Raw genomic sequence first — 72,089 nt, 5'->3', positions numbered from 1 at the left:
ATATCCTCTTCCCCGAATTGACGATCTTTTTGATCAGCTGCAAGGATCAAGCATTTATTCTAAGATAGATTTGCGATCAGGTTATCACCAATTGAGGGTGAAGGAGAGTGATGTGATGAAAACTGCGTTTAGAACCGCTATGGTCATTATGAGTTTCTCGTGATGCCATTCGGTTTAACCAACGCACCCGCTGTATTCATGGACCTCATGAATCGTGTCTGCAAGCCATACCTAGATAAGTTCGTTATCATTTTCATAGATGATATCCTCATCTATTTTCGAAGTGAAGAAGAACATGAACAACATCTTCGGTTAGTGCTCGAACTCTTGAGACAAGAGCAGCTTTATGCCAAATTCTCCAAGTGTGAATTTTAGCTGAAGGAAGTCCAATTTCTGGGTCATATTGTGAGTGATCAAGGTATCAAAGTTGATCCTGCCAAGATCAAGGCTATCAGCATGTGGGAAACCCCCACTACTCTGACTCACATCCACCAATTTCTAGGTCTTACCGGTTATTACTGAAGGTTCATTGAAGGTTTCTCATTGATTTCGCGTCCTTTGACTGCGTTAACTCATAAAGGGAAGAAGTTTGTTTGGGAAAAAGAACAAGAAGCAGCATTTCAAACCCTGAAGTAGGAGTTAACCACCGCACCTATCTTATCTCTTCCCGAAGGCAGTGACGACTTCGTTGTGTACTACGATGCTTCGAAGAATGGTTTTGGTTGTGTGTTGATGCAAAGAACGAAGGTCATTGCCTATGCATCTCGTCAACTGAAGGTCTACGAGCGAAACTACACTACTCACGAACTCGAACTTGGAGCCGTTGTCTTCGCATTGAAGCTGTGGAGACACTATCTTTATGGAACAAAGAGTACTATCTTTACCGATCACAAGAGTCTCCAACACATCTTCGATCAGAAGCAACTGAACATGAGACAGCGTCGATGGATTGAGATGCTAAACGACTACGATTGTGAACTTCGCTACCATCCGGGAAAGGCCAATGTTGTAGCTGACGCATTAAGTCGAAAGGAGAGGACGGTACCTCTTCATGTTCGGGCTCTGAACATCACCATCCATTCGAATCTTCACAGCCAGATCCGAGCGGCCCAAGAAGAGGCTCTCAGGGAGGAGAACATATCTCGCGAATACCTGAACATTCTCGTCTCTAAATTCGAGGTTAAGGAGTCTGGACTCCGATGTTATGCCGGAAGAATTTGGGTACCTCGTTACGGAGATCTACAGAACCTTATACTTGATGAAGCCCACAAGTCAAGATATTCGATTCATCCAGGAGCCGAAAAAATGTACCACGATCTTAAGGAACAGTATTGGTGGCCAAATCTTAAGAAGGATTTTACAACTTATGTTGGGAGATGTTTGATTTGTTCGAAGGTTAAAGCTGAACATCAGAGGCCATCTGTATTACTTCAACAACCAGAAATCCCACAATGGAAATGGGAAGCAATTACGATGGATTTCATCACGAAGCTACCAAAGACGATAGGCGGATACGATACAATCTGGGTTAACGTTGACCGTCTTACCAAATCTGCTCATTTCCTAACGATAAAAGAAACAGATACAATGGAGAGACTTGCTCAACTGTACATCAAAGAGGTTGTATCTCGCCATGGCGTGCCACTATTAATTATCTCATATCGTGATCCCCGTTTTGCTTCCAGATTCTGGCGTTCCTTGCAAGAAGCCTTGGGAACCCGTCTCGACATGAGCACCGCGTATCACCCCCAGTCCGACGGTCAGAGCGAGCGAATGATTCAAACTTTAGAGAACATGTTACGTGCCTGTGTTATTGACTTCGGAAAGTCTTTGAAAAGGCATCTGCCGCTAGCCGAATTCTCTTACAACAACAGTTATCATTCGAGTATTAAAGCCGCGCCTTTTGAAGCGTTGTATGGCCGCAAGTGCTGTTCTCCTATTTGTTGGGCCGAGTTAGGCGAAGTGAAAATCACCAGACCCGAGATAGTCCATGAAATGACGGAGAAGATTTCTCAGATTCAGGCAAAACTTAAGACGGCCCGCGATCGCCAAAAGAGTTATGCTGATCTTAAACGTAAAGACTTCGAATTCAACGTGGGTGACCGAGTTATGTTGAAGGTCGCACCTTGGAAAGGTGTAATTAAATTTGGAAACCGCGGAAAGTTAAACTCGCGATATATTGGTCCTTTTGAGATTTTGGAACGTGTTGGACCGTTTGCTTACCGTTTGGATCTTCCGACTCAGTTGAGTGCTGTTCATCCTACCTTCCATGTATCAAATTTGAAAAAGTGTCTTGCTCCACCGGAACTTATCATACCCCTGGAGGAACTTACGATTGATGATCAACTGCACTTCGTGGAAGAACCTGTCGAAATTATGGACCGTGAGGTTAAAACCTTGAAACACAATAAGATTCCAATTGTCCGAGTTCGATGGAATGCCAAGCGTGGACCTGAGTTTACCTGGGAACGAGAGGATCAAATGATGCAGAAGTACCCTCACCTTTTATCGACTCCAACACCTGCCTCAGCTTAAATTTCGGGACGAAATTTCTAATAACAGGTGGGTAATGTAACGACCCGACTTTTTCGACTTTCTTTTACGCCTTGTATTTTTGCGAAACTGCGTATTTGTGCGTACTGTGTTACTTTATTACTTCGGAACCTTGGCACACATGTTTTATATTCATATTTACCCTAAAACATGCCTTGGTGTATGTGGAATGCTTAACTTGTCCATTGGATGCTTTATAACCATTAGTGTTACTTGCCGTTACGAATAAACTGCGGACTGCGCGCACGTTTGACTTTTGTCGGAACCGAAACTTTTGGACAGCGAAATATTAATTATTATTTTATAATAATAATTACCTGGGCTTTTGGATGCTTAATTTTATTTATTTAATTGCTAAAGCCCAATAGTTAGTCTTGTTGGACTTTCTACCTTGTTGGGCTCAAGCCCACCCTACTCTAGCTAGTGACCCAATTAATTAGCCCAAGTATTATTACTAGTGACCCATAATAATAATAAATAATAAATAATAAATAAATTAATTAATGAGTCATACTAGCATAATGGATAAGGATTATCTATTTGTCACATGGGATTCTAGCATTAGTATATGCTTTAGACAACCACTAACCAAAAAGCAAAGTTTTGTCTCCCCCTCCCCTCCCTTAAAATCACGGCCAAGAGGCCTTTGGTCTTGGCCACCTCATCAATCCATGTGAACCTCATTTGCTTATAAATACTAGCCCTTTGCCTCTCATTCCAACACTTGATCATTTTGGTTTTTCACACACTTGTTCTTTCTTTCTTTCCTTACTTGTAAGTTTTCTTTTTTCTTCCTCTTTTCTTCATCATTTTCATGACCTTCATCATCATTCTTATGGAGATCAAGTTCCTTGTAGCTTTGATCTTGCTTATATCTTGTTGATTCAAGCATGAATCCTTCAAGAACATTGAAGATTCAAGCTTTCTAGCTTTGAATCTTCACCAACTTTGTAGATTCATCTTTCTTTTAATTTAATCTTGTTATTTTATGATAAAGATTCAAACTTTTGTTTGTAATCTTCATGCATCTTCAAGATCCAAGCTTTATGCTTCAAGATCTTCAAGAACAAACAAGATGCAAGCTTTCTAGCTTGAATCTTCATATCTTTTTGTTAGATCTAAGTTCTTTTTGCTTTGATCTTGTTATCTTGTTAAAAAGATTCAAACTTGTGTTTGTTATCTTCATATATCTTAAAGATCCAAGCTTTATGCTTCAAGATCTTCAAGAATATCAAATGTTCAAGATTTCTAGCTTTGTAACCTTGTAACTTGTGTGAATAGGATCCAAGCTCTCTAGCTTAGGGTTCCATCACCACATTTGACTTGGATTGTGCTTATACTTATTGAATTGATGTAAAGTTTGTAGCTTTAGTTGTTATTGTGAATTGAGACTAAGGATATGATGTAACCTTGGTTCATCATCCATCTAAGACTCATAAATGAGTTGTATTCTTACTTGGTCTTAACATATTATGTATTGATGGTGAATCTTGGTCAAAAGTGATGCTAAACCATCAACGAGTTATACACTTGATGCTACAAGCATCAAGGATGAGAACCGTGATGAGCATCAAGCACCAAGAACCCCACCGGAGCACTTGTCCACTGATTTTAGTATCTGATCAGACTACCTGGGCTACTGGAAAGTTTATTTTCAGTTAGTTCGGTTCGAGTAGATGATTTTCCGTTTAGGCCTTGTCTTAATCCGAGTTATGGTTTAGGATTTATGACCTTCCGAAAGTCAATACTCCTTTGTAACGTTGTGCTGAAAATTCGGACCTACTCGCACTTAGACCATCACCACGGTCAAACTAAGACGAGTTTGAGTCTAGAAATTGGTCAATACTCCTTTGCAACTAGAGGACTCATATACGGAGCCATAGCCACTGATTATACATCTTTTCGATTTACGTAGAGGTCGTAGCATCTGACCTAAGTCAGCCTATTGTTTCGATCTCTATTCTTGACGAACTTACTTAGCTTTTATGATGATGAACGATGATGATGATGACACTTAAACTTATTTTATGCACTATTAGAATTTATAAGGACAACCTACTAACCTAGTAACATTTGATTTAGGTTGACGACCTTTCGGACCGACTTACTACTTGCGTACTTTCATTACCGACTTTACCGCTTTTATCACTGTGAGTTATAGCATCCCTTATTACCACTTTTACTATTTTTGAGACTGAGAATACATGCGCTTTTTACGTTTTACATACTAGGCTCGAGTACTTAAACTTTATATGTTTGTGGGTTATATAACGGCATAAACATTCCCTTTAGCACGGTAACGTTTAGTCATTGGTCTTTGAACCGGTGAACGCGAATCTTAGATATGGATCCATAGGGTTTGACATCCCCACTCGGGCTAGTCGCGCTAGCATTTAACGGGTGTTTAATACTTTGTGAACATACGCACTCGCCAAGTGTACTTTCAGGGGGTTATAAACGTTAAGTCTAGTTACCGGGTGCCCACGGTTATGCATATATTTTTCATACTGTTTTGATACGCTGTTGCAGCACTGAAATATCGTGGCCTATCTTACGTTACTATTACAACTTAAACTATAGCTCAGCAACATTCGTGTTGACTTTTTAAGCGTGTATTTCTCAGGTGCCTAGAGGTTTATTGCTTCCGCTGTTAGACTTGATGTCATGCTGTTAGAATTGCTGTCTTGCTGTTAAGGACCTGCTGTATTAGTTATCCGCTGCATTACTAGAGATGTCTCATTCATGGAACTTTTCTGTTGCATTCGTAGTTTATGTTAATTTCAAACAATGGTTTTGTAACGACCTTAGGGTCAAATAATTATGTCTATGCTCCTATTCATAGGATGCACGCTATCTTTTGTAAAAACGTTATCTTTTTATGAATGCAAACTGGTTTTCAAACAGCATGTAGTATTCAACCGTGTAAAGATCCTGTTGTTGACGAATCGTACACGATGGTTTTGTTCGGAGCGTCACATGACATATCATATCGACCCATCTATATATATATATTTCAGAACAACCATAGACACTCTATATGCAGTAATGTTGGAGTTAGCTATACAGGGTTGAGGTTGATTCCAAAATATTATATATACTTTGAGTTGTGATCTAGCCTGAGACTTGTATAAACGAGGTCGTGGATTGATTCGAGATAAAATATATTGCTTTATTTCTGTACATCTAACTGTGGACAACTAGTTGTAGGTTACTAATGAGGACTGCCGACTTAATACACCCAAATCATTAAAACGTAATAAAAAATGTTGTAATTATATTTTGATCATACTTTGATATATATGTACATATTTGTTATAGGTTCGTGAATCAACCCATGGCTAAGTCTTACTTCCCGACGAAGTAAAAATCTGTGAAAATGAGTTATAGTCCCACTTTTAAAATCTAATATTTTTGGGATGAGAATACATGCAGCTTTATAAATGTTTTACAAAATAGACACAAGTACATGAAACTACTTTCTATGGTTGAATGATCAAAGCCGAATATGCCCCTTTTTACTTGGTAACCTAAGAATTAGTAAACCAGTCTACAAATTGACGCGAATCCTAAAGATAGATCTATTGGGCCCAACAAACCCCATCCGTTATAGCGGATGCTTTAGTACTTCGAGTTTTTATATCATGTCCGATGGATGTCCCGGAATGAAGGGGATATTCTTATATGCATCTTGTTAATGTCGGTTACCAGGTATTCACCATATGAATGATTTTTATCTCTATGTATGGGATGTATATTGAAATATGAAATCTTGTGGTCTATTATTATGATTTGATAAATATATAGGTTAAACCTATAACTCACCAACATTTTTGTTGACGTTTAAAGCATGTTTATTCTCAGGTGATTATTAAGAGCTTCCGCTGTTGCATGCTAAAATATGGACAAGATTTGGTGTCAACATGCTTGTATAATATTGTTTAAAACTGCATTCGAGATTTACTTTGTTGTAACATATTAATATTGTAAACCAATATGTATTGGTAGTATGTAAGTGTGATATTTTTATATTATCATTCCTGGATAATCTAAGTGGTGACTTTTTAACCTTGTCGATAAAATAAAGGTTATGGTTTGTTTTAAAAACGAATGCAGTCTTTGAAAAACGTCTCCTATAGAGGTCAAAACCTCGCAACGAAATCAATTAATATGGAACGTTTATTATCAATATGAACGGGACATTTCAGTTGGTATCCGAGCGTTGGTCTTAGAGAACCAGAAATTTACATTAGTGTGTCTTATCGAGTTTGTTAGGATACATTAGTGAGTCTGGACTTCGACCGTGTTTTCTTTAAAAAAAACCACTGCTTAACACTTTTGTTGGAAACTACAAATTGTAACATGTAAATATTATGTGATATATTAATCTCTTAACATGTTTGATATTGTGTGATAGATGTCTACCTCTAGTACAAATCCCATCGACTCACCTAATAATAATGAAGAGTCGAATATATATTGGGAAGATTCACAAATTCCCGAAGAGGAACCGGAAGAGGAGGAACTGGAAGAGGAGGAACCGGAAGAAGAGGAATCGGAAGAGGAGGAACCGGAAGAAGAGGAACCGGAAGAAGAAGAGGTTTCGGAGGAAGAAATATTAATACCTACAGTAAATCGACTAAATAAAATAAAATCCTCAACCAACGGACCAAAGTTAATAATGGTCAATGGTGTTTCCGCCGAGGAAGTAAAATATTGGGAAGATTACCAATTTTCCGATGAATCGGATCCCAATGAGGATTCCGATGATGTTATAGAAATTACCTCGAACCAATTTAATAAAGCAAAAGAAAATAATAAGGGAAAAGGTGTAAAAATAGAGAAACTTGATTCCAACCCCGATGAACTTTATATGTATCGGCAACATTCGTATCTCCCAAATTGTAACAATAACTCGGGAACCTCTAAACCACCAGGTTTTTCTAAACCATTGTGGAAAACGATGGCTCGTATTAGAGGAACACCATATATCCCTAGAAAATTAGGAAAACGAACCAAGTCCGAAGAAGAAGAAACCAGTGATTCAGATTAGAGGGTTGTAATCATGTTGTGTATTATATGTATTGTAATGTACTTGTACTTTTATGTTCTATGTAAAAATTGCTTGTATTGTTTGTTAATTATCTTTTACGAATCTAATCATTGTCTATTTTACAGTATAAAAACACAAAATGGACGTTAAGGATAGACAACCAAAAATTTTAGAAGACCTACCAGGAGATATGATTGATGAAATCTTGTCTAGAGTCGGGTAGAATTCATCAGCACAATTAGTTACGGCAAAATTAGTTTGTCAAACGTTTGAAAGACATTCCAGGCATGCCTTAGTATATAAAAGGCTTTCCTTTGAAAGATGGGGTATATCACATTGGGGAGACTTTAAGTTACGCCAAGTTTTCTTTAAGGCATTTAGTGCGGGAAACCCAGATGCAATTTTACGCTACGGGTTACGAACCTATTTTGACTCAACATATCCCAACATAGGACTCCGTTCTTTAGAAAGAGCTTCTAACATGCAACATAAAGAAGCATGTTATGCTTACGGGTTAATAATGTTCGCTTCTCTTCAAATTGAGAAAAAGAACATTGGGTTGCAACTTTTAAATAAAACATTTCCACAAGTGACGGACTCGGTAGTTGAGGTGAGAAACAAGGTTTTTAGATTGTTACGGGACTGTTGGGCATTACGAAACCCTTGTCCTTTTGACGACGTTACAACATGCTGCCTAGCTAACGGTCATATTGGTTATCTGCTACATAACCAAGGATGGGAAGTCATCTTAGTAAAACCAGAATGCATGACTTGTTTCTGGACTTATGAATTACGTGTCTTTATTTCTTTTGCTGAACAACATGCGTATTAACTAGAATTGCCTTTATAGCTGCCGAGTAGCAAAGTTATTATGTGCTATATTTCATCCTATATGTATAATAGTGGTATTGTATGTTTGTAAAATATTGTATAAAAGTTTGAACGCGAAATATTATTGTAATAAGTTTTTCATATAGAAGCGTAGTAGTTGAATTGTATAGTAGTTACTAAGTATGAACTTAACGGGTAGGTACTACCCGAATTAAAACTATAAAATGCTAATATGAAGAAAAAGCTTTTATAAATAAGTTCATATTATGCTACAAAATACTATTGACTGCTCTTAAATTCTATATGATTAACTCAATTCTTTTGGCTATTTTTGAAAGAAATGGCACCGACGACTCGTCAGAACTTGAACATGAGTGAGGAAGACTTCCATGTTTTCCTTGCTGCAAACATAGCCGCAGTACAAGCCGTAATGAAAAATAACAACAATAACTCTAGTTCTAGCAGTGGAACAAATTCCACAAGAAATCGTGTAGGATGCTCCTACAAAGAATTCACTGCCTGCAAACCTTTGGAATTTGATGGAACCGAGGGTCCAATAGGATTGAAACGGTAGACCGAGAAGGTTGAATTGGTGTTTGCCATAAGTAAATGTACTTAAGAATACAAAGTAAAGTACGCTACGCATACCTTCACAGGTACGGCGTTAACATGGTGGAATACCTATCTCGAGCAGGTAGGACAAGATGCTGCTTACTGTAGTGACCTGAACTTTTCCATGTTTATATATATTAATTGAGATTGATATTTACATGACTAAATGTTTCCAACTTGTTAAGAAATCAAACTTGTTAAGACTTGATTAAATGAAATAAGTTTCATATAGACAATTGATCACCCAAGTTGACCGGCGATTTACGAACGTTACAAAATTGTAAAAACTACAGGTTGTGGTATATATAGACATACATATATGGTTGACATGAGATTATGATGAGTAAGTATCTCACTAAGTATATTAACAATGTGTGATATACATAAGAAATGATATTACTAAGTTAAGAAACTCGAAATGATATATATATAACGATTATCGTTATGATAACGTCTACTAAATATAAATGTATCATATTAAGATATTGATACACTATATTTAACATGATAAAATGATATTTAAATATATCATTAAGTGTGTTAACAATGAACTACATATATAAAAACAAGACTACTAACTCAAGAATTACGAAACGAGACTTATATGTAACGATTATCGTTGTAACGATATTTTAATGCATATATCATATTAAGAGATATTCATACATCATAATATCATGATAATATAATAATTTAACATCTCATTTGATATAATAAACATTGGGTTAACAACATTAATTGAGATCGTTAACTTAAATGTTTTAAAACAACACTTACATGTAACGACTAACGAAGACTTAACGACTCCATTAGAATGTATATACATGTTGTGTTTTGATATGTATTCTTACACTTTTGAAAGACTTCAAGACACATATCAAATTACTTCTACTTAACAAAAATGCTTACAATTACATCCTCGTTCAGTTTCATCAACAATTCTACTCGTATGCACCCGTATTCGTACTCGTACAATACACAGCTTTTAGATGTATGTACTATTGATATATACACTCCAATGATCAGCTCTTAGAAGCCCATGTGAGTCACCTAACACATTTTGGAACCATCATTTGGCAACTAGCATGAAATATCTCATAAAATTACAAAAATATTAGTAATCATTCATGACTTATTTACATGAAAACAAAATTACATATCCTTTATATCTAATCCATATACCAACGACCAAAAACACCTACAAACACTTTCATTCTTCAATTTTCTTCATCTAATTGATCTCTCTCAAGTTCCATCTTCAGGTTCTAAGTGTTCTTCATAAATTCCATAAGTATAGTTTCATAAAAATAAAGAATACTTCCAAGTTTGCAAGTCTAATTCCAAGCTTTCTAATCCATTCCAAGTAATCATCTAAGATCAAGGAACCTTTGTTATTTATAGTATGTTATCTTTCCAATTCAAGGTAATATTCATATTCAAACTTTGATTCAATTTCTACAACTATAACAATCTTATTTCGAGTGAAAATCTTACTTGAACTGTTTTCGTGTCATGATTCTGCTTCAAGAACTTTCAAGCCATCCAAGGATCATTTGAAGCTAGATCTATTTTTTTATTTCCAGTAGTTTTATCCAGAAAACTTGAGGTAGTAATGATGTTCATAACATCATTTGATTCATACATATAAAGCTATCTTATTCGAAGGTTTAAACTTGTAATCACTAGAACATAGTTTAGTTAATTCTAAACTTGTTCACAAACAAAAGTTAATCCTTATAACTTGACTTTTAAAATCAACTAAACACATGTTCTACATCTATATGATATGCTAACTTAATAATTTAAAATCTGGAAACACGATGAACACCATAAAATCGGATATACACCGTCGTAGTGAAACCGGGGGCTGTTTTGGTTTAGATAATTAATAACTATGATAAACTTCGATTTAAAAGTTGTTCTTATGGGAAAATGATTTTTCATATGAACATGAAACTATATCCAAAAATCTTGGTTAAACTCAAAGTGAAAGTATGTTTTTCAAAATGGTCATCAAGATGTCGTTCTTTCGACGGAAATGACTACCTCTTTAGTAATTGACATGTAACTTAAATTTTCGACTATAAACCTATACTTTTTCTATTTGGATTCTTAAATTAGAGTTCAATATGAAACCATAGCAATTTGATTCACTCAAAACGGATTTAAAATGAAGAAATTATGGGTAAAACAAGATTGGATATTTTTGATCTTTTTAGCTACGGGAAATGTTTAACAAATCTATACAAATCATATCCTAGCTAACTTATATTGTTTTATACATGTATTCTAATATATTATGTAATCTTGGGATACCATAGACACGTATACAAATATTTTGACATATCATATCGACCCATGTATATATATTATTTGGAACAACTATGGACACTCTATACGCAATAATGTTGGAGTTAGCTATACAGGGTTGAGGTTGATTCCAAAAATATATATACTTTGAGTTGTAATTTAGCCTGAGACGTGTATACACTGGGTCGTAGATTGATTCAAGATAATATATACCGATTTATTTCTGTACATCTAACTGTGGACAACTAGTTGTAGGTTACTAACGAGGACAGCTGACTTAATACACTCAAATCTTTAAAGCATAATAAAAATAGTTGTAATTATATTTTGATCATACTTTGATATATATGTACATATTTGTATAGGTTCATGAATCGATCCGTGACCAAGTCTTATTTCCGAGGAAGGAAATATCTGTGAAAGTGAGTTATAGCCCCACTTTTAAAATCTAATATTTTTAGGATGAGAATACATGCAGGTTTTATAAATGATTTACAAAATAGACACAAGTACGTGAAACTACATTCTATGGTTGAATTATCGAAATCGAATATTCCCCTTTTAATTAAGTCTGGTAATCTAAGAATTAGGGAACAGACACCCTAATTTATGTGAATCCTAAAGATAGATCTATTGGGCCTAACAAACCCCATCCAAAGTACCGGATGCTTTAGTACTTCGAAATTTATATCATATTCGAAGGGTGTCCCGGAATGATGGAGATATTCTTATATATGTATCGTGTTAATGTCGCTTACCAGGTGTTCACCATATGAATGATTTTTATCTCTATGTATGGGATGTGTATTGAAATATGAAATCTTATGGTCTATTGTTACGATTTGATATATATAGGTTAAACCTATAACTCACCAACATTTTTGTTGACGTTTAAAGCATGTTTATTCTTAGGTGAATACTAAGAGATTCCGCCGTTGCATACTAAAATAAGGACAAGATTTGGAGTCCATGTTTGTATGATATTGTGTAAACACTGCATTCAAGAAACATATATCGATGTAATATATCTCTATTGTAAACCATTATGTAATGGTCGTGTGTAAACAGTATATTTTAGATTATCATTATTTGATAATCTACGTAATGTTTTTAAAACCTTTATTGATAAAATAAAGGTTATGGTTGTTTTAAAAATGAATACAGTCTTTGAAAAACGTCTCATATAGAGGTCAAAACCTCGCAACGAAATCAATTAATATGGAACGTTTATAATCAATATGAACGGGACATTTCACTTACGTACTACCGTGGTCAGCATTCAAGCAATTGATGAACGAACAGTATCATCCCAGAAACGAGGTCAATAAGCTCAAGGTAGAGCTTAGAGGATTACGAACGCAAGGTTTCGATATCACACGTACGAACGACGATTCACAGAATTGTGCCTATTGTGTCGCAGAACGTTTGAAGACGAAGAAGAGAAGATCGACGCATTTGTAAAAGGGTTACCAGAAAGGATTCAAGAAGATGTGAGTTCACACGAGCCCGCCTCCATACAAAAGGCAAGTCGAATGGCTCACAAATTAGTGAAATAGATCGAAGGAAGGATTAAAGAGCAGGCGACCGAAGAGGCTAACATGAAACAAGTCAAGAGAAAGTGGGAAGAAACCAATGACAAGAGTCACCAATATAACAACAACAATCACAACCACAATCGCAATAACTATCCCAACAACCACAACATAAATCGCAACAACAACTTCAACAAACGTCCCAACAACAACTACAATAACCGTCCCAACAACAATAACAACAACAACAATAGCAACAATAACAATCCCAACAACAATCTCAATAACAACAATGGCAACAAAAACTAAAAACAGCCATGCCAAATATGTGAAGAGCATCACCCGGGGGGTTCTGCACGACATTTTGCAATAGGTGTAAAAGAAATGGTCATAGCGCGAAGAAGTGCGAGATCTACGGACCAATGCATAACAGAACTAAAAGAACAAATAATGTCGGAACAAATAACACCGCCATAGTTTGTTTTGGATGTGGAAAACCGGGCCACTTTAGTAGAAATTTCCCGAATCAGGGGAATACTAATGGACAGGGCCACGGAAGAGTTTTCAATATTAATATGGCAGAAGCGCAGGAAGACCCGGAGCTTGTTACGGGAACGTTTCTTATTGACAATAAATCTGCTTATGTTTTATTTGATTCGGGTGTGGATAGAAGCTATATGAGTAGAGATTTTTGTGCTAAACTAAGTTGCTCACCGACGCCCTTTGATAATAAATTTTTACTCGAATTAGCAAACGGTAAATTAATTACAGTATATAATATATGTCGAAATCGCAAAATTAAACTGGTTAGCAAAACATTTAAGATTAACTTGATACCAGTAAAGTTAGGGAGTTTTGATGTGATAATCGATATGGACTGGTTGAAAGAAGTGAAAGTAGAGATCGTTTGTTACAAAAATGCAATTCGCATTATACGAGAAAAAGGAAAACCCTTAATGGTATACGAGAAAAATGAAAACCCTTAATGGTGTACGAAGTTAAATCTTATTAGTAACCTGAAGGCACAAAAACTAATAAGAAAAGGTTGCTATGATGTGCTAGTACACGTCGAGAAAGTCAATTCCGAAGAAAAGAACATCAATGATGTTCCCGTCGTAAAAGAATTTCCCGATGTATTTTCGAAAGAATTACCGGGACTACCTCCACACCGATCCGTTGAATTTCAAATAGACCTTGTACCGGGAGCTGCACCAATAGCTCGTGCTCTATACAGACTCGCACTCAGTGAAATGAAGGAACTTCAGAGCCAATTACAAGAACTTTTAGAGCGTGGTTTCATTCAACTAAGCACATCACCGTGGGGAGCTCCTGTTTTGTTTGTCAAGAAGAAGGATGGTACATTTAGGTTATGTATCGACTACCGAGAGTTGAACAAACTTACCATCAAGAACCGCTACCCACTACCAAGAATTGACGACTTATTTGATCAACTACAAGGCTCGTTGGTTTATTTGAAGATTGATTTACGTTCTGGGTATCATCAAATGCAGGTGAAGGAGGATGATATTCCAAAGACTACTTTTAGGACGCGTTACGGTCATTACGAGTTTATGGTTATGCCGTTTGGGTTGACTAACGCACCAGCTGTGTTCATGGACCTCGTGAACCGAGTGTGTGGACCATACCTTGACAAGTTTATCATTGTTTTCATCGATGACATACTTATCTACTCAAAGAATGACCAAGAGCACGAAGAACATTTGAGAAAAGTGCTAGAGTTGTTAAGGAAAGAAAAACTGTACGCTAAGTTTTCAAAGTGTGCATTTTGGTTGGAAGAAGTTCAATTCCTCGGTCATATAGTGAACAAAGAAGGTATTCAGGTGGATCCAGCAAAGATTGAAACCGTTGAAAAGTGGGAAACCCCAAAAACTCCGAAACATATACGCCAATTTTTAGGACTAGCTAGTTACTACAGAAGATTCATCCAAGATTTTTCTAAAATAGCAAAACCCTTGACTGCATTAATGCATAAAGGGAAGAAATTTGAATGGAAAGATTAACAAGAGAAAGCGTTTCAATTGTTGAAGAAAAAGTTAACTACTGCACCTATATTGTCATTACCTGAAGGGAATGATGATTTTGTGATATATTGTGACGCCTTAAAGCAAGGTCTCGGTTGTGTATTAATGCAACGAACGAAAGTAATTGCTTATGCGTCTAGACAATTGAAGATTCACGAGCAGAATTATACGACGCATGATTTGGAATTAGGCACGGTTATTTTTGCATTAAAGACTTGGAGGCACTACTTATATGGGGTCAAAAGTATTATATATACCGACCACAAAAGTCTTCAACACATATTTAATCAGAAACAACTGAACATGAGGCAGCGCAGGTGGATTGAATTATTGAATGATTACGACTTTCAGATTCGTTACCACCCGGGGAAGGCAAATGTGGTAGCCGACGCCTTGAGCATAAAGGACAGAGAACCCATTCGAGTAAAAGCTATGAATATAATGATTCGCACTAACCTTACTACTCAAATAAAGGAGGCGCAACAAGGAGTTTTAAAAGAGGGAAATTTAAAGGATGAAATACCCAAAGGATCGGAGAAGCATCTTAATATTCGGGAAGACGGAACCCGGTATAGGGCTGAAAGGATTTGGGTACCAAAATTTGGAGATATGAGAGAAATGGTACTTAGAGAAGCTCATAAAACCAGATACTCAATACATCCTGGAACGGAGAAGATGTACAAGGATCTCAAGAAACATTTTTGGTGGCTGGGTATGAAAGCCGATATTGCTAAATACGTAGGAGAATGTTTGACGTGTTCTAAGGTCAAAGCGAAGCATTAGAAACCATCAGGTCTACTTCAACAACTCGAAATCCCGGAATGGAAATGGGAAAACATTACCATGGATTTCATCACTAAATTGCCAAGGACTGCAAGTGGTTTTGATACTATTTGGGTAATAGTTGATCGTCTCACCAAATCAGCACACTTCCTGCCAATAAGAGAAGATGACAAGATGGAGAAGTTAGTACGATTGTATTTGAAAGAAGTCATCTCCAGACATGGAATACCAATCTCTATTATCTCTAATAGGGATGGCAGATTTATTTCAAGATTCTGGCAGACATTACAGCAAGCATTAGGAACTCGTCTAGACATGAGTACTGCTTATCATCCACAAACTGATGGGCAGAGCGAAAGAATGATACAAACGTTTGAAGACATGCTACGAGCATTTGTTATTGATTTCGGAAACAGTTAGGATCGACACCTTCCGTTGGCAGAATTTTCCTACAACAACAGCTACCATTCAAGCATTGAGATGACACCGTTTGAAGCACTTTATGGTAGAAAGTGCAGGTCTCTGATTTGTTGGAGTGAAGTGGGGGATAGACAGATTACGGGTCCGGAGATAATACAAGAAACTACCGAGAAGATCATTCAAATTCAACAACTGTTGAAAACCGCCCAAAGTCGACAAAAGAGCAACGCTGACATTAAAAGAAAAGATATAGAATTAGAAATTGAAGAGATGGTCATGCTTAAAGTTGCACCTTGGAAAGGCGTTGTTCGATTTGGTAAATGAGGAAAATTAAATCCAAGGTATATTGGACCATTCAAGATTATTGATCGTGTCGGACCAGTAGCTTACCGACTTAAGTTACCTCAACAACTCGCGGCTGTACGTAACACTTTCCACGTCTCGAATTTGAAGAAATGTTTTGCTAAAGAAGATCTCACTATTCCGTTAGACGAAATTCAAATCAACAAAAAACTTCAATTCATCGAAGAACCCGTTGAAATAATGGATCGTGAGGTTAAAAGACTTAAGCAAAACAAGATACCAATTGTTAAGGTTCGATGGAATGCTCGTAGAGGACCCGAGTTCACCTGGGAAAGAGAAGATCAGATGAAAAAGAAATACCCGCACTTATTTCCAGAAGATACGTCAACACCTTCAACTGCTTAAAATTTCGGGACGAAATTTATTTAACGGGTAGGTACTGTAGTGACCTGAACTTTTCCATGTTTATATACATTAAATGAAATTATTATTTACATGATTAAGTGTTTCCAACATGTTAAAAAATCAAACTTGTTAAGACTTGATTAATTGAAATAGGATTCATATAGACAATTGACCACCCAAGTTGACCAGCGATTCACGAACGTTAAAACTTGTAAAAATTAAATGATGTTATATATATATATATATATATATATATATATATATATATATATATATATATATATATGGATATATATATATATAGTTAACATGATATTATGATAAGAAAGTATCTCACTAGTTTTTTTTAACAATGAATTATATACAAAAATGAGTTTATTGAATTAAGAAACTCGAAACGATATATATAACAATTATCGTTATAACAACGTCTTACTAAATACATATGAATCATATTAAGATATTGTTACACTATGTTTAAATATGTTAAATGATAAGTAAACATATCATTAAGTGTATTAACAATGAACTACATATGTAAAAACAAGACTACTAACTTAAGGGTTTCGAAACGAGACATATAGGTAACGATTATCGTTGTAACAACATTTAAATATATATATATATATATATATATATATATATATATATATATATATATATATATATATATATCACATTAAGATATATTAATACATAATATTATCATGTTAATATAATAATTTAACATCTCATTAGATATAATAAACAATGGGTTAACAACATTAAACAAGATCGTTAACTTAAAGGTTTCAAAACAACACTTACATGTAACGACTTATACACTTTTGAAAGACTTCAAGACACTTATCAAAGTACTTCTACTTAACAAAAATGCTTACAATTACATCCTCATTCATTTTCATCAACAATTCTACTCGTATGCACTCGTAGCTGTACTCGTACAATACACAGCTTCTAAATGTATTTACTATTGGTATATACACTCCAATGATTAGTTCTTAGCAGCCCATGTGAGTCACCTAACCATGTTGGAACCATCATTTAACATCTAGCATGAAATATCTTACAAAATTACAAACTAATGGAGCCTATATGGAGACTACTAATTCACGTGGAGTATGGTACTCACAAACACATTCACTTTGCAATTTTCTTGAATAAAATTAATCTCTCTCAAGTGTTCGTACTTTGTTCTAAGTGTTCTTCATCATATTCATCAAAATCTAGCTCAATCTAGTTCATAAATCCATACATAAACCAAGTTACAAAATAACTACTTAAGAACACACCAACAACACTTCCAAGTTTGCTAGCTTACTTCCAATCTTGCAAATCCACTTTGAATGATCATCCAACCTCAAGAAATATTTATTATTTACAGTAAGGTATCTTTCTAATATAAGGTAATACTCATATTCAAACTTTGATTCAATTTCTATAACTTTAACAATCTTATTTCGAGTAGAAATCTTACTTGAACTTGTTTTCGTGTCATGATTCTACTTCAAGAACTTTCAAGCCATCCAAGGATCCTTTGAAGCTAGATCTATTTTTCTTATTTCCAGTAGGTTTATCCACAAAACCTGAGGTAGTAATGATGTTCATAACATCATTCGATTCATATATATAAAATTACCATATTCGAAGGTTTAAACTTGTAATCACTAGAACATAGTTTAGTTAATTCTAAACTTGTTCGCAAAAAAACGTTAATCCTTCTAACTTGACTATTAAAGTCAACTAAACACATGTTCTATATCTATATGATATGCTAAATTAATGATTTAAAACCTGAAAACACGAAAAACACCGTAAAACCGGATATATGCCGTCGTAGTAACACCGCGGGCTGTTTTGGGTTAGTTAATTAAAAACTATGATAAACTTTGATTTAAAAGTTGTTCTTTTGGGAAAATGAATTTTATTATGAACATGAAACTATATCCAAAAATCATGGTTAAACTCAAAGTGGAAGTATGTTTTCCAAAATGGTCATCTAGACGTCGTTCTTTCGACTGAAATGACTACCTTTACAAAAATGAATTGTAACCTATATTTCTGACTATAAACTTATACTTTTTCTATTTAGATTCATAAACTTAAGTTCAATATGAAACCATAGCAACTTGAATCACTCAAAACGGATTTAAAACGAAAAAGTTATGGGTAAAACAAGATTGGATAATTTTCTTGTTGTAGCTACGTGAAAACTGGTAACAAATCTATATTAATCATATCCTAGCTAACTCATATTGTATTATACATGTATTCTAATATATTATGTAATCTTGGGATACCATAGACACGAATACAATGTTTTGACATATCATATCGACCCATCTATATATATATATATATATTTCGGAACAACCATAGACACTCTATATGCAGTAATGTTGGAGTTAGCTATACAGGGTTGAGGTTGATTCCAAAATATTATATATACTTTGAGTTGTGATCTAGCATGAGACTTGTATACACGAGGTCGTGGATTGATTCGAGATAAAATATATTGCTTTATTTCTGTACATCTAACTGTGGACAACTAGTTGTAGGTTACTAACGAGGACTGCTGACTTAACACACCCAAATCATTAAAATGTAATAAAAAATGTTGTAATTATATTTTGATCATAATTTGATATATATGTACATATTTATTATAGGTTCGTGAATCAACCCGTGGCCAAGTCTTACTTCCCGATGAAGTAAAAATCTGTAAAAGTGAGTTATAGTCCCACTTTTAAAATCTAATATTTTTGGGATGAGAATACATGCAGCTTTATAAATGTTTTACAAAATAGACACAAGTACATGAAACTACTTTCTATGGTTGAATGATCGAAGCCGAATATGCCCCTTTTTGCTTGGTAACCTAAGCATTAGTAAACCAGTCTACTAATTGACGCGAATCCTAAAGATAGATCTATTGGGCCCAAAAAACCCCATCCGTTGTAGCGGATGCTTTAGTACTTCGAGTTTTTATATCATGTCCGATGGATGTCCCGGAATGATGGGGATATTCTTATATGCATCTTGTTAATGTCGGTTACCAGGTGTTCACCATATGAATGATTTTTATCTCTATGTATGGGATGTATATTGAAATATGAAATCTTGTGGTCTATTATTACGATTTGATAAATATATAGATTAAACCTATAACTCACCAATAATTTTGTTGACGTTTAAAGCATGTTTATTCTCAGGTGATTATTAAGAGCTTTCGCTGTTGCATGCTATAATATGGACAAGATTTGGTGTCAGCATGCTTGTATAATATTGTTTAAAACTGCATTTGAGATTTACTTTGTTGTAACATATTAATATTGTAAACCAATATGTATTGGTAGTATGTAAGTGTGATATTTTTAGATTATCATTCCTGAATAATCTAGGTGGTGACTTTTTAACCTTGTCGATAAAATAAAGGTTATGGTTTATTTTAAAAACGAATGCAGTCTGTGAAAAACGTCTCATATAGAGGTCAAAATCTCGTAACGAAATCAATTAATATGGAACGTTTATAATCAATATGAACGGGACATTTCAGACACAACTCTTCATTTTGGCGGGAATAACTGTTAAGTAACAGTCATAACATTTGGTGGGAAAACAGGTTGGAAATACCTCTTCGGTATAGAAAAGTAGTGGCTTTTCGGTTAAGGTTTCGGGGCGCTGCCCCTTGGACCCCGTCAGGGGCGCTGCCCCTTAGACACCCCCGCCATATTGCGACAATGTCTAGTCAACTCTTATGGGCGTGCACTCTGCACTCTCTGAACCCGTTACTAAGTATAACTAGACAACTCTTGCTTTTCAAGTAAATCCCAATTTTTTTTTTTACAGCGATTGGGATCACCCGAGGGGGATAAACCACCCGTTGCGATCATCTCCCGTTTCAACTATGACAATGCAGCGATAATAACCTCGCCCCCATAGCTACCCGGGAGGAAACCTTGAAATCGATCCAAGAGCACGACCAAGTAAAACACCATCCCCTTTACCCCTCCCCCCCCCCCTAAACGATATGGGAAAGGTGCCATGGGTGGATACTTCATGGCAGAGATGAAATTGTGTTTTTAATATGTAGCCAACAGGGGTCGAACTCCTGATCTCCCCTAAAGGAGGCAGGCCACTGATGTTATGCGAGGTGTATACAAAATATACTATATTTTTACTATGAAATACGATACAAATACGATACAATTTTACACAAGTTATTTATTTATTTATAGAATGGATATACGTAAACCTTGCTACAACACTTATAGGCAGTGTACCTAATCGTAGAGTAGTGTAGTTTTTAGTAAGTCCGGTTCGTTCCACAGGGAGCTGGCTAAGTTTAACGCTATATTTTAAAAACTATATTTGTATAAAATATATATAATTATATATAGTAATATTATTATAAAAGGGGGGTTTTTACCGTTTAATGACCGGTTTTTCGATTTTAAATAAAGCGTAAAGATAAATGACGATAATATAAATGACAGAATTTAAATTGCGATAAAGTAAATTGCAGTAATTAAAATGACAGTAAATAAAGGTACTATGAAATATGAAATAAAAGTATTATGCTTATTTAAACTTCCGTAATCATGATGTTTGACATTTTGATTTTAATTAATTGTTACCCGGGTTAATTGTCCTTTGTCCTGGTTTATTTGATACCTATCTGGTTTTTGTCCATAATAGTCCATCAGTCATAATTATAAAATGCTCGTCAAATTAACCTTATTCCCGAAGTCAAATATTCCAACTAATTAGGGATTCGAACTGTAACAAGGTTTTAATACTTTGTTAATAATTACACCAGGTTATCGACTGCTCGTAATTCAAGGTTTTAATACTTTGTTAACAATTACACCAATTATCCTTGTATGTAATCCACCCCTGTTTTAATGAGATATGAATATTAATTTACCCACTTGATCAGAATGAATAATCAATTACCCAATCCGAATAATTAATTAAATGATCGTAAAAGATATCGTATAAACGTCACTAAATAGAACATACATAATCATTTTAATAATTATTAGATTAACTAATTTGAAGATAGGTTCGACAGGTTCTAATGAGTTGTCATTCGATTAGATAATACCCCTATCTATTAATAGTCAATAGTCCAATGTCCACAAGTGTCGGTCTTTTGTCCAAACCTTAATTATGGTACAAAATCTAATAACCCAATCTTAATTTTTAGTCCAACATCACAATTACTTTGGCTTAAATAAGCATAATAATAACTTAGTTACGAGACATTAATTTCAAAAGGAAGAACATAGCTTACAGTGGTGATTAATTGCGTAGCGTTGCACGGACAGAATTTTGACTTAAAACCCGTAAAACATTCTTAAAATAACCTTATCATTTTTAACTTAAAATTAAAATTATATATATATATATATATATATATATATATATATATATATATATATATATATATATATATATATATATATTACGTTACATAGAAAGGAAAAGAAAAAGGTGTGTTTTACTCGTCGAAAAATGCTGAATTTATAGGACCTGTCCAGGTTTCTGGCTTCATGCGATCGCATGAAAAATGGTCTTCCTGGCCATGCGATCGTATGGCCAGCTGGATCAGGCCACCTACTTTTGTTTTCTAGTTTTGTCGACGTTTTATTAATATATAATATAATATATATATATAATTTTAAGAATTATTTATATATTATATTACATTTATGTGCATAGTTGACTTGTATTTTAGCTCCGTTGTGTCGCGCGTTGATAGGTGGCTCAAGTCCCGGTTCCGGATTTTCGAACGTCCTTTCATACGCGGAGATATCTTGTAGTTTGCATTTTGTGGCTTGCACTCTTATAATTTTTAGACGTTTCTCACCATTAAATTGAACCACTTGAACTATATCTTGTACATTTGAGCTTTTTAGTCATTTGCGTCTTCAAATCATCGTTTTCTTCTTTTGTCTTCGCACTTATTTATTTAAACGAATATTACATAAAAATAGAACAATTACAACTAAAAGCTTTACATATTGGAAGGATATTGTGCCTAAATATATGTTCATTTGGAGCACTATCAAATATCCCTACACTTGAGCGTTGCTTGTCCTCAAGCTATACAAAACTTAAAATAAAATCACACTTCACTCGAATCACTTTTTTTTATTCTCACACTTTATACATCAGTAATTTTGATATGGCGGTATGAACAATGATAGTAACGATGTGGTTTACAGTCCCACATGACTATAAAAATTTAGATCCTTTAAGGAAATTGGATCTTTATGAAAACATTTGATCTTTTGAAAATTCATTCTAGATTTTATCCTAGATAAGTTTTCCGGAATAACCCTTCACCGGTGTTTGCAAATTATTTTTGTGGGTTTGGTGGGTTTCAGATTTGAAAATTTTAGCACAAAACTTATGGTTTTGTGTCACCCACTTGCTAACCTTGTATTGGGAAAGCAACACGTCCAGTATACTTGCTCCGTATATTACCTTTCGGTAAACTACCGTCCGGTTGTAAAGGAAAGCGTTGATCAAGCAACTGTTAAGGCAATGTCCCGTGACATGCTTTTGATTATGGTCTATATCGTGTCGGATGCAATTACTATCCTTTGTAGGAGCAATAGTAAAGATCACCCTATAGTTTTTTGGTCTGGCACAAGGTCTTGTCTTCGACCATGCTATGCAACCACCGTTCTTACGGTTGACACCCAATTTGGTTCAGGTGACCTAATGAATTCCAGGTGAATTCCTAGGATTTTACGTTCAATGGTAATGAACGCATTGAAAATGGGTTTTCAGAAAACAAATCGGTTTTAATTTTGATTAAAATATTTTCTCGTTCAAGCTCGAGTTTAGATATCATTGAATTCCATGAGTTTGTAATTCTCAATCTTTAAAGTCAATCTCAAGGATTGAGTAATATCAGGCGTAAAAGCTGATTTTTAATCTTTAAGGAGATTATCCTTTCTGGAGGTCTGATTCATTAGTCTTATCAAGCTAATTTGCACGGCGCCCTCCCCATTTTACGAGACAGATCCTCTCATGGTTAGGATAAGTCTGACCACTTGGCGACCCTGTTTGATGCTGAGATCCGTGGATTTCCTGCTGATTTTAGAGATGACGTTTCTAGATTTTTTCGTCAACCTACAGCTAGTCTGGACGACAACTTCCTGACCTAAATCAAGAAGCGCGTGTCTTTTTCGGAAGACTTTACTTCCTTTTAATGATGGAATTGATTCATCGTGCAGATCCATCTTTTTTTCAAATATATATTACAGTAAATTAGGTAAAACTGATTAAAATCGTCCAAAACAAAAGTACCTGCAATAATCTGTACCAAATATATGTGATATGTGTTGGTAAATTCTTCCCACACTTAGCTTTTATTTATTTTTTTCTTTGCCTTTTTATTCTCCTCTATTCCATTTTAAATGAATTCTAACGTTTTGGGTTGTTTCTCCATTTATGTTCTCTCCGAGGTAACAATAATTTCGGTATTATCACCTAGTTTTATCGTTCATAAATATGTATAAACATGATTTTGAATTCATTTAGTTGAAAATTTTTCAAATTTTCACAAAATTTTTCAAATTTTCACAAAATTTGGCAATTATACTAAGTGTAAATCCGAGAGAATTTATAACCCTTCCCCACACTTGAGATCATGCAATGCCCTCATTTGCATGAAATCAGACTATAATTATAAATTCATGAGGGTGATTAGTGTAGAAAAGTGATTAAAAATACCGAGTTTGTAAACATATTATTTTATATCACATTTGATATTTTGCGTCTTGTCGTCAAAATTAGTAGCTTTTGCTGAACTTTAATGTCAGTCTTTGAAAGTGCGCTGTTTTACCCTGTTTTGTATATAAGATAAACTACAAACATATATATATATATATAAATATTTATATATATATATATTTTATAAAACCTTTATTTATTAAAACAATTTAAATGAATAATTTTTTAAAATTTTGTTTCCTTTTACTTTAGGTAGTTTCGGTATGTTTACCTAGTCCGTCCCTCGACAAAATTTAAAATTTATCGTTTTTTAAAGCGATTGTTTTAAAAGCAAAGATTTTTTTTGGGTTTTTTAATTTTTTTTGGTATACTTTAGATCAATAAAATTAAAAATAATGATAACAAAATTTTTCGTCCCACCCTCGGGTAAAGCAATTTCGGTTCTATGACCTAGTCTTCAACTTACGATGAATTTTAGAAATCATTTTTTAAACTTAATGAAATAAAGTAATTTTTGTTTTTAAATTCACACAAAACTTAAATTTAAAAATGCATATTAATTTCATACGAAACCTACAAAACAAAAATTCAAAATGGGGGGAGAAAACCAGTTCTTTAGTATCTGCTAGTGGAAAAGACCAATCGAATTCCATTCTCGAAACTACATGAGAACAGAACAACTAACCCTAGACAGCATTATTTCTTAGAACATTTGAATCTCCCCACACTTAGGTAGCTGTGGTGTCGAAATTGTGGTTAACTTCATTGTCAATTTCTCTTGGACCATTTATATCTGTGACTTTTGCTTTAAGCCATTGGTCGGATTCCTGTGTAATATCCACAAATTCAACTAGTTTTACCTTTTCTTTAGGCGATAGATTGGATACTAACCGGTTACATAACTTATAGTTCACCTTGGTTCTAGCATCGCGAATCCGTTTAATAAGTTTCTTCATTGAACTGTTAATAACGGGATCATTTAATTTCGTACCAACAACGGGGTTCTTTGTTATCAAGTCATCATTAGGTGTCACTTCATCTTCCCCACACTTAGGCGTTTTATTATTGTTAAGCACTACCGTTGGAGTTGGTAAAACAATATGGTTCTTATCAATCATTTTTGTTGGTTCAATGGTTTTGGTTGGTGGAGATTTAGACTTTTGACTCATAAAGGCGATCGATTTTTCATCATTACTAAGTGTCATTCTACCCTCTCTTACATCAAATAACGCCCTGGTGGACGCTAAGAATGGTCGACCTAAAATTAGAGGAATGTTTGGGTCCTCTTCTATGTCAATGACAAACAATTCGACTAGAAAGGTTAAATTATCCACTTGAACGGGCAGGTTGTCAGCAATTCCAACTGGGTGCCTAATGGTTTGATCAAAGAGTCGAACACTCATTTCTGTTGAACTTAAATCACCTACTCCTAATCTCTTATATAATGAAAGAGGCATACCACTTACACTTGAACCTAAATCTGCTAGTGCATTATACATGACACAATCACTAAGTAGACAAGGAACAATAAATTCACCTGGATCACCCACCCTGGGTGGAAGTTTTGGTGGAACTGTCTTCACCAGGTTTATCTTTACGGTTTTTGTTTCTTGTACTTTCTTATTCTTCTTCTTCTTTCCAGAGGTATCACAAACTTTATTACCTATTACTTGCTCATACTCAACTCCTTTTCTTGGAAACGGGATGGGTGGTCTGTATGGTGCCACCACTGGCTTTACATACTCGGGTGGTGGTGGTGTTGTAACTTCTTCATTGTTACTCACATCTAAAACCTTCCCATCTTCTGATGATGGTTTTTCAGAATTTGTTGACACCATATTAACATTCTCATTTTGAGGATTTACTTCAGTATTACTCGGTAGCTTTCCTTCTTCCCTCTCACTCATCATGCCAGCAAGAGTACCTACGTGTTTTTCTAGATTCAAAATGGAAGCTTGTTGAGTTCTTAATGACTGACCAAACCTCTCATTTGTTTGGGTTTGAGATGTAATAAATTGTTTTTGAGATTCCATTAGCTTTGCCATCATTTCTTCCAGATTTGGCTTTTTCTCTTCAGTTTGTTGTGGAGGTTTATACAAGCTAGGTCTTTGTGGATTGAAAGTGTTGTTTTGAGTTGGTTGGTTATTCGGACCTTGTTGGTTGTACGAGTTATTGTTGGGTCCATTTGGATTGTAAAGAATGTTTTGATTTCGATTGAAGTTTGGCCTTGGCGATTGATAATTATTTTTATAATTATTTCCCGGCCTTTGGTTCATATAGGAAACATTCTCACGTTGTTCCATCGTTTGCTCAATGTGACAATCTTTCGTTAAGTGTGGTCCACCGCATTGCTCACAACTGATTCGTATTGCGTGAATATCTTTTGTCATCTTTTCCATTCGTCTTTCGAAAGCATCTATTTTTTGCGGAAACGGAATCAAAGTTATGGCTAGAATTGGCTCTAGCCGCTTTAGATGAACGAAAGATATCTTTTTCTTGATGCCACTCATGTGAGTGGGATGTTGTGTTATCAATAATTTTGTAAGCTTCAGTTGCGGTTTTCTTCATAATGGCCACCAGCTGTTATGTCGATGTCTTTTCGTGTAGCAATGTCGCATCCTTGGTAAAATATTTGTACTATTTGATAAGTATCTAAACCATGTTGAGGATATCCTCTCAACAATTTTCCGAATCTTGTCCATGCCTCATATAATGTTTCATTTGGCTTTTGCACGAACGTAACAATTTCTCCTTGAAGTCTCACAGCTTTAGATGCCGGAAAGAATTGTTTAAGAAATTTTTCAACTAAAACATCCCATGTATCAATCGCCCCTTCAGGTAACGATCCTAACCAATCTTTGGCTTCTCCCTTTAAAGTCCAGGGAAATAACATGAGATAGATCCGTTCATCCTCAACTTCTCTGATTTTGAATATAGTACAAATCCTATTAAAGGTTCGAAGATGTTCGTTTGGATCTTCTTTTGGCGTACCACTATATTGGCATTGATTAGTTACTATGTGTAGGATTTGTCATTTGATTTCATAATCTGGCACATTAATGTCTGGCTTAATAATGGCGTAACCTTGGCCCGTGCGTGTGGCTTTCATTCGGTCTTCCATACTTAGAGGTTCTGTTACTTCCATAATTGAATTTGTTGAATCTAAATCACTATAGGATTCTGATTTAATGGTTTCTTCCTCAAGAATCTTTGGATGAGTAATTTGTGGTTCCGGAGGAATGATTATTGGTTCAGGATCTCTGAATTGTCCTTGAATATCCTCCGAATTTTCAATTGTGAGGTCGGGTTCAAAAATGGATTATCGTAAATTTGAATTGGAGTACTTGGTCGACTAGATGACGATTCTAAAGAAAAATCAACGGCGACAATATTGGCTAAATGTCTTGATCGAGTTACAGGTGGTGAACGTATGAAAGGTGGTGAACGTTTTGCTCGGTGCATTCACTGAATATCCTATTAGTTATAAAAATAAAAATTATATAAGTTATCAAATTAATAGACTTTTCTGATTTTGCTCACGTTTCGAATAGCCAATAGATGCAGCAGGTAGCCAGGACCCTTTAAATCGGAAGCCCACAACTCGCCACTAACAAATCCAACTATTACTACGAACCAGAAAATTTTGGATGTCTATCAATTTAACCACTTAAAATAATTTTTCGTTTTGAAATTTTAGAGAAGAAATAGAAAATTCTATGTCCTAAAAACTAGAGCGTCGAGAAATAAGAAAGAAAAAGAGCGCGTCGAAAAACGTTGAAAAATAAAAGGTCGAAAAACAAAAATAAGAAAATAAGCGTCGAAACTTAGAATTCTAAAAACTAAAAAGTAAAACTTACGTCTAAAGGTATTAAAACTTAAAAGGAATTCTATATTCAAAACGGCAATAACTTAAAAGGCACTAAAACTTATTAAATATAAAAGCGATAAGCGACGTCGTAAAATTCTAGAGCATCTAAATGTTAGTCTAAAGAAAAAGTACTTAAGGGATTTTACGGCAAAGTCTCAAAATTCTAGAAATAAAAATAAACTACGGCAAATACTAAATTTAAAACTAAGTACGAACGAAAAATTATAAAATTACGCTTTAACTAATAAAAAGATACAAAATATAAAATAAGTTTATAGTTATAAAAATACAATTTTAGAAAAATATTATTTTTATATTATTTATTTTATAAAAGTATTAATTTTTATATATTAATAAAACTAATTAAACTTAAAAATACAAATTAAATAATAAAACTAAAACTAATATTAAAAACTAATTAAATAATTAAACCCTAATTAGGGTTGATTAATAATAATTATTAATAATACTCCGTAATTAATGTTGTACGAGGTTGAAACCTGGCGTGTCAGATAGAGCCATGCGGTCGCATGGATATTCTAAACTGCAGCCATGCGATCGCATGGGCTGTGGATTCAGTTTAAATGTTTGGCTGCTATAGTGTAGTGGCCCGATTACTTTTTATTTTATTTTATATTTTTGTAAAATATTTATATAAAAAGTTATAAATAAGAAAAATTTACTTATTAGTTTTTATAACTTTTCACAATAAAAAGAAATATAAACTTTTTAAATTTAACTAAACTTAAAAATATAGATATATATTTTTCTTTTTTTTATATTTTTTTATTGTATTATATAAAACGTATTTTTATAAAAATGAATTAAAGCTTAATAAAAATCTTTTTTCTTTTAATAGCGTTTTGCTTCGGTGTTACCCGGCAGCGGCGCCAAAAACTTGATGTTATGCTAGGTGTATACGAAATATACTATATTTTTACTACGAAATACGATACAAATACGGTACAATTTTACACAAGTTATTTATTTATTTATAAAATGGATATACGTAAACCTTGCTACAACACTTATAGGCAGTGTACCTAATCGTAGAGTAGTGTAATTTTTAGTAAGTCCGGTTCGTTCTACAGGGAGCTGGCTATGTTTAATGCTATATTTTAAAAACTATATTTGTATAAAATATATATAATTATATATAGTAATATTATTATAAAAGGGTGTTTTTACCGTTTAATGACCGGTTTGTCGATTTTAAATAAAGCGTAAAGATAAATGACGATAATATAAATGACAGAATTTAAATTGCGATAAAGTAAATTGCAGTAATTAAAATGACAGTAAATAAAGGTACGATGAAATATGAAATAAAAGTATTATGCTTATTTAAACTTCCGTAATCATGATGTTTGACGTTTTGATTTTAATTAATTGTTACCCGGGTTAATTGTCCTTTGTCCTGGTTTATTAGTGTGATGACCCGGAAATTTCCGACCAAATTTAAACTTAATCTTACTATGATTTTGACACGATAAGCAAAGTCTGTTAAACTGAGTCTCAATTTTTTTTTGAACTGTTCACATGGATTCATTTACCCTTCGACTATTCCGACGATTGACGAACCATTATATAATTGGATATGAATATATGTTTGTATATATATATATATATAAAGGTAAGTATATATATAATAATTAGAAAATAATAAAATATAATTTAAACTTTTAAAATTTAATAGGTAAAATAAGATATAAATAATCAAGTTATAATTAAAAATGAATCTATATATACAAATATATGAATTCTATATATAATTATCATTATATGTATATTTTAATATATGTTAATATATAAAACTTAATACTTACAATAATTTATTATGTAATGTATAGTAGCTTTGTTGTTAGAAAAACTATGAATTTAATTATTGTAGGACTATTAAAAGTATTCTTATTAACTTGATTACTAAAATTATCATTGTATTAAAAATTATTATTATCATTACTAAAAAGATTAATTATAATCTATAAATATAAATATTATTATAAGAATAATTAAAACTATAATTTTAATTATCATTATGATCATTTACTATTATATAATTATAAATTTTTACTAGTATTAATTATAATAATCAAAGTATTATTATTATTGTATTAAGATTAATTATGATATAAATACAAATACATATAGATAGTATGGATATATATAAATAAATACAGATATATAAGTGAAGAAAGATACAGATATAATTAAAGATATATATATATACAGATATAAATACGCATATGAAATTATCCATCTGTATCAGTTATATATTTTAATAATTTTTTTGTTTCTTTCTTCTTACCTTCTGTTGCTCGTGAACTTCTGTCTCCTCCAGCTTGCATACAAAACAAAGTTTACTTAATTAATGTTGTAATATAAATCATTTACTAGTATGTCTTACAGCTGCTACATTATTGAAATCAAAAGTAAAACCACAGCATTAACTATTTTTTTTTCTTCTTCGTAAACCATTTTAACCCATAACCCATTTTCGAATCAAACACAAAAATCTAAATATGCAATTGTGTTAGGAATCATCAACTAAAACTATCTGTGAAGTTTCACATTCTAATTCTTGTTATCGATCGAGAATTTGTGAGTCAAAGTTCAAAAATCTAAAAGTCAAACGGGTGTTCTTCAAATCAATTCGAGTTTTCTGTTATAAATCAAGATCAATTGATGATCACAGCAGTTTCTAGGAATGATTTCAAATATAATTCGTTCTATAATCTTTGTTCAAAACGTTCTCCAATTCAAAATCATTATTTTTTTTTCTCCATGTAACAGCGACAGCAGCTATTGTTCTTGGATTTTTTTTTTGATTAATTAAAACCAATATGATGTTAGCCTATTTCACTGTAATTCATAAACCAAAATCGTTAGTCAATTGGGTTATTATGGTTGGTTTTCTCTGGTTGATCTTCTTTTTAGAGATGAAGGTGAAAATGGAACAGAAAATAGATATGGTTTAAATATATACGGCTGGATAATAAAACAGAAAATGGGGCAACAGCCCAATGGTTAAGAGTGCTAGCGGGAAGCGGGAGGTCGCGGGTTCGAGTCTCCAATGGGATAAACTTTTTTTTAGAAAACACTCTAAGGGTATACACTCTTATATTTTATTATTATTATTATCATTATTATTATTATTATTATTATTATTATTATTATTATTATTATTATTATTATTATTATTATTATTATTATTATTATTATTATTATTATTATTATGATTATTATTGTTGTTGTTATTATTATTATTTGTTATTATTATTCAGTAGGAGTGTTGTTATTATTATTAATATTAAGTATTATACCTATTATTTTTTTTTATTATGAATATTAGTTATGATATTACCATTAAGTACTATTAGTATTATTAATATTGTTATCATTAATTTTATCATTTCTACTATTAATATATGTATTATGATTATTATTAGGATTATGACTATTATTATTATCATCATTATTAGTATTTGTATCATTTGGTAATTATCTGTATTATTATTGTTATCATTAACATAAGTACTATTGTTAAAGTTATCATTATATTACTATTATTACTATCAATATTATTACTATCATTTTTATCATTATCAGAACCACTACAAATAGATGTTTTTATAAAAATATATAACACTATATTTTTTTAATTAAAAAGATATAAATTAAGCTATATATAAAAGATATCAATTAAAATATAAATATATATTTTATCATATATAAACCTTAATATATATTTTATTATTATTAATGATGAATAATAGCTATATAAAATTATATAAATAATAATCATTTTCAATTATATTTACAAACTAAATAAATAATATATAAAGTTATAATATATGAAATTGTTCGATTACGAGTATATGTTTTAATATATATAACTGATATAGGTTCGTGAATCCGAGGCCAACCCTGCATTGTTCCATGGCGTCATATGTATTTTTACTACAAAATACAGTATTGTGAGTTTCATTTGCTCCCTTTTTAAATGCTTTTGCAATATATATTTTTGGGCTGAGAATACATGCATTGTTTTTTATAAATGTTTGATGAAATAGACACAAGTAATCGAAACTACATTATATGGTTGGATTATTAAACCGAATATCGCCCCTTCAAGTCTGGTAACCTAAGAATTAGGGAACATCACTAATTTTGAGAATTAGTGCACGCCTAATTGACGCGAATCCTAAAGATATATCTATTGGGCCTAACGAATCCCATCCAAAGTACCAGATGCTTTAGTACTTCGATTTCGTTTTTATCATGTCCGAAGGATTTCCCGGAATGATAGGGGATATTCTTATATGCATCTTGTTAATGTCGGTTACCAGGTGTTCAATCCATATGAATGATATTTTTGTCTCTATGCATGGGACGTATATTTATGAGAATTTAAAATATGAAATTTTGTGGTCTATTAAAAATTATGAAATGATTGTTTATGATAAACTAATGAACTCACCAACCTTTTGGTTGACACTTTAAAGCATGTTTATTCTCAGGTATGAAAGAAATCTTCCGCTGTGCATTTACTCATTTTAAAAATATTACTTGGAATCATTTATGACATGTTTCAAAAGACATTGCATTCGAGTCGTCGAGTTCATCAAGATTATTATTAAGTTAATTATAGTTGGTTATATTGTGAAATGGTATGCATGCTTGTTAATTTTCAATGTAAAGAAAGTTTATCTTTTAAAAACGAATACAATGTTTGTAAAATGTATCATATAGAGGCCAAATACCTCGCGATGTAATCACCTATTGTGAATCGTTTGTAATCGATATGGACTTCGTCCAGATGGATTAGGACGGGTTGCTAGAGTTGGTATCAGAGCGGTGGTCTTAGTGAACCAGGTCTTGCATTAGTGTGTCTAACTGATAGTTGTTTAGATGCATTAGTGAGTATGGACTTCGACCGTGTCTGCATGTCAAAATTTTTGCTTATCATTTCGTGTTGAAAATTACCTGCTTATCATTCTTAGGGAATCACTTGCTTATCATTCTTAATCTAGACATATCTTACTGCCTGGATTGCATGAATAATGTACAGACAAAAAAAAAATTCATATCTTAGCGTATATGTTATTGTTACCTTTGCCTGACAGCTTCCGTAGATTCCTCTGTAACTTATGGGATTTTAGTATTATATATGCATATGTAAACTATGTATTGCAGGATACTAATCTACATCCTATAATCTATTGCTTATCGAAAATCCTTCATCTGATCGTACGAGATGAATCCCTCAACCAGTTCGAGTCCCTCAGATTCCGATAGCTATTCCGATAGTTATTTCGACAGGTATCCCGACATGGATATTCACCTAAGCTCCGAAAGCAGTGTCACCAGAATGAATCAACCAATCATCCATCCCAAATTCATCTGATGGGTTCGTAGTCGACTTAATCAATGGAGACGCGCAGAAGGCGATCCCTTCCACCAACCGAATTCACCGATTGGCGAAGAACCTGAAGCACTTACCGGCTAACCTATCTGAAACACCATTTTCAGCCTCATTTCCAGGGTAGCTCGTCACGATTATATTCTATCCACAATTCTAAACCTTATTCATCTGCTAGTTCTGACCGAAAATCATCCTGGAATAATCGAAGAAGTCAACGAACTTCGCGCTCGAGTAATCAATTTGGAAAACGTGGTGCAAAATCTACCAGCTTCAACAACAGCACTGGCAACATCTGTACCACCAACAACCTAAGTTTCAACATCACATGCCTCAACATCTCATTCTGTACCTCGAGTATAATCATCGTTCTACATGACGTTCTACATCTTCGTTCTTCATGATGATTATGTAATCTCTAATGTTTTAGAGATTATATATTCATGTTCTAACGGTAAATCAAATGAGTTTAATATCATATTAACTCATTAAATCTATATTACATCTGAAGAAAATATATATGTATATATGTTTTCATAAATATTGTAATTAAAAATTCTTTTGAACAAACTGTTAATGATGAAAATATTTTAACGGGTAGGTAGTACCCGAGGAATATTTAGATTTCACATTAATAAGTTACACTGTACATTATTCGAATCTGATTCAACAATCATTTACTATCCTACTTACATCCACAGAGATACGAATCCATTCACCACAGAATACCTATTTTCATTCAATTTCATATTTGGATTTTGACCTATCAGAATTCAACAAGTGGCATAATGAAGAAAACATTGGACAAAATAAAATTTGTTAGAAACAAACAATTTAACTATGAGAAAATTTGTTAAGAATCCATGCTAACTGTTCCTAGCTAACTGTTCCTAGCTAACTGTTAATTCCGTATTACCTTTTATTTATCGCAATTTATTTATCGCATTTTATTTATCGCAATTTTAATTCTCGTAATTTTATTTATCGTCATTTAATTTCTGTTATTTATTTTACGCACTTCAAATATCGGGACACGTATACAAGGTTTTGACATATCATATCGACGCATCTATATATATTATTTGGAATAACCATAGACACTCTATATGCAGTAATGCGGGAGTTAGCTATACAGGGTTGAGGTTGATTCTAAAATAATATATATAGTTTGAGTTGTGATCGAGTCTGAGACATGTACACGGGTCACGATACGTATTAATTAATTCAAATATTATATATTAAGCTATATATGAATTATTGGACTGTTAATTGTGGACTATCAACTGTGGACTACCAACATTGGACAATTAAAATGAATTAAAATATTGATTATAACATATGAAACTAAACAATTCTTCAAGTTTGCCACTTGATTTCATCTTAAACCTCATTTGTATCTCGATGATTACAATATGCGTTCAAATCCTTCATAAATTCTTGAAGACATCTCAATCGAGAGGATGAATCAACCGCACTTCATCTACGAAAGAAAAGATTGATGCATATAGTTATGCACCTGAAAAACTCTTGGAACCTGAGTAAACGTTTAAAACATAGCTGTGATAATTCCTTGGGCATTGTTATTACCGTAAATAACAATGCAATTCTTTTCCAAATTAGCCAATTTTGTCACAGCTCCAGCAAGTCAACTTCGTCTTTTCAACCGTACTAGTCTTATTTTAACCTTGATATATATGCATGCTCATTTATTGTTACCGGGGAACCTTTTATATTCCATCTGATTACCAGCAGACGTACCAGCAACCACGTTGCTCTTTGGCTCAAATATCTACGACAAATCAATATATTTATCTATTGAAATCTTATCATGAACTCATCGGTATCTTGTAACGATAATTACCATACCAAGTACCGGAAGTCATCAATCGATAATCTCGAAATTCTCAGCGATTCTACGACAACAATTTATATATATATATATATATATATATATATATATATATATATATAACTTCTATCTCCTGTATTTACGAATTTCAATTCTGAATTTTTGAAAAGCGCTTTAGCTTATGAATCAGTTTCCTGAGTTTTGGAAAAGCTGATGAAGCAGTGAAAACTAAAGACTGCCTTAACAGTCAAAAGTTTGATGATAAAGAATGGAGTGTTGGAAAAGCTCAAAGATTTTGATACTGAAAAATGAATTGAGCAAATCATGAAAGAGACTCTGAACAAGGACTAAACTTGTACATAAAAGAATCCTGATAATTCTGTTTCTGATGAAATCTTTAACGAATACCTTGCTCCTTAATCGCTCTAAATCATCGTGAATGAATTTCTTCATCACAAATTGATTCAGAAATTCCAAGATATCATCGTATCTTTCATTATAAATATCCTCCATATTTCTGAAGATATTTTCATAACTATTTTTATCTGAAATCATTAATCTCTTCGTGCTATCAGTGTTACATCGTATAGAAACTGTTAGTTTCTATATTCTGTAAACTTTCGAGCTTAAAATATGAATGTTATTGAAGTAATGTTGGCAACTGATGCAGGAGTTAGTATAATATAATGACACTTGATCAACGTGATTATATTACATTAAGTCATGCTGAGTTTTTAAATGGAACGTGATGATTTACAGATCATAACGTCATCATGTGCCATGTTACACGACTCTTACGTTCTGTCTAATCTATAAACATATCAAGAAAATATTTTTCTTGATAGTCCTATCTTTCCTTGAAATATGGTAATTTGACAAGTCAAATTGTGCTATTACCGTTTCTTTCTTAGAACATTAACAATGTTCATTCTGAAACTTATATCTACGAATTCTGGACCATTACAAGAGATGCCCAATCGCAAGAAGAAGAAACTAAGGGACAAAGCTCCGAAATGGAAATTGGAGTATAAATCGCAGCAAATATGGGGGGAGTATTAACTGGAGATGACAATGATTATAGAAAACAGAAGCAAGGACTTCGAAGTATAAGGGAAGATATAAAGCCCGATAACAACATATAAATTACAAACCATGTATATCAATGTTTATAGCAACATAAAGACACGGGAGGATTAAAAGCACTATAACCCCAAGGGCAAAGTAGAAATAAGCAGATTCCTCTGATGGAAGTTGGAAAAGGAGAATGATGGTTGTGATAGTAAGGATAAGGACAAGGATCAGAACTGGATTTAACATTTTCATAAACTTTTGAATTTGAGAATTGGGTATAGGAATGGTAAAAGTAATGGAATGGAAGAAGTTAATTTATAATGAAATATCTGATAGAAAAGTCGAGGCAGATCACTGTATTTAATTATAGAGATCTTAATCTCTTTATTCGCAGAAGAATCAAATCTCTTAGATTTCGAAGATTTTCTTTAAATCCCTGGAATTCCGGAAATCCACCGTGACTACGTCAAAAAGTTAAAGCTCTATCTTGTGGCGACCCGTCAAAATCGTCATTGACGGCGCCATCTACTTAGGTCCCGTTACGTGGTCATAAGTCTTTAAAACAACGTTTGACCAAAAGTATGTCGCATTCATTTCAAAAGTAAAGATGTTTCAAGGTTTACAAGGTAGTTCGACAACTAGTTACATAACAAAGTTTAAAGTACAATTTAAACATATGCGACACAAATGAAAGTAGCCAAAAGACGCTTCACGTATGCATGTTTACTCGAGATCCAAGCAAGTATCAAAAGTAATGAGCGGAAACATGTATCACACAAATGTTCAAGGACCTGAGAAAAACATAGAAATCTGTCAACGAAAACGTTGGTGAAATCATAGGTTTGAGTAAGTAAGTACAAGTGAACCACAAGATTTGCAACAATGATATAATAGTAATACATTCCAAAAGTTTGTTTCACGAGCACCCAATTATCAATGCTTAACATTCCTTCCATAGAACCCCATCACAATAGTGTTAGAACATACACTGTTTCTCGAAAATATATTTCATTCGTAAACGGTAGCGAACCATTTGAATGAGGGTTTGTCAAACCCATATGGCCATATAACATAAGTTCTCGCTTACACCCGGTAAGTGTAACTAATGATAATCGAATTGAGGATTTTCGTTCAAACTCGTATGTAGAATGTTTGTTTTCTTGTACTTGTGTTCACTTAGTAAAAAGAAACGTTTATGTTTTCTCATTCCAAATGTAAGTGCAAAAGAGTAAAAGTGGGACTATGATCTCACCTTGTGTGCACGAGTAAGTACTTCAACAAGTAATGTGTGCAAAGAACAATGCTAGTCTTGACCTAAACAAATAGGTTTATATCAATATCGGTAAACACGATAGGTCAAAGTGTTCAATTAGTCCTATGGCTCGTTAAGACTCGATCATAATAGCATGTGAATCAAATTGTCATGTTTCATGCAAGGTACAAGTATAAAAGCATGTTAGAACGATTGCACAAATATTTGGTTAAGTTTGATTAAAAGTCAACTTAGGTCGGGTCAAAGTCAACGAAAAAGTCAACACGTTCGGGTCGGGTCCCGAACTATTTTTCTGAGGTTTTTAATCATATATGAGCATGTTAGAACAAGTTACATGTGAATCGGAGGTCCATAGCATAGCAAACATTTTCCGTAAAATGACCAGCGAAGACAGAAGCCTGCCAGTGTATCTGGACGGCGTCCAGATTGTCTGGACGTCGTCCAGCTTTGAAGGCTGGGACGGAATCCAAATATCTGGACGGCGTCCAGCTTTGAAATCTGGGACGGCATCCAAGGGTCTGGACGGCGTCCAGATTGGTATTCAAGTCTGATGTAGAAACCTTCTACGTGCACGAACCAAAAACCAAACTAACACATTTTATGATCCGCAAACAACCAAAACATGTATCATACCCCGTTGGAAAGGTATTTTGACGAAGAAAATGACTAGACATATTTCAACAAGTAATTCAACACCTACAACAACCCAAAACCGCATTAAACGTTCATAATCAAAGGTTCAAGTTCTAAAAACGCATTTCATGATTCGGGTAACCAATTTACATGTATGATATGCCGTTTCGAAGGTAATCAAACACACATTGCAACAAAACACTTATCAACAATATTTCATAGCATTTGATACATTAAAAGTTCATATAAAGCTTATCAAACCCTAACCAAAATCTCAAAACCAATAATCATGTTAATGTAAGGTTTTCATGTCAATCAACACACCAAAACGAAGCTAATGAAGTAACTAACACTTTGAACACACAACCATTAACATCTAAACACATTTCATTATCCAAAATCAAAGATTTAACAAGCTCTTTTTCAAGTTTATGCTAGTTATGTCAATTCACAAGATCGAGCATACGAATTACATATACGACATCACAATGAGCCATAGACACTAATTAACACACCTTTAAGTCAAGAACACTAAGATTATGAAATTTAGAGTTTTTAGAAAGTTACCCAATCGAGATGAAATTAGTATCAAAACGTAGAGAATGAAGAGAGGATTCCAAATATGTAATTTATTTTGATGTTAGCCTCCAAAATCGGATTTAGATGATGAATTAAGGATTGAATGTTGAGAGGATTTGGAAGTAGTAAAAGATGAGGATGAAAATGAATGGATGAAAGGGGTTTGACCCTTTGACCTAGTCAAGGGTTTGATCCCTTGCCAAGCTTAGTCCCTCAACTTTCGTTCGGGTGCGTGAATTACCTAAACGAGATAATTTAAAACGCATATTAACGGGAGATGTTATAGTCATATAACGGACTTTAAATAATTAAACGGAAAATTAAACGGAAAAAGGCGGGATGTTACATTACCTACTCCTTAAAGGAAATTTCGTCCCGAAATTTAAGTAGGCGTAGTAGTCGTTGTTTCTTCCTCAAAATCTTGCGTTTCCGGAACCGGAAATAAGTGAGGGTATTTCCTTTGCATTTGATCTTGCCTTTCCCAAGTAAACTCGGGTCCCCTTTTGGCGTTCCAACGGACTTTAACAATCGGAATTCGGCTTTGTTTCAATGTCTTGACTGAGGTGTCCACAATTTCAACCGGTTCCTCCACAAAATGAAGTTTGTCATCAATAGTAAGTTCCTCGAGAGGGATGACGATATCGGGTTCGGCAAGACACTTTTTCAAGTTTGAGACATGGAAGGTAGGATGAACGGAGCTCAATTGAGGTGGAAGATCTAAACCATAAGCAACGGTTCCAATACGCTCCAAGATTTCGAAAGGACCAATATACCTTGGATTCAGCTTCCCGCGTTTCCCAAAACGGATTACACCTTTCCAAGGCGCGACTTTTAACATTACTCGGTCACCGACTTGAAATTCAAGATCGTTACGTCGTATGTCGGTATAGCTCTTTTGACGACTTCTGGCCGTCCTAAGCCTATCTCGGATTTGAACGATTTTCTCGGTGGTTTCGTGAATGAGTTCGGGTCCGGTGATTTGCACGTCGCCTACCTCGGCCCAACAAAGAGGTGAACAACATTTTCGGCCATATAGCGCTTCAAAAGGTGCGACTTTAATACTCGCGTGATAACTATTGTTGTAAGAGAACTCGGCGAGAGGTAAGTGCTTGTCCCAAGCTTTTCCGATATCAACCACGCAAGCTCGTAACATGTCCTCTAAGGTTTGAATTGTACGTTCACTTTGTCTATTGGTTTGAGGATGATATGCGGTGCTCATGTCTAAACGCGTTCCCAACGCTTCTTGTAAAGTACGCTAAAATCTAGAAACGAAACGGCCATCTCGGTCGGAGATAATCGATAAAGGTACACCGTGTCGGGCTACGATCTCCTTAATGTAAAGTTGTGCAAGTTTCTCCATTTTGTCCGTTTCTTTCATGGCAAGGAAGTGTGCGGATTTGGTGAGACGGTCAACAATAACCCAAATGGTATCATAACCGCCCGTCGTTTTTGGTAGCTTGGTGATAAAATCCATCGTTATCCTTTCCCACTTCCATTGCGGGATCTCGGGTTGTTGAAGTAGTCCAGACGGTCTTTGGTGTTTGGCTTTGACTTTGGAACATGTCAAACACTTGGAAACATAAATAGCTACGTCCCTTTTGATGTTCGGCCACCAATATTGTTCTTTAAGGTCGTGGTACATCTTATTGGCACCGGGGTGAATCGAGTATCGTGACTTATATGCTTCATCTAAAATAAGGCTTCGTAGGTCCCCATAACTAGGCACCCAAATCCTCCCGGCGAAATATCGGAGTCCGGTTTCTTTAACTTCGAATCGAGAGGTGAGGACGTTCAAGTGTTCGAAAGAGATGTTTTCATCCTTGAGAGCCTCATCTTGGGCTACTCGAATTTGGTTATTAAGGTTGGTGTGGATGGTGATGTTTAAAGCTCGGACACGAAGAGGCACCGCTCTTTCTTTTTGACTTAAGGCATCGGCTACTACATTTGCCTTTCCAGGATGGTAACGAAGCTCACAATCATAATCATTTAAAGTTTCAATCCACCGTCGTTGTCTCATGTTTAGTTATTTTTGATCGAAGATGTGTTGAAGGCTTTTGTGATCGGTGAAGATGGTACTTTTGGTTCCATAAAGATAGTGTCTCCACATTTTAAGTGCGAAGACAACGGCTCCGAGTTCGAGATCATGTGTCGTATAGTTTCGTTCATGCATTTTGAGTTTTCGAGAAGCGTAAGCAATGACTTTCGTTCGTTGCATCAACACACACCCAAAACCATGTTTCGAGGCGTCGCAATACACAACAAACTCATCGTTGCCTTCAGGAAGTGACAAGATAGGAGCGGTGGTTAGCTTCGTTTTCAAGATTTAAAATGCGGATTCTTGTTCGGTTGCCCAAATGAATTTCTTTCCCTTGTGAGTTAATGCCGTTAGAGGACGAGCAACCAAAAAGAAATCCTTGATGAATCTACGATAGTATCCGGCGAGACCCAAAAATTGACGAATGTGAGTAGGAGTAGTAGGAGTCTCCCATTTACTAATGGCTTCGATTTTTGATGGGTCGACTTTAATACCTTGATCACTTACAACATGACCAAGAAACTGAACTTCCTTCAACCAAAATTCACACTGGGAGAATTTGGCATAGAGTCGTTCTTGTCTTAAATGTTCAAGCACAAGTCGGAGATGTTCCTCGTGTTCTTCTTTGTTTTTAGAATAGACCAAAATATCATCGATGAACACGATAACGAATTTGTCAAGGTACGGTTTGCACATGCGGTTCATAAGATCCATGAACACTGTCGGCGCATTAGTGAGACCAAATGGCATGACAAGGAATTCATAACTACCATAACGAGTCCGGAAAGCAGTTTTGGAGACGTCTTCCTCCTTAACCCTTAGTTGATGATAACCCGAACGGAGATCGATTTTTGAATATACACAAGACCCTTGTAATTGATCAAAGAGGTCATCGATGTGAGGAAGAGGATATCGGTTCTTAACCGTCAATTTATTTAGTTCACGATAATCAATGCACATTCGTAGGGATCCATCTTTCTTCTTAACGAATAAAATCGGAGCGCCCCACGGTGAATGGCTAGGTTGGATAAAACCACGATCGAGTAGTTCTTGGATTTGACTTTGCAATTCTTGCATTTCGGATGGAGCGAGTCTATATGGTGCACGTGCTACGGGTGCGGCTCCCAGAATAAGATCGATTTTGAATTCTACCGGTCGATGAGGTGGAAGACCCGGCAATTCGTCGGGAAATACATCGGAATAGTCACTAACAATTGGCACATCATCGATGTGCTTCTCATCGGACTCGACTTTCTTAACGTGAGCAAGGATCGCGAAACAACCCTTACGGAGTAGTTTTCTAACTTTAAGGCACGAAACGAGGTTGAGTCCGGTGCAACTCTTATCGCCATAAACAATCAAAGGTTCACCATTCTCGATAGGAATTCGGATTGCGTTAAGATCACAAAGGATGTGAGATTTCATTTTAGCTAGCCAATTCATACCAATTATTACATCGAAGCTTCCTAGTTCCATGGGTATCAAGTCAATTTCAAATTCATTACCCAAAATGTTTAATGTGCACCCCTGGTAATATGTGTCGGCACTCAATAGTTTCCCGTTGGCCACTTCAATGGTATAAGTGGTATCTAGTGGGAGTGAGTGCTAAAAGAATGAATCAAAGTCTCGGATACAAAGCATTTATCGGCACCCGAATCGAATAAATAAGTAACATAAGTGTTGTTGAGAAGAAACGTACCCGTGACTAATTCATTGTCATCTCGGGCTTCCTCGGTGTTGATGTTGAAAGCTCGGTCGCGCGTATTGGGGTTATCTTTCCTCTTCCGGCATGCATTTCTATAATGGCCCGTTTGGCCACATTCATAACAAGTGCCCGTTTTTGGTGCATTGGGCCCCTTTCGAGCGATGGGGGCAACACTTTTACACTCATTGGCCTTATGACCAACTCCTTGGTACCGGTGGCAAATTAACTTGCCACATTTACCAAAGTGATGTTTGTTGCATTTGTTGCAAAGAGGTAGGTTCCCGGCATAACCCTTCTTGCCGTCGGAGGTGTAAGGCTTCTTAGCAAAGTTGTTGTTGCTTGTTTGGGGGGCTTCCCATTTTCTTTTGTTGTTACCCGACTTATCCTCGGCTTTAGGTGCCGGCACTACAATTTCGTCCACCGTTTCTATCAATTTGCGAGCCATGTTCAAAGCTTCTTGATGATTAGTGGGTTTGGATGACATTACTCCGTGTTTGATGCTCTTTGGAAGACCATCCATGTAAAGTTCAACCCTTAAAGCTTCGGGGTTCACAAGATTTGGGCACATCAAGGCTAGTTCGGAAAATCGTTGATTATATGCCTTGAGATCATCTCCGACCGCCTTTAAAGTTCTTAATTCTTGTTCGAGCCTTCGGGTTTCTTCACGAGGGAAATATTCGACAATCATCTTTTCCCTCAAGTCGGCCCAAGAGAGGGCGTGAGCTTCATCGGTACCCACCGATTGTATATAGGTGCTCCACCACGTGAGGGCGATACCGGAAAAGGTGTGGGTGGAATATTTGACTTTATCTTGGTCTCGACAACCGCTTATGCTAAAAACGGCTTCCGTTTGTTCGAACCATCGAGTGAGTACAACCGGTCCCCCGGTTCCATCAAAAGTGTGAGGTTTGCACCCCATGAAGGCTTTATAGGAGCATCCCTCGCTTGAGTTACCGGCTCCTTGATTGTTGTTGTTGTGGTTGTTGTTATTGTTAGAGGAGTGATCGGCCATGGCCGCTTCCACGGCGGTGGCTATCATTCGTTGTAGAGCTTGTTCGGGAGTCTCATGGCGTGGCACACGACGAGGAGGCATTGTTCCTTCAAAACACAAGAATACCGTTGATTAGTATTTTCAATAATACTAATCATGATATGGAATAAGGATAGAGAGAAAAATTTTCCTTGACTCGCCTTAAATTCTTTATGCCACAATATTGGAACGTTCATATGAGTCACCGTAATATAATCCTGGAAATTATATTACCCTGATTCATATGTGCATTCGACATCATTTCATATAGTCAAGGTGGCGCGTCAATCAAATTAAACAACGTGAGGTTAAGATGAAATAAGAGTAGGTATGAGTAGAAATGTTCGAGTATAATGCACAAGTAGTCAAGTAATTCCTACTTCAAGTCTATATGCCGGTTGTAGTCTAGACTCACTAATGTACCCTATGACTCGGGGTTGACACCAATGAAATCTAAATCCCTACAACCAATGCTCTGATACCATCTGTGGCGACCTGTCAAAATCGTCATTGACGGCACCGTCTACTTAGGTCCCGTTACGTGGTCATAAGTCTTTAAAACAACGTTTGACCAAAAGTATGTCGCATTCATTTCAAAAGTAAACATGTTTCAAGGTTTACAAGGTAGTTTGACAACTAGTTACATAACAAAGTTTAAAGTACAATTTAAACATATGCGACACAAATGAAAGTAGCCAAAAGACGCTTCACGTATGCATGTTTACTCGACATCCAAGCAAGTATCAAAAGTAATGAGCGGAAACATGTATCACACAAATGTTCAAGGACCTGAGAAAAACATAGAAATCTGTCAACGAAAACGTTGGTGAAATCATAGGTTTGAGTAAGTAAGTGCAAGTGAACCACAAGATTTGCAACAATGATATAATAGTAATACATTCCAAAAGTTTGTTTCACGAGCACCCAATTATCAATGCTTAACATTCCTTCCATAGAACCCCATCACAATATTGTTAGAACATACACTGTTTCTCGAAAATATATTTCATTCGTAAACGGTAGCGAACCATTTGAATGAGGGTTTGTCAAACCCATATGGCCATATAACATAAGTTCTCGCTTACACCCGGCAAGTGTAACTAGTGATAATCGAATTGAGGATTTTTGTTCAAACTCGTATGTAGAATGTTTGTTTTCTTGTACTTGTGTTCACTTAGTAAAAAGAAACGTTTATGTTTTCTCATCCCAAATGTATGTGCAAAAGAGTAAAAGTGGGACTATGATCTCACCTTGTGTGCACGAGTAAGTACTTCAACAAGTAATGTGTGCAAAGAACAATGCTAGTCTTGACCTAAACAAATAGGTTTATATCAATATCGGTAAACACGATAGGTCAAAGTGTTCAATTAGTCCTATGGCTCGTTAAGACTCGATCATAATAGCATGTGAATCAAATTGTCATGTTTCATGCAAGGTACAAGTATAAAAGCATGTTAGAACGATTGCACAAATATTTGGTTAAGTTTGATTAAAAGTCAACTTAGGTCGGGTCAAAGTCAACGAAAAAGTCAACAAGTTCGGGTCGGGTCCCGAACTATTTTTCTGAGGTTTTTAATCATATATGAGCATGTTAGAACAAGTTACATGTGAATCGAAGGTCCATAGCATAGCAAACATTTTCCGTAAAATGACCAGCGAAGACAGAAGCCTGCCAGTGTATCTGGACGGCGTCCAGATTGTCTGGACGGCGTCCAGCTTTGAAGGCTGGGACGGCGTCCAAATATCTGGACGGCGTCCAGCTTTGAAATCTGGGACGGCGTCCAAGGGTCTGGACGGCGTCCAGATTGGTATTCAAGTCTGATGCAGAAACCTTCTAAGTGCACGAACCAAAAACCAAACTAACACATTTTATGATCCGCAAACAACCAAAACATGTATCATACCCCATTAGAAAGGTATTTTGACGAAGAAAATGACTAGACACATTTCAAAAAGTAATTAAACACCTACAACAACCCAAAACCGCATTAAACGTTCATAATCAAAGGTTCAAGTTCTAAAAACGCATTTCATGATTCGGGTAACCAATTTACATGTATGATATGCCGTTTCGAAGGTAATCAAACACACATTGCAACAAAACACTTATCAACAATATTTCATAGCATTTGATACATCAAAGGTTCATATAAAGCTTATCAAACCCTAACCAAAATCTTAAAACCAATAATCATGTTAATGTAAGGTTTTCATGTCAATCAACACACCAAAACGAAGCTAATGAAGTAACTAACACTTTGAACACACAACCATTAACATCTAAACACATTTCATTATCTAAAATCAAAGATTTAACAAGCTCTTTTTCAAGTTTATGCTAGTTATGTCAATTCACAAGATCGAACATACAAATTACATATACGACATCACAATGAGCCATAGACACTAATTAACACACCTTTAAGTCAAGAACACTAAGATTATGAAATTTAGAGTTTTTAGAAAGTTACCCAATCGAGATGAAATTAGTATCAAAACGTAGAGAATGAAGAGAGGATTCCAAATATGTAATTTGTTTTGATGTTAGCCTCCAAAATCGAATTTAGATGATGAATTAAGGATTGAATGTTGAGAGAATTTGGAAGTAGTAAAATATGAGGATGAAAATGAATGGATGAAAGGGGTTTGACCCTTTGAACTAGTCAAGGATTTGATCCCTTGCCAAGTTTAGTCCCTCAACTTTCGTTCGGGTGCGTGAATTACCTAAACGAGATAATTTAAAACGCATATTAACGGGAGATGTTATAGTCATAATCAAATCATTTTATCTATATTACTCAATAATGATAAAACTCTATTTATCAACTCATATTCGTCACGAAAACATTCTTATTGTTAGCCATGACGACCTCACTCAAATTTCGGGACGAAATTTCTTTAACGGGTAGGTACTGTGATGACCCGGGAATTTTCGACTAAATTTAAACTTAATCTTACTATGATTTCGACACGATAAGCAAAGTCTGTTAAACTGAGTCTCAAAATTTTTTTTTAACTGTTCACATGGATTCATTTACCCTTCGACTATTCCGACGATTGACGAACCATTATATAATTGGATATGAATATATGTTTGTATATATATATATATATATATATATATATATATATATATATATATATATATATATATATATATATATAAAGGTAAGTATATATATAATAATTAGAAAATAATAAAATATAATTTAAACATTTAAAATTTAATAGGTAAAATAAAATATAAATAATCAAGTTATAATTAAAAATGAATCTATTTATACAAATATATGAATTCTATATATAATTATCATTATATGTATATTTTAATATATGTTAATATATAAAACTTAATACTTACGATAATTTATTATGTAATGTATATTATATGGATGTATTACCAAAATAATAATATGTAATATTAAAATATAAGATTTTATTATAAATATAGTTATTATAACAATGTTATTATTACTTTCAATATTAAAATAAATACTAGTGTTATTAATAATATTGTTACTTACATTCGAATTGAAGATAAATGTTAATATTAACATTATTGTTATCATTATTAGTAGTTTTGTTATTAGAAAAACTATGAATTTAATTATTGTAGGACTATTAAAAGTATTCTTATTAACTTGATTACTAAAATTATCATTGTATTAAAAATTATTATTATCATTACTAAAAATATTAATTATAATCTATAAATATAAATATTATTATAAGAATAATTAAAACCATAATTTTAATTATCATTATGATCATTTACTATTATATAATTATAAATTTTTACTGGTATTAATTATAATAATAAAAGTATTATTATTATTGTATTTAGATTAATTATAATATAAATACAAATACATATAGATAGTATGGATATATATAAATAAATACAGATATATAAGTGCAGAAAGATACATATATAATTAAAGATATATATATACAGATATAAATACGCATATGAATTTATCCATCTGTATCAGTTATTTATTTTAATAATTTTTTTGTTTCTTTCTTCTTACCTTCTATTGCTCGTGAACTTCTGTCGCCTCCAGCTTGCATACAAAACAAAGTTTACTTAATTATTGTTGTAATATAAATCATTTACTAGTATGTCTTACAGCTGCTGCGTTCTTGAAATCAAAAGGAAAACCACAACATTAACTATTTTTTTTCTTCTTCGTAAACCATTTTAAACCATACCCATTTTCGAATCAAACACAAATATCTAAATATGCAATTGTGGTAGGAATCATCAACTAAAATTATCTGTGAAGTTTCATATTCCAATTCTTGTTATCGATCGAGAATTTGTGAGTCAAAGTTCAAAAATCTAAAAGTCAAACGGGTGTTCTTCAAATCAATTCAAGTTTTCTGTTATAAATCAAGAGAAATTGATGATCACAGTAGTTTCTAGGAATGATTTCAAATATAATTCGTTCTATAATCTTTGTTCAAAACGTTCTCCAATTCAAAATCATTATTTTTTTTTCTCCATGTAACAGCGACAGCAGCTATTGTTCTTGGATTTTTTTTTTGATTAATTAAAACCAATATGATGTTAGCCTATTTCGCTGTAATTCATAAACCAAAATCGTTAGTCAATTGGGTTATTATGGTTGGTGTTCTCTGGTCGATCTTCTTTTTAAAGATGAAGGTGAAAATGGAACAGAAAATAGATATGGTTTAAATATGTACGGCTGGATAATAAAACAGAAAATGGGGCAACAGCCTAATGGTTAAGAGTGCTATCGGGAATCGGGAGGTCGCAGGTTCGAGTCTCCAATAGGACAAACTTTTTTTTAGAAAACTCTCCAAGGGTATACACTCTTATATTTTATTATTATTATTATTATTATTATTATTATTATTATTATTATTATTATTATTATTATTATTATTATTATTATTATTATTATTGTTGTTGTTGTTATTATTATTATTTGTTATTATTATTAAGTAGGAGTGTTGTTATTATTATTAATATTAAGTATTATACCTATTATTATTTTTTTATTATGAATATTAGTTATGATATTACCATTAAGTACTATTAGTATTATTAATATTGTTATCATTAATTTTATCATTTCTACTATTAATATATGTATTATGATTATTATTAGGATTATGACTATTATTATTATCATCATTATTAGTTTTTGTATCATTTGGTAATTATCCGTATTATTATTGTTATCATTAACATAAGTACTATTGTTAAAGTTATCATTATTATTACTATTATTACTATCAATATTATTAATATCATTGTTATCATTATCAGAACCACTACAAATAGATGTTTTTATAAAAATATATAACACTATATTTTTTTATTAAAAAGATATAAATTAAGCTATATATAAAAGATATCAATTAAAATATAAATATATATTTTATCATATATAAACCTTAATATACAATTTTATTATTATTAATGATGAATAATAGTTATATAAAATTATATAAATAATAATCATTTTCAATTATATTTACAAACTAAATAAATAATATATAAAGTTATAATATATGAAATTGTTCGATTACGAGTATATGTTTTAATATATATAATTGATATAGGTTCGTGAATCCGAGGCCAACCCTGCATTGTTCCGTGGTGTCATATGTATTTTTACTACAAAATACAGTATTGTGAGTTTCATTTGCTCCCATTTTTAAATGCTTTTGCAATATATATTTTTGGGCTGAGAATACATGCATTGTTTTTTATAAATGTTTGAAGAAATAGACACAAGTAATCGAAACTACATTATATGGTTGGATTATTAAACCGAATATCGCCCCTTCAAGTCTGGTAACCTAAGAATTAGGGAACATCACTAATTTTGAGAATTAGTGCATGCCTAAATGACGCAAATCCTAAAGATAGATCTATTGGGCCTAACGAACCCCATCCAAAGTACCGGATGCTTTAGTACTTCGATTTCATTTTTATCATGTCCGAAGGATTTCCCGAAATGATAGGGGATATTCTTATATACATCTTGTTAATGTCGGTTACCAGGTGTTCAATCCATATGAATGATATTTTTGTCTCTATGCATGGGACGTATATTTATGAGAATTGGAAATATGAAATCTTGTGGTCTATTAAAAATTATGAAATGATTGTAGTGACCCAAACTTTTCCATGTTTATATATATTAATTGAGATTGATATTTACATGACTAAATGTTTCCAACGTGTTAAGCAATCAAACTTGTTAATACTTGATTAAATGAAATAAGTTTCATATAGACAATTGATCGCCCAAGTTGACCTGCGATTCACGAAGATTACAAAATTGTAAAAACTACATGTTGTAGTATATATAGACATATATATATATATATATATATATATATATATATATATATATATATATATGGTTGACATAAGATTTTGATGAGTAAGTATCTCACTAAATATATTAACAATGTGTGGTATACATAAGAAATGAGATTACTAAGTTAAGAAACTCGAAATGATATATATAACGATTATCGTTATGATAACGTCTACTAAATACATATGTATCATATTAAGATATTGATACACTATATTTAACATGATAAAATGATATTTAAATATATCATTAGGTGTGTTAACAATGAACTACATATGCAAAAACATGACTACTAACTCAAGAATTATGAAACGAGACTTATATGTAACGATTATCGTTGTAACGATATTTTAATGTATATATCATATTAAAAGATATTCATACATCATAATATCATGATAATATAATAATTTAACATCTCATTTGATATAATAAACATTGGGTTAACAACATTAATTGAGATCGTTAACTTAAAGGTTTCAAAACAACACTTACATGTAACGACTAACGAAGACTTAACGACTCCATTAGAATGTATATACATGTTGTGTTTTGATATGTATTCTTACACTTTTGAAAGACTTCAAGACACATATCAAAGTACTTCTACTTAACAAAAATGCTTACAATTACATCCTCATTCAGTTTCATCAATAATTCTACTCTTATGCACCCGTATTCGTACTCGTACAATACACAGCTTTTAGATGTATGTACTATTGGTATATACACTCCAATGATCAGCTCTCAGTAGCCCATGTGAGTCACCTAACACATGTGGGAACCATCATTTAGCAACTAGCAAAAAATATCTCATAAAATTACAAAAATATTAGTAATCATTCATGACTTATTTACATGAAAACAAAATTACATATCCTTTATATCTAATCCATATACCAACGACCAAAAACACCTACAAACACTTTCATTCTTCAATTTTATTCATCTAATTGATCTCTCTCAAGTTCCATCTTCAAGTTCTAAGTGTTCTTCATAAATTCCATAAGTATAGTTTCATAAAAATCAAGAATACTTCCAAGTTTGCAAGTTTACTTCCAAGCTTTCTAATCCATTCCAAGTAATCATCTAAGATCAAGGAACCTTTGTTATTTATAGTAGGTTATCTTTCTAATTCAAGGTAATATTCATATTCAAACTTTGATTCAATTTCTACAACTATAACAATCTTATTTCGATTGAAAATCTTACTTGAACTGTTTCCGTGTCATGATTCTGCTTTAAGAACTTTCAAGCCATCCAAGGATCCTTTGAAGCTAGATCCATTTTTCTCATTTCCAGTAGTTTTATCCAGAAAACTTGAGGTAGTAATGATGTTCATAACATCATTCGATTCATACATATAAAGCTATCTTATTCGAAGGTTTAAACTTGTAATCACTAGAACATAGTTTAGTTAATTCTAAACTTGTTCGCAAAAAAAAATTAATACTTCTAACTTGACTTTTAAAATCAACTAAACACATGTTCTATATCTATATGATATGCTAACTTAATGATTTAAAACCTGAAAACACGATGAACACCATAAAATCGGATATAAGCCGTCGTAGTGAAACTGGGGGCTGTTTTGGTTTGGATAATTAAAAACTATGATAAACCTTGATTTAAAAGTTGTTCTTCTGGAAAAATGATTTTTCATATGAACATAAAACTATATCCAAAAATCTTGGTTAAACTCAAAGTGAAAGTATGTTTTTCAAAATGGTCATCAAGATGTCGTTCTTTCGACGGAAATGACTACCTCTTTAGTAATTGACATGTAACTTAAATTTCCGACTATAAACCTATACTTTTTCTATTTGGATTCTTAAATTATAGTTCAATATAAAACCATAGCAATTTGATTCACTCAAAACGGATTTAAAATGAAGAAGTTATGGGTAAAACAAGATTGGATATTTTTGATCTTTTTAGCTACGGGAAATATTTAACAAATCTATACAAATCATATCCTAGCTAACTTATATTGTATTATACATGTATTCTAATATATTATGTAATCTTGGGATACCATAGACATGTATGCAAATGTTTTGACATATCATATCGACCCATGTATATATATTATTTGGAACAACCATAGACACTCTATATGCAGTAATGTTGGAGTTAGCTATACAGGGTTGAGGTTGATTCCAAAAATATATATACTTTGAGTTATGATCTAGCCTGAGACGTGTATACACTGAGTCATGGATTGATTAAAGATAATATATATCGATTTATTTCTGTACATCTAACTGTGGACAACTAGTTGTAGGTTACTAACGAGGACAGCTGACTTAATACACTCAAATCTTTAAAACATAATAAAAATGGTTGTAATTATATTTTGATCATACTTTGATATATATGTACATATTTGTATAGGTTCGTGAATCAATCCGTGGCCAAGTCTTATTTCCGAGGAAGGAAATATATGTGAAAATGAGTTATAGTCCCACTTTTAAAATCTAATATTTTTGGGATGAGAATACATGCAGGTTTTATAAATGATTTACAAAATAGACACAAGTACGTGAAACTACATTCTATCATTGAATTATCGAAATTGAATATGCCCCTTTTTATTAAGTCTGGTAATCTAAGAATTAGGGAATAGACACCCTAATTGAAGCGAATCCTAAAGATAGATCTATTGGGCCTAACAAACCCCATTCAAAGTACCGGATGCTTTAGTACTTCAAAATTTATATCATATCCGAAGGGTGTCCTGGAATGATGGGGATATTCTTATATATGCATCTTGTTAATGTCGGTTACCAGGTGTTCACCATATGAATGATTTTTATCTCTATGTATGGGATGTGTATTGAAATATGAAATCTTGTGGTCTATTGTTACGATTTGATATATATAGGTTAAACCTATAACTCACCAACATTTTTGTTGACGTTTAAAGCATGTTTATTCTCAGGTGAATATTAAGAGCTTCCGCTATTGCATACTAAAATAAGGACAAGATTTGGAGTCCATGTTTTTATGATATTGTGTAAAAACTGCATTCAAGAAACATATGTCGATGTAAGATATTTCTATTGTAAACCATTATGTAATGGTCGTGTGTAAACATTATATTTTAATTTATCATTATTTGATAATCTACGTAATGTTTTTAAAACCTTTATTGATAAAATAAAGGTTATGGTTGTTTTAAAAATGAATGCAGTCTTTGAAAAACGTCTCATATAGAGGTTAAAACCTCGCAATGAAATCAATTAATATGGAACGTTTATAATCAATATGAATGGGACATTTCAGTTGGTATCCGAGCGTTGGTCTTAGAGAACCAGAAAAATTTGCATTAGTGTGTCTTATCGAGTTTGTTAGGATGCATTAGTGAGTCTGGACTTCGACCGTGTTTTCTTTAAAAATGATTGCTTATCATTTTTGTTGGAAACTATATATTATTAACATGTAAATATTATGTGATATATTAATCTCTTAACATGTTTGATATTATGTGATAGATGTCTACCTCTAGCACAAATCTCATTGACTCACCTAATAATAACAAAGAGTCGAATATATATTGGCAAGATTCACAAGTTCCCGAAGAACCAGAAGAAGGGGAAACGGAACCGGAAGAAGAGGAACCGGAAGAAGAAGAGGTTCCGGAGGGGGGAATAGTAGGAACCACAGAAAACCGGTCAAATAAAAGAAAATCCTCAACCAATGGACCAAAGTTAATAATAGTCAATGGTGTTTCCGCTAAGGAAGCAAAATATTGGGAAAATTACCAATTTTCCGATGAATCGGATCCTAATGAGGATTCCGATGATGTTATAGAAATTACCCCGACCCAATTTAATGAGGCAAAAGAAAATAATAAGGGAAAAGGCATCAAAATAGAGAAATCTGATTCCGACCCCGATGAACTTTATATGTACCGCCAACACCCATATTTTCAATATCGTGACAATAACCCGGGAACCTCTAAACCACCAGGTTTTTCTAAACCAATGTGGAAAACGACGACTCATATTAGAGGAACATCATATATCCCTAGAAGATTAGGAAAAAGAACTAAGTCCGAAGAAGAAGAAACCAGTGATTCATATTAGAAGGGTGTGAGCATGTTGTGTAATAAATGTATTGTAGTGTGCTTGTACTTTTATGTTCTATGTAAAAATTGCTTGTATTGTTTGTTATTACAAATCTAATCCTTGTCTATTTTACAGTATAAAAACAAAATGGACGTTAAGGGTAGACAACCGAATATTTTAGAAGACTTACCAGAGGATATGATTGAGGAAATCTTGTCTAAAGTCGGTCAGAATTCATCAGCACATTTAGTTATGGCAAAATTAACTTGTCAAACATTTGAAAGACTTTCCAGAAATGCCTTAGTTTATAAAAGGCTTTCCTTTGATAGGTGGGGTATATCACATTGGGGAGACTATAAGTTACGCCGTGTTTTCTTTAAAGCGTTAAATGCGGGGAACCCAAATGCAATTTTACGCTACGGGTTAAGAACCTATTTTGACTCAACATATCCCAACATAGGATTTCGTGAATTAGAAAGAGCTTCTAACATGCAACATAAAGAAGCATGTTATGCTTACGGGTTAGTGATGTTCGCTTCTTACCAAAGTGAAAAAAAGAACATCGGATTGCAGCTTTTAAATAAAACTTTCCCACAAGTGACGGATTCAGTAGTTGGGGTGAGAAACAAGGTTTTTTAGATTATTACGGGGCTGTTGGACATTACGAAACCCTCGTCCTTTTGATGATATAACAATATGCTGCCTAGCTAATGGTCATAACGGTTATTTTCCACAAGACCAAGGATGGGAAGTCGTCTAAGTAAAACCAGAATGCATGACTTGTTTCTGGACTTATGAATTGCGTGTCTTTATTTCCTTTGATGAACAACTTGCGTATTAACTAGATTTATCTTCTAAACTGTCCTGTATCATAGTGTACTATATTTCATGTTATATGTAATATAGCGAAGTTGTAATTTTGAAGAATATTTGTATGTGATATATTATTATAATCAGTTTTTCATATGGAATTGTAGTAGTTGAATTGTATATTAGCTACTAAGTATGAACTTAACGGGTAGGTAGTACCTGAATTTAAACTTATAAAACGCTAATATGAAGAAAAAGCTTTTATAAATGAGTTCATATTATGCTACGAGATACTATTGACTACTCTTAATATTCTGTATGATTAAATTGTTTCATTTGACTATTTTGAAGAAAATGGCACCGACTACTCGACACACCTTGAATATGAGCGAAGAGGAATTTCGTGCCTTTCTTGCTTCAAACATAGCCGCAGTACAGGCCGCGCTACATACCAACAATAACTCTGAATCTAGCAATACAGCTAACGACGCAAGAAATCGTGTAGGATGCTCCTACAAGGAATTCACTGCCTGCAAACCTTCATAATTTGATGGGACCGAAGGACCAATTGGATTGAAACGGTGGACCTAGAAAGTTGAATCGGTGTTTGCCCTAAGTAAGTGTGCTGAAGGAGACAAAGTGAAGTACGCTACACATACCTTCACAGGTATTGCATTAACATGGTGGAATACCTATCTAGAGCAAGTGGGACAAGATGCTGCTTATGCGCTACCATGGTCAGCATTCAAGCACTTGATGAACGAGAAGTACCGTCCCAGAACCGAGGTCAATAAGCTCAAGTCAGAACTTAGAGGGTTACGAACACAGGGATTCGATATTACTTCATACGAAAGACGATTCACAGAATTGTGCCTATTGTGTCTGAGAGCGTTCGAAGATGAGGAAGAGAAGATCGACGCGTTTGTGAAAGGGTTACCGGAGAGAATCCAAGAAGATATAAGTTCACACGAGCCTGCCTCCATACAAAAGGCATGTAGAATGGCTCACAAACTAGTGAACCAGATTGAGGGAAAAATTAAAGAACAGGCGGCCGAAGAGGCCAACGTGAAGTTAGTCAAAAGAAAGTGGGAGGAAAACGGTGATAAGAGTCACCAAAACAACAACAACTATCCCAACAATCGCAACATCAATCACAACTACAACAAACGGCACAACAACAACAACAACAACAACAACTACAACAATCATCCCAACAACAATAACAACCGCAACAACAACAACAATCAGAAGCAGCTATGCCAAAGGTGTGAAAAGTATCACTCGGGGTTCTGCACCAAATTTTGCAACAAGTGTAAAAGAAATGGTCATAGCGCGGAAAAGTGTGAGGTCTACAGACCAGGGGTTAACAGAACGAAAGGAACAAATGGTGTCGGAACGAGTAATGGCGGAGCAAGTAGTGTCGGAGCAAGTTATGCCAATGTAGTTTGTTATAAATGTGGAAAACCGGGCCACATTATTAGAAATTGCCCAAACCAGGAGAAAACGAATGGACAAGGCCACGGAAGAGTTTTCAATATTAATGCGGCAGAAGCACAGGAAGACCCGGAGCTTGTTACGGGTACGTTTCTTATTGACAATAAATCTGATTACGTTTTATTTGATTCGGGTGCGGATAGAAGCTATATGAGTAGAGATTTTTGTGCTAAATTAATTTGTCCATTGTAGTCGTTGGATAGTAAATTTTTACTCGAATTAGCAAACGGTAAATTAATTTCAGCAGATTATATATACCGAAATCGAGAAATTAAACTGGGTAGCGAAATATTTAAGATTGATTTGATACCAGTAGAGTTAGGGAGTTTTGATGTAATAGTTGGCATGGACTGGCTGAAGGAGATGAAAGCAGAGATCGTATGTTACAAAAATGCAATTCGCATTGTACGAGAAGAAGGAGAACCCTTAATGGTGTACGGAGAAAAGGGCAACACGAAGCTACATCTTATTAGTAATTTGAAGGCACAAAAACTAATAATAAAAGGTTGCTATGTTGTTCTAGCACACGTCGAGAAAGTACAAACTGAAGAAAAGAGCATCAATGATGTTCCCGTCGCAAAAGAATTTCCCGATGTATTTTCGAAAGAATTACCGGGACTATCTCCACATCGATCTGTTGAATTTCAAATAGATCTTGTACCAGAAGCTGCACCAATAGCTCGTGCTCCTTACAGACTCGCACCCAGCGAGATGAAAGAACTACAAAGCCATCTGCAAGAACTATTAGAACGTGGTTTCATTCGACCAAGCACATCACCATGGGGAGCTCCTGTTTTGTTTGTCAAAAAGAAGGATGGTACATTTAGGTTGTGTATTGACTACAGAGAGTTGAATAAACTTACCATCAAAAACCGTTATCCACTGCCGAGAATTGACGACTTATTTGATAAACTACAAGGCTCGTCGGTTTTTTCGAAAATCGATTTACGTTCTGGATATCATCAAATGCGAGTAAAGGAGGATGATATTCCAAAAACTACTTTTAGGACGCGTTATGGTCATTACGAGTTTATGGTTATGCCGTTTGGATTGACTAACGCACCAGCTGTGTTCATGGACCTTATGAACCGAGTGTGTGGGCCATATCTTGACAAGTTTTTCATTGTTTTCATCGATGACATACTTATTTACTCAAAGAATGATCAAGAGCACGAAGAACATTTGAGAAAAGTGCTAGAAGTATTGAGGAAAGAAAAACTGTATGCTAAGTTTTCAAAGTGTGCATTTTGGTTGGAAGAAGTTCAATTCCTCAGTCACATAGTGAACAAAGAAGGTATTCAGGTGGACCTGGCAAAGATCGAAATCGTTGAAAAGTGAGAAACCCCAAAAACTCCGAAGCATATACGTCAATTTTTAGGATTGGCTGGTTACTACAGAAGATTCATCCAAGATTTCTCCAAAATAGCAAAACCCTTAACTGCATTAACACATAATGGGAAGAAATTTGAATGGAAGGATTAACAAGAGAAGGTGTTTCAGTTATTGAAGAAAAAGCTAACTACGGCACCTATATTGTCATTGCCTGAAGGGAATGATGATTTTGTGATTTATTGTGACGCATCAAAGCAAGGTCTCGATTGTGTATTAATGCAACGAACGAAGGTGATTGCTTATGCGTCTAGACAATTGAAGATTCACGAGCAAAATTATACAACTCACGATTTGGAATAGGGTGATGTTGTTTTTGCATTAAAGACTTGGAGGCATTATTTATATGGGGTCAAAAGTATTATATATACCGACCACAAAAGTCTCCAACATATATTTAATCAAAAGCAACTGAATATGAGACAACGCAGGTGGATTGAACTGTTGAATGATTATGATTTTGAGATTCGATACCACCCGGGGAAGGCGAATGTGGTAGCCGACGCTTTGAGTAGAAAGGACAGAGAACCTATACGGGTAAAAGCTATGAATATAATTATTCGTACTAACCTTACTACTCAAATAAAGGAGGCGCAACAGGGGGTTGTAAAAGAAGAAAAGTTGAAGAATGAGATACCCAAAGGATCAGAGAAACATCTTAATATTCGGGAAGACGAAACCCGATATAGGGCTGATAGAATTTGGGTACCAAGGTTTGGAGATGTGAGAGAAATGGTACTTAAAGAAGCACATAAAACCAGATATTCAATACATCCCGGAGCGGGGAAGATGTATAAAGATCTCAAGAAACACTTTTGGTGGCCGGGTATGAAAGCTGATATTGCTAAATATGTAGGAGAATGTTTGACATGTTCTAAGGTCAAAGCTGAACATCAGAAACCATCAGGTCTACTACAACAACCTGAAATCCCGGAATGGAAATGGGAAAACATTACCATGGATTTCATTACTAAATTTCCAAGGACTGCAAGTGGTTATGATACTATTTGGGTAATAGTTGATCGTCTCACCAAGGCAGCACACTTCCTACCAATGAGAGAAGATGACAAAATGGAGAAGTTGGCATGATTGTATTTGAAGGAGGTTGTCTCCAGATATGGAATACCCGTCTCTATTATCTCTGATAGGGATGGTAGATTTGTTTCAAGGTTCTGGCAGACGTTGCAACAAGCATTGGGAACTCGTCTAGACAAGAGTATTGCCTATCATCCACAAACTGATAGGTAGAGTGAACGGACGATACAAACGCTTGAAGACATGCTACGAGCATGTGTTATTGATTTCGGAAACAGTTGGGATCGAAACCTACCGTTAGCAGAATTTTCCTACAACAACAGTTATCATTCTAGTATTGAGATGGCGCCGTTTGAGGCACTTTATGGTAGAAAGTGCAGGTCTCCTATTTTTTGGAATGAAGTGGGGGATAGATAGATTACGGGTCTGGAGATAATACAAGAAACTACCGAGAAAATCATCCAAATTCAACAACGATTGAAAACTGCCCAGAGTCGACAAAAGAGCTACGCGGACAGTAAAAGAAAAGATATAGAGTTTGAAATTGGAGAAATGGTCATGCTTAAGGTTTCACCTTGGAAAGGCGTTGTTCGATTTGGTAAACGGGGGAAACTAAATCCAAGGTACATTGGACCATTCAAGATAATAGATCGTGTCGGAACAGTAGCTTACCAACTGGAGCTACCTCAACAACTCGCGGCTGTACATAACTCTTTCCACGTCTCGAATTTGAAGAAATGTTTTGCTAAAGAAGATCTCACTATTCCGTTGGACGAAATCCAAATCAATGATAAACTTCAATTCATTGAAGAACCCATCGAAATAATGGATCGTGAGGTTAAGAGACTTAAGCAAAACAAGATACCGATTGTTAAGGTTCGATGGAATGCTCGTAGAGGACCCGAGTTCACCTGGGAGCATAAAGATCAGATGAAGAAGAAATACCCGCATCTATTTCCAGAAGATTCGTCAACACCTTCAACAGCTTAAAATTTCGGGACAAAATTTATTTAACGGGTAGGTACTGTAGTGACCTGAACTTTTCCATGTTTATATATATTAATTGAGATTGATATTTACATGACTAAATGTTTCCAATGTTTTAAGCAATCAAACTTGTTAAGACTTGATTAAATGAAATAAGTTTCATATAGACAATTGATCACCCAAGTTGACCGGTGATTCACGAACGTTACAAAATTGTAAAAACTACATGTTGTGGTATATATAGACATATATATATGGTTGACATAAGATTTTGATGAGTAAGTATCTCCTAAATATATTAACAATGTGTGGTATACATATGAAATGAGATTACTAAGTTAAGAAACTCGAAATGATATATATATATAACGATTATCGTTATGATAACGTCTACTAAATACATATGTATCATATTAAGATATTGATACACTATATTTAATATGATAAAATGATATTTAAATATATCATTAGGTGTGTTAACAATGAACTACATATGTAAAAACATGACTACTAACTCAAGAATTACGAAACGAGACTTATATGTAACGATTATCGTTGTAACGATTATCGTTGTAACGATATTTTAATGTATATATCATATTAAGAGATATTCATACATCATAATATCATGATAATATAATAATTTAACATCTCATTTGATATAATAAAAATTGGGTTAACAACATTAATTGAGATCGTTAACTTAAAGGTTTCAAAACAACACTTACATGTAACGACTAACGAAGACTTAACGACTCCATTAGAATGTATATACATGTTGTGTTTTGATATGTATTCTTACACTTTTGAAAGACTTCAAGACACATATCAAAGTACTTCTACTTAACAAAAATGCTTACAATTACATCCTCGTTCAGTTTCATCAACAATTCTACTCGTATGCACCTGTATTCGTACTCGTACAATACACAACTTTTAGATGTATGTACTATTGATATATACACTCCAATGATCATCTCTTAGCAGCCCATGTGAGTCACCTAACACGTGTGGGAACCATCATTTAGCAACTAGCATGAAATATCTCATAAAATTACAAAAATATTAGTAATCATTCATGACTTATTTACATGAAAACAAAATTACATATCCTTTATATCTAATCCATATACCAACGACCAAAAACACCTACAAACACTTTCATTCTTCAATTTTCTTCATCTAAGTGATCTCTCTCAAGTTCTATCTTCAAGTTCTAAGTGTTCTTCATAAATTCCATAAGTATAGTTTCATAAAAATCAAGAATACTACCAAGTTTGCAAGTTTACTTCCAAGCTTTCTAATCCATTCCAAGTAATCATCTAAGATCAAGGAACCTTTATTATTTACAGTAGGTTATCTTTCTAATTCAAGGTAATATTCATATTCAAACTTTGATTCAATTTCTAACAATCTTATTTCGAGTGAAAATCTTACTTGAACTGTTTTCGTGTCATTATTCTACTTCAAGAATTTTCAAGCCATCCAAGGATCCTTTAAAGCTAGATCCATTTTCCTCATTTCTAATAGTTTTATCCAGAAAACTTTAGGTAGTAATGATGTTCATAACATCATTCGATTCATACATATAAAGGTATCTTATTCGAAGGTTTAAACTTGTAATCACTAGAGCATAGTTTAGTTAATTCTAAACTTGTTCGCAAACAAAAGTTAATCCTTCTAACATGACTTTTAAAATTAACTAAACACATGTTATATATCTATATGATATGTTAACTTAATGATTTAAAACCTGGAAACACGATGAACACCATAAAATCGGATATACGTCGTCGTAGTGAAACCGGGGGCTGTTTTGGTTTGGATAATTAAAAACTATGATAAACTTTGATTTAAAAGTTGTTCTTCTGGGAAAATTATTTTTCATATGAACATGAAACTATATCCAAAAATCATGGTTAAACTCAAAGTGGAAGTATGTTTTCCAAAATGGTCATCTAGACGTCGTTCTTTCGACTGAAATGACTACCTTTACAAAAATTACTTGTAACCTGTAATTCCGACTATAAACTTATACTTTTTCTGTATAGATTCATAAACTTAAGTTCAATATGAAACCATAGCAATTGGATTCACTCAAAACGGATTTAAAATGAAGAAGTTATGGGTAAAACAGGATTGAATATTTTTGATCTTTTTAGCTACGGGAAATGTTTAACAAATCTATACAAATCATATCCTAGCTAACTTATATTGTATTATACATGTATTCTAATATATTATGTAATCTTGGGATACCATAGACACGTATGCAAATGTTTTGACATATCATATCGACCCATGTATATATATTATTTGGAACAACCATAGACACTCTATATACAGTAATGTTGGAGTTAGCTATACAGGGATGAGGTTGATTCCAAAAATATATATACTTTGAGTTGTGATCTAGCCTGAGACGTATATACACTGGGTCGTGGATTGATTCAAGATAACATACATATCGATTTATTTCTGTACATCTAACTGTGGACAACTAGTTGTAGGTTACTAACGAGGACAGCTGACTTAATACACTCAAATCTTTAAAACATAATAAAAATGGTTGTAATTATATTTTGATCATACTTTGATATATATGTACATATTTGTTATAGGTTCGTGAATCGACCAGTGGCCAAGTCTTACTTCCCGACGAAGTAAAAATCTGTGAAAGTGAGTTATAGTCCCACTTTTAAAATCTAATATTTTTGGGATGAGAATACATGCAGGTTTTATAAATGATTTACAAAATAGACACAAGTACATGAAACTACATTCTATGGTTGAATTATCAAAATCAAATATGCCTCTTTTTATTAAGTCTGGTAATCTAAGAATTAGGGAACAGACACCCTAATTGACGCGAATCCTAAAGATAGATCTATTGGGCCTAACAAACCCCATCCAAGGTACCAGATGCTTTAGTACTTTGAAATTTATATCATATCCGAAGGGTGTCCCGGAATGATGGGGATATTCTTATATATGCATCTTGTTAATGTTGGTTACCAGGTGTTCACCATATGAATGATTTTTATCTCTATGTATGGGATGTGTACTAAAATATGAAATCTTGTGGTCTATTGTTACGATTTGATATATATAGGTTAAACCTATAACTCACCAACATTTTTGTTGACGTTTAAAGCATGTTTATTCTCAGGTGAATACTAAGAGCTTCCGCTGTTGCATACTAAAATAAGGATAAGAATTGGAGTCCATGTTTGTATGATATTGTTTAAAAACTGCATTCAAGAAACATATGTCGATGTAATATATTTCTATTGTAAACCATTATGTAATGGTCGTGTGTAAACAGTATATTCTAGATTATCATTATTTGATAATCTATGTAATGTTTTTTTTAAACCTTTATTGATAAAATAAAGGTTATGGTTGTTTTAAAAATGAATGCAGTCTTTGAAAAACGTCTCATATATACGTTTATAATCAATATGAACGGGACATTTCAGTTGGTATCCGAGTGTTGGTCTTAGAGAACCAAAAAATTGCATTAGTGTTTCTTATCGAGTTTGTTAGGATGCATTAGTGAGTCTGGACTTCAACCGTGTTTTCTTCAAAAACGATTGCTTAACTTTTTTTTTGTTGGAAATTATATATTATTAACATGTAAATTTATGTGATATATTAATCTCTTAACATGTTTGATATTGTGTGATAGATGTCTATCTCTAGTACAAATCCCATTGATTCACCTAATAATAATGAAGAGTCGAATATATTTTGGGAAGATTCACAAATTCCCGAAGAGGAACCGGAAGAAGAAGAACGGGAAGAGGAGGAACCGGAAGAAGATGAACCAGAAGAGGAGGAATCGGAAGAGGAGGAACTAGAAGAAGAGGTTCCGGAGGAAGAAATATTGATACCTATAGTAAATCGATTAAATAAAAGAAAATCCTCAACCAACGGACCAAAGTTGGTTGACCAAAGTTAATAATGGTCAATGGTGTTTCCGCCAAGGAAGCAAAATATTGGGAAGATTACCAATTTTCCGATGAATCGGATCCCGATGAGGATTTCGATGATATTATAGAAATTACCTCGACCCAATTTAATAAAGCGAAAGAAAATAATAAGGGAAAAGGTATAAAAATAGAGAAACCCGATTCCAAACCCGATGAACTTTATATGTATCGACAACATCCGTATTTCCTAAAATGTAACAATGACCCGGGAACCTCTAAACCACCAGGTTTTTCTAAACCAATGTGGAAAATGACGACTCGTATTAGAGGAACACCATATATTCCTAGAAAATTAGGAAAACGAACCAAGTCCGAAGAAGAAGAAACCAGTGATTCAGATTAGAGGGTTGTAATCATGTTGTGTATTATATGTATTGTAGTGTGCTTGTACTTTTATGTTCTATGTAAAAATTGCTTGTATTGTTTGTTAATTATCTTTTACGAATCTTATCCTTGTCTATTTTACAGTATAAAAACAAAATGGACGTTAAGGGTAGACAACCGAATATTTTAGAAGACCTACCAGAGGATATGATTGAGGAAATCTTGTCTAGAGTCGGTCAGAATTCATCAGCATATTTAGTTATGGCAAAATTAACTTGTCAAACATTTGACAGACTTTCCAGAAATGCCTTAATTTATAAAAGGATTTCCTTTGATAGGTGGGGTATATCACATTGGGGAGACCGTAAGTTACGCCGTGTTTTCTTTAAAGCGTTAAATGCGGGGAACCCAAATGTAATTTTACACTACGGGTTAAGAACCTATTTTGACTCAACATATCCCAACATAGGATTTCGTGAATTAGAAAGAGTTTCTAACATGCAACATAAAGAAGCATGTTATGCTTACGGGTTAGTGATGTTCGCTTCTTACCAAAGTGAGAAAAAGAACATTGGATTGCAGCTTTTAAATAAAACCTTCCCACAAGTGATGGATTCAGTAGTTGGGGTGAGAAACAAGGTTTTTAGATTATTACGAGGCTGTTGGACATTACGAAACCCACGTCCTTTTGACGACATTACAACTTGCTGCCTAGCTAATGGTCATAATGGTTATTTTCCACAAGACCAAGGATGGGAAGTCGTCTTAGTAAAACCAGAATGCATGACTTGTTTCTGGACTTACGAATTACGTGTCTTTATTTCCTTTACTGAAAAACTTGCGTATTAACTAGATTTATCTTCAAAACTGTCCTGTATCATAGTGTACTATATTTCATGTTATATGTAATATAGCGAAGTTGTAAGTTTGAAGAATATTTGTATGTGATATATTATTATAATCAAGTTTTTCATATGGAATTGTAGTAGTTGAATTGTATATTAGCTACTAAGTATGAACTTAACGGGTAGGTAGTACCCGAATTTAAACTTATAAAACGCTAATATGAAGAAAAAGCTTTTATAAATGAGTTCATATTATGCTACGAGATACTATTGACTACTCTTAATATTCTGTATGATTAACTTGTTTCATTTGACTATTTTGAAGGAAATGGCACCGACTACTCGACACACCTTGAATATGAGCGAAGAGGAATTTCGTGCCTTTCTTGCTTCAAACATAGCCACGGTACACGCTGCGCTACATACCAACAACAACTCGGAATCTAGAAATACAGCTAACGGCACAAGAAATCATGTAGGATGCTCCTACAAAGAATTCACTGCCTGCAAACCTTTAGAATTTGATGGAACCGAAGGACCAATTGGATTGAAACGGTGGACCGAGAAAGTCGAATCGGTGTTTGCCATAAGTAAGTGTACTGAAGAGGACAAAGTTAAGTACGCTACGCATACCTTCACAGGTATTGCGTTAACATGGTGGAATACCTATCTAGAGCAAGTGGGATAAGATGCTGCTTACGCGCTACCGTGGTCAGCATTCAAGCACTTGATGAACGAGAAGTACTGTCCCAGAACCGAGGTCAATAAGCTCAAGTCAGAACTTAGAGGGTTACGAACACAGGGATTCGATATTACTTCGTACGAAAGATGATTCACAGAATTGTGCCTATTGTGTCCGAGAGCGTTCGAAGATGAGGAAGAGAAGATTGACGCGTTTGTGAAAGGGTTACCAGAGAGAATCCAAGAAGATAAAAGTTCACACGAGCCTGCCTCCATACAAAAGGCATGTAGAATGGCTCACAAACTAGTGAACCAGGTTGAGGGAAGAATTAAAGAACAGGCGGCCGAAGAGGCTAACGTGAAGTTAGTCAAAAGAAAGTGGGAGGAAAACGGTGATAAGAGTCACCAATACAACAACAACTATCCCAACAATCACAACATCAATCGCAACTACAACAAACGGCACAACAACAACAACAACAACAACTACAGCAATCATCCCAACAACAATAACAACCGCAACAACAACAACAACAACAATCAGAAGCAGCTATGCCAAAGGTGTGAAAAGTATCACTCGGGGTTCTGCACCAAATTTTGCAACAAGTGTAAAAGAAATGGTCATAGCGCGGCAAAGTGTGAGGTCTACAGACCAGGGGTTAACATAACGAAAGGAACAAATGGTGTCGGAACGAGTAATGGCGGAGCAAGTAGTGTCGGAGCAAGTTATGCCAATGTAGTTTGTTATAAATGTGGAAAACTGGGCCACATTATTAGAAATTGCCCGAACCAGGAGAAAACGAATGGACAAGGCCGCGGAAGAGTTTTCAATATTAATGCGGCAGAAGCACAGGAAGACCCAGAGCTTGTTACGGGTACGTTTCTCATTGACAATAAATCTGCTTACGTTTTATTTGATTCGGGTGCGGATAGAAGCTATATGAGTAGAGATTTTTGTGCTAAATTGAGTTGTCCATTGTAGCCGTTGGATAGTAAATTTTTACTCGAATTAGCAAACGGTAAATTAATTTCAGCAGATTATATATGTCGGAATCGAGAAATTAAACTGGGTAGCGAAATATTTAAGATTGATTTGATACCAGTAGAGTTAGGGATTTTTGATGTAATAGTTGGCATGGACTGGCTAAAGGAGATGAAAGCAGAGATCGTATGTTATAAAAATGCAATTTGCATTGTACGACAAGAAGGAAAACCCTTAATGGTGTACGGAGAAAAGGACAACACGAAGCTACATCTTATTAGTAATTTGAAGGCACAAAAACTAATAAGAAAAGGTTGCTATGCTGTTCTAGCACACGTCGAGAAAGTACAAACTGAAGAAAAGAGCATCAATGATGTTCCCGTCGCAAAAGAATTTCCCGATGTATTTTCAAAAGAATTACCGAGACTACCTCCACATCGATCTGTTGAATTTCAAATAGATCTTATACCAGGAGCTGCACCAATAGCTCGTGCTCCTTACAGACTCGCACCCAGCGAGATGAAAGAACTGCAAAGCCAACTGCAAGAGCTATTAGAACGTGGTTTCATTCGACCAAGCACATCACCATGGGGAGCTCCTGTTTTGTTTGTCAAGAAGAAGGATGGTACATTTAGGTTGTGTATTGACTACAGAGAGTTGAATAAACTTACCATCAAAAACCGTTATCCACTGCCGAGAATTGACGACTTATTTGATCAACTACAAGGCTCGTCTGTTTATTCAAAGATCGAATTACATTCTGGATATCATCAAATGCGGGTAAAGGAGGATGATATTCCAAAAACTGCTTTTAGGACGCGTTATGGTCATTATGAGTTTATGGTTATGCCGTTTGGATTGACTAACGCACCAGATGTGTTCATGGACCTTATGAACTGAGTGTGTGGGCCATATCTTGATAAGTTTTCATTGTTTTCATCGATGACATACTTATTTACTCAAAGAATGATCAAGAGCACGAAGAACATTTGAGAAAAGTGCTAGAAGTATTGAGGAAAGAAAAACTGTACGCTAAGTTTTCAAAGTGTGCATTTTGGTTGGAAGAAGTTCAATTCCTCGGTCACATAGTGAACAAAGAAGGTATCCAGGTGGACCCGGCAAAGATCGAAATCGTTGAAAAGTGGGAAACCCCGAAAACTCCGAAACACATACACCAGTTTTTAGGACTAGCTGGTTACTACAGAAGGTTCATCCAAGACTTTTCCAGAATAGCAAAACCCTTGACTGCATTAACGCATAAAGGGAAGAAATTTGAATGGAAAGATGAACAAGACAAAGCATTTCAATTGTTAAAGAAAAAGTTAACTATGGCACCTATATTGTCATTACCTGAAGGGAATGATGATTTTGTGATATATTGTGACGCCTCAAAGCAAGGTCTCGGTTGTGTATTAATGCAATGAACAAAAGTAATTGCTTATGCGTCTAGACAATTGAATATTCACGAACAGAATTATATGACGCATGATTTGGAATTAGGCGCGGTTGTTTTTGCATTAAAGACTTGGAGGCACTACCTATATGGGGTCAAAAGTATTATATATACCATACCGACCATAAAAGTCTTCAACACATATTTAATCAGAAACAACTGAATATGAGGCAGCGTAGGTGGATTGAATTGTTGAATGATTACGACTTTGAGATTCGTTACCACCCGGGGAAGGCAAATGTGGTAGCCGACGCTTTGAGCAGAAAGGACAGAGAACCCATTCGAGTAAAATCTATGAATATAATGATTCACAATAACCTTACTACTCAAATAAAGGAGGCGCAACAAGGAGTTTTAAAAGAAGGAAATTTAAAGGATGAAATACCCAAAGGATTGGAGAAGCATCTTAATATTCGGGAAGACGGAACCCGGTATAGGGCTGAAAGAATTTGGGTACCAAAATTTGGAGATATGAGAGAAATGGTACTTAGAGAAGCTCATAAAACCAGATACTCAATACATCCTGGAATGGGGAAGATGTACAAGGATCTCAAGAAACATTTTTGGTGGCCAGGTATGAAAGCCGATGTTGCTAAATACGTAGGGGAATGTTTGACGTGTTCTAAGGTCAAAGCGGAGCATCAGAAACCATCTGGTCTACTTCAACAACCCAAAATTCCGGAATGGAAATGGGAAAACATTACCATGGATTTCATCACTAAATTGCCAAGGACTGCAAGTGGTTTTGATACTATTTGGGTAATAGTTGATCGTCTCACCAAATCAGCACACTTCCTGCCAATAAGAGAAGATGACAAGATGGAGAAGTTAGCACGACTGTATTTGAACGAAGTCATCTCCAGACATGGAATACCAATCTCTATTATCTCTGATAGGGATGGCAGATTTATTTCAAGATTCTGGCAGACATTACAGCAAGCATTAGGAACTCGTCTAGACATGAGTACTGCCTATCATCTACAAACTGATGGGCAGAGCGAAAGGACGATACAAACGCTTGAAGACATGCTACGAGCATGTGTTATTGATTTCGGAAACAGTTGGGATCGACATCTACCGTTAGCAGAATTTTCCTACAACAACAGCTACCATTCAAGCATTGAGATGGCACCGTTTGAAGCACTTTATGGTAGAAAGTGCAGGTCTCCGATTTGTTGGAGTGAAGTGGGGGATAGACAGATTACGGGTCCGGAGATAATACAAGAAACTACCGAGAAGATCATCTAAATTCAACAACGGTTGAAAACCGCCCAAAGTCAACAAAAGAGCTACACCGACATTAAAAGGAAAGATATAGAATTTGAAATTGGAGAGATGGTCATGCTTAAAGTTGCACCTTGGAAAGGCGTTGTTCGATTTGGCAAACGAGGGAAATTAAATCCAAGGTATATTGGACCATTCAAGATTATTGATCGTGTCGGACCAGTAGCTTACCAACTTGAGTTACCTCAACAACTCGCGGCTGTACATAACACTTTCCACGTCTCGAATTTGAAGAAATGTTTTGCTAAAGAAGATCTCACTATTCCGTTAGATGAAATCCAAATCAATGAAAAACTTCAATTCATCGAAGAACCCGTCGAAATAATGGATCGTGAGGTTAAAAGACTTAAGCAAAATAAGGTACCAATTGTTAAGGTTCGATGGAATGCTCGTAGAGGACCCGAGTTCACCTGGGAACGAGAAGATCAGATGAAGAAGAAATACCCGCATCTATTTTCAGAAGATTCGTCAACACCTCCAACTGCTTAAAATTTCGGGACGAAATTTATTTAACGGGTAGGTACTGTATTGACCCGAACTTTTCCATGTTTATATATATTAAATGAAATTATTATTTACATGATTAAATGTTTCCAACATGTTAAGCAATCAAACTTGTTAAGACTTGATTAAATGAAATAAGTTTCATATAGACAATTGATCACCCAAGTTGACCGGCAATTCACGAACGTTACAAAATTGTAAAAACTACATGTTGTGGTATATATATAGACATATATATATGGTTGACATAAGAGTATGGTGAGTAAGTATCTCACTAAGTATATTAACAATGTGTGATATACATAAGAAATGAGATTACTAAGTTAAGAAACTCGAAATGATATATATAACGATTATCGTTATGATAACGTCTACTAAATACATATGTATCATATTAAGATATTGATACACTATATTTAACATGATAAAATGATATTTAAATATATCATTAAGTGTGTTAACAATGAACTACATATGTAAAAACAAGACTACTAACTCAAGAATTACGAAACGAGACTTATATGTAACGATTATCGTTGTAACGATATTTTAATGTATATATCATATTAAAAGATATTCATACATCATAATATCATGATAATATAATAATTTAACATCTCATTAGATATAATAAACATTGGGTTAACAACACTTAACATGATCGTTAACTTAAAGGTTTCAAATCAACACTTACATGTTACGACTAACGATGACTTAACGACTCATTTAAAATGTATATACATGTAGTGTTTTAATATGTATTCATACACTTTTGAAAGACTTAAAGACACATATCAAAGTACTACTACTTAACAAAAATGCTTACAAATACATCCTCCTTCAGTTTCATCAACAATTCTACTCGTATGCACCCGTATTCGTACTCGTACAATACACAGCTTTTAGATGTATGTACTATTGGTATATACACTCCAATGATCAGCTCTTAGCAGCCCATGTGAGTCACCTAACATATGAGGGAACCATCATTTGGCAACTAGCATGAAATATCTCATAAAATTACAAAAATATGAGTAATCATTCATGACTTATTTACATGAAAACAAAATTACACATCCTTTATATCTAATCCATATACCAACGACCAAAAATGCCTACAAACACTTTCATTCTTCAGTTTTCTTCATCTAAGTGAACTCTCTCAAGTTCTATCTTCAATTTCTAAGTGTTCTTCATAAATTCCATAAGTATAGTTTCATAAAAATTAAGAATACTACCAAGTTTGCAAGTTTACTTCCAAGCTTTCTAATCTATTCCAAGTAATCATCTAAAATCAAGGAACCTTTGTTATTTATAGTAGGTTATCTTTCTAATTCAAGGTAATATTCATATTCAAACTTTGATTCAATTTCTACAACTATAACAATCTTATTTCGAGTGAAAATCTTACTTGAACTGGTTTCGTGTCATGATTCTGCTTCAAGAACTTTCAAACCATCCAAGGATCCTTTGAAGCTAGATCTATTTTTCTCATTTACAGTAGTTTTATCCAGAAAACTTTAGGTAGTAATGATGTTCATAACATCATTAGATTCATACATATAAAGGTATCTTATTCGAAGGTTTAAACTTGTAATCACTAGAACATAGTTTAGTTAATTCTAAACTTGTTCGCAAACAAAAGTTAATCCTTCTAACTTAACTTTTAAAATCAACTAAATACATGTTCTATATCTATATGATATACTAACTTAATGATTTAAATCCTGGAAACACGATGAACACCATAAAATCGGATATACGCCGTCGTAGTGAAACCGGGGGCTGTTTTGGTTTGGATAATTAAAAACTATGATAAACTTTG

General features: G+C 34.2%; 1 non-coding gene across 1 annotated transcript; it reads left to right on the top strand.

Moving 5' to 3' along the window:
* The first annotated feature begins 27,244 nt into the window (after positions 1-27,244).
* On the top strand, positions 27,245-27,351 carry LOC139856336 (small nucleolar RNA R71). The gene has a single exon (XR_011761824.1). It is a non-coding gene; the product is annotated as a small nucleolar RNA R71 (small nucleolar RNA).
* The last annotated feature ends 44,738 nt before the right edge of the window (positions 27,352-72,089 follow it).

This window comes from Rutidosis leptorrhynchoides, chromosome 6, assembly GCF_046630445.1.
Source record: "Rutidosis leptorrhynchoides isolate AG116_Rl617_1_P2 chromosome 6, CSIRO_AGI_Rlap_v1, whole genome shotgun sequence".
Classification (NCBI taxonomy): domain Eukaryota; kingdom Viridiplantae; phylum Streptophyta; class Magnoliopsida; order Asterales; family Asteraceae; genus Rutidosis; species Rutidosis leptorrhynchoides.
This window is presented reverse-complemented; position numbering and strand designations above follow the sequence as displayed.